Genomic DNA, 72,089 nt, shown 5'->3' on the forward strand with positions numbered 1-72,089 from the left:
GATATGTGGTCGGGCTGCCGTGGCAAAGTTGTCTCAAATCAGCCCTAAAACCTCCGTATATATAGGGGGAAGAGGGGGAGCCTTGCCTTGGGGTCCAAGGACCCCCAAGGGGTTCGGCCGAGCCAAGGGGGGGAGTCCTCCCCTTCCAAACCGAATCCAACTAGGTTTGGAAGGAGGAGTCCTTCCCCCTTTTTCCCACCTCCTCTTTTTTTTTCTCTTTGATTTTCTTCCTATGGCGCATAGGGCCTTCTTGGGCTGTCCCACCAGCCCACTAAGGGCTGGTGCGCCACCCCCAAGGCCTATGGGCTTCCCCGGGGTGGGTTCCCCCCCCCCCCCCCCGGTGAACACCCGGAACCCATTCGTCATTCCCGGTATATTCCCGGTAACTCCGAAAACCTTCCGGTAATCAAATGAGGTCATCCTATATATCAATCTTCGTTTCCGGACCATTCCGGAAACCCTCGTGACGTCCGTGATCTCATCCGGTACTCCGAACAACATTCGGTAACCAACCATATAACTCAAATACGCATAAAACAACGTCGAACCTTAAGTGTGCAGACCCTGCGGGTTCGAGAACTATGTAGACATGACCCGAGTGACTCCTCGGTCAATATCCAATAGCGGGACCTGGATGCCCATATTGGATCCTACATATTCTACGAAGATCTTATCGTTTGAACCTTAGTGCCAAGGATTCATATAATCCCGTATGTCATTCCCTCTGTCCTTCGGTATGTTACTTGCCCGAGATTCGATCGTCAGTATCTGCATACCTATTTCAATCTCGTTTACCGGCAAGTCTCTTTACTCGTTCCGTAATACAAGATCCCGCAACTTACACTAAGTCACATTGCTTGCAAGGCTTGTGTGTGATGTTGTATTACCGAGTGGGCCCCGAGATACCTCTCCGTCACACGGACTGACAAATCCCAGTCTCGATCCATACTAACTCAACTAACACCTTCGGAGATACCTGTAGAGCATCTTTATAGTCACCGAGTTACGTTGCGACGTTTGATACACACAAAGCATTCCTCCGGTGTCAGTGAGTTATATGATCTCATGGTCATAGGAACAAATACTTGACACGCAGAAAACAGTAGCAACAAAATGACACGATCAACATGCTACGTCTATTAGTTTGGGTCTAGTCCATCACGTGATTCTCCTAATGACGTGATCCAATTATCAAGCAACAACACCTTGTTCATAATCAGAAGACCCTGACTATCTTTGATCAACTGGCTAGCCAACTAGAGGCTTGCTAGGGACAATGTTTTGTCTATGTATCCACACATGTATATAAGTCTTCATTCAATACAATTATAGCATGGATAATAAACGATTATCTTGATACAGGAATTATAATAATAACTATATTTATTATTGCCTCTAGGGCATAATTCCAACAGTCTCCCACTTGCACTAGAGTCAATAATCTAGCCCTCACATCATCATGCGAATTACATTGTAATAAATCTAACACCCATACAGTTCTGGTGTTGATCATGCTTTGCCCGTGGAAGAGGTTTAGTCAGCGGGTCTGCTACATTCAGATCCGTGTGCACTTTGCATATATTTACGTCCTCCCCTTCGACGTAGTCGCGGATGAGGTTGAAGCGTCGTTTGATGTGTATGGAATCTTGTGAAACCGTGGTTCCTTTGCTAGGGCAATGGCACCCGTATTGTCACAGGTCAAGGTTATTGGATTCAGTGCGCTTGGCACCACTCCAAGATCCGTCATGAACTGCTTCATCCAGACACCCTCTTTAGCCGCCTCCGAGGCAGCCATGTACTCCGCTTCACATGTAGAATCTGCTACGACGCTTTGCTTGGAACTGCACCAGCTTACTGCACCCCCATTAAGAATAAATACGTATCCGGTTTGCGACTTAGAGTTGTCCGGATCTGTGTCAAAGCTTGCATCGATGTAACCCTTTACGGCAAGCTCTTCATCACCTCCATACACGAGAAACATCTCCTTAGTCCTTTTCAGGTACTTCAGGATATTCTTGACCGCCGTCGAGTGATCCACTCCTGGATTACTCTGGAACCTGCCTGCCATACTTATGGCCAGGCTAACGTCCGGTCTAGTGCACGACATTGCATACATGATAGATCCTATGGCTGAAGCATAGGGGACGGTGCTCATATGCTCTCTATCCTCATCAGTTGCTGGGCACTGAGTCTTACTCAATCTCGTACCTTGTAAAACTGGCAAGAACCCTTTCTTGGATTGTTCCATTTTGAACCTCTTCAAAACTTTATCAAGGTATGTGCTTTGTGAAAGTCCTATCAGGCGTTTTGATCTATCCCTGTAGATCTTAATGCCTAGAATGTAAGCAACTTCTCCTAGGTCCTTCATAGAGAAATTTTTATTCAAGTAATCCTTTATGCTCTCCAAAAACTCTACGTTGTTTCCAATCAGCAATATGTCATCCACATATAATATTAGAAACGCCACAGAGCTCCCACTCACTTTCTTGTAAATACAAGATTCTCCAACCACTTGTATAAACCCAAATGCTTTGATCACCTCATCAAAGCGTTTGTTCCAACTCCGAGATGCTTGCACCAGTCCATAAATGGATAGCTGGAGCTTGCACACCTTGTTAGCATTCTTAGGATCGACAAAACCTTCGGGCTTCATCATATACAACTCTTCCTTAAGGAAACCGTTAAGGAACACCATTTTGACATCCATCTGCCAGATTTCATAATCGAAAAATGCAGCTATTACTAACATGATTCTGACGGACTTAAGCATCGCTATGGGTGAGAATGTCTCATCGTAGTCAACTCCTTGAACTTGTGAAAAACCCTTTGCCACAAGTCGAGCTTTATAAACGGTCACATTGCCGTCAGCGTCCGTCTTCCTCTTAAATATCCATTTGTTCTGAATAGCCTTGCGGCCCTCAGGTAGTACTTCCAAAGTCCACACTGTTAGAGCATATATCTCCATATGTGGTTTTGGTACTTGATGACAATTCCTATGGACTAATGGTTGCCTTAAGTTACATTTATAGGATTTGTCCATAGGCACTTCTTGAAGTCCGTCTGTTGGGTTCAAGGAGTTTATATGATGACCAAGATGGTATTCAAGGTATTATCCAAAGAATGGTCATAGAGACACATGGTTGATCAAGATCTCAGACAAAGAGTAAATCAAGATGATCAACACACAAAGCGTACAAGATGTACCGAGAGGGATCAAGTGATCCCATGGTATGGATTTGTCCATAGGCACTTCTTGAAGTCCATCTGTTGGGTTCAAGGAGTTTATATGATGACCAATATGGTATTCAAGGTATTATCCAAAGAATGGTCATAGAGACAAATGGTTGATCAAGATCTCAGACAAATAGTAAATCAAGATGATCAACACACAAAGCGTACAAGATGTACCGAGAGGGATGAAGTGATCCCATGGTATGGATTTGTCCATAGGCACTTCTTGAAGTCCATCTGTTGGGTTCAAGGAGTTTATATGATGACCAAGATGGTATTCAAGGTATTATCCAAAGAATGGTCATAGAGACACATGGTTGATCAGGATCTCAGACAAATAGTAAATCAAGATGATCAACACACAAAGCGTACAAGATGTACCGAGAGGGATCAAGTGATCCCATGGTATGGTAAGCATTGTCCATTACGTGTTTGTGTACTAACCCATGGTCTTCGTGAGAGTTCTATGTGGGGGTTAGGTGTGTTTCCATGGGCTTGCGTCAAAGGGAAGATCTCATACAACCCATGGAGTATGACGTCAAGTTGTGATCATCATCAATGGTTGATCAAGATCTCAGACAAAGAGTAAATCAAGATGATCAACACACAAAGCGTACAAGATGTACCGAAAGGGATCAAGTGATCCCATGGTATGGTAAGCATTGTCCATTACGTGTTTGTGTACTAACCCATGGTCTTCGTGAGAGTTCTATGTGGGGGTTAGGTGTGTTTCCATGGGCTTGCGTCAAAGGGAAGATCTCATACAACCCATGGAGTATGACGTCAAGTTGTGATCGTCATCAAGATTGCGATGTGCAAGTTCAAGTGGATCAGCACGAAGATAGCATGCTTGAAGCTTGCCGTCCATTGTGGTGGCAATGGACTTGTGAAGATATGCTGAAGAGTGGCTCACCCATAGTGAGTATGGGGGAGCAATCAACTAGTCTTCATCAAGCCAACGCAATCAAGAAAGGTGGTCCATCTTGAGGAAGCCAAGATCATCATCATCTAGCTCAAGAGGACGAGGTGCAAGGTATAGGTTTGCCCTTGATAGGTTTTCTGGTTAGGATAGATTGTTGTACTATCAAGGGGGGCTCTCAAGTGAGTAGCTTGATCGTATCGTTCGTTGAGAGCTCAAACCATTTGCATCCTTGCATCATACTTCTTGGTTCTTGTTTGGTGTTTCTCTTTGTGAGTTTTAGAGCTTATGGTCATCTTCGTGACAAGCTCGAGTTCATCGAAAACGGAGTCCATATGCATCTACTATGATGTTTTCGATGTTGGAGTTTTTGCCGGTTCTTCATTCATAGAGATCTCACATCTCTATATCATTGGCATTTTCATAGCTGTTTGGATAGCTCTTGTCGTCCTGAATCCAACAAGCTTGGGTTTGCTTGATTCGGAGCTCGTATGCGAAAGTTATGGTTGTTTCAGTGGCGAGCGGTAGTACCGCTGGACCTAGCGGTAGTACCGCTAGAGCTGGCGGTAGTACCGCTGGCTGGCGGTAGTACCGCCACTAGTCAGCAGTAGTACCGCTCTAGGAGCTTAGTACCGCCTGCCTAGCGGTTGTTCGTGGACGGACCTTTTTGCGAAGACTTTCTTGGCGGTGGCACTACCAGGGGCCCAGCGATAGTACCGCTGGGACGAGCGGTAGTACCGCTGGAGTGCCAGCGGTAGTACCGCCCCTGGTCAGCGGTAGTACCGCTGCAGCCAGCGGTAGTACCGCTGGGCTCGGGCTGTAAGTGGGGGTAACGGTGTGATTCCTTCCCCCACTATATAAAGGGGGTCTTCTTCCCCCTTGGCCTTATCCATCCGTTGAGCTCATCTTCTACCTCCATTGTTGACATTCTTAGAGCTTGCTTACTCTCAATCCCTCCAATGATTCTTGCTTGTTCTTGAGGGAGAAGAGAGAGGAGATCTAGATCCACATCTCCACCAATCACTTTCTCCTCTATGTGAGGGGAACCCCTTGGATCTTGATCTTGGAGTTCTTTATGAGCTCCTTGTTCTTCCTCTCATATTTCTCCGTAGCTTTCGTTGTTGTGGAGGGATTTGAGTGTGAGGGACTTGACCACTTCGTGTGTTCTTGCCATTGCATTAGTTGCATCGGTTTGAGTTCTCCACGGTGATACGTGGAAGTGAAGTTTGAGAAGCTTATTACCTTTGGTAATTAGTACCCTAGATATTGTTCTTCGCGGATGCTTTGGCATCCTAGAAGCTTGGTGGTGTCTCGGAGCTCAATCATTGTGGTGTGAAGCTCCGGGAAAGCGTTGGGGTCTCCAATTAGGTTGTGGAGATTGCCCCGAGCAATTTGTACGGGTACCGGTAACCGCCCCCAAGGGTTGCCACGTGTACAGGTTCGGTGACCGCCCCCAAGGTTTGCCATTTGTACGGGTTCGGTGACCGCCCTCAAGGGTCCCTTAGTGGAATCACGACATCTTGCATTGTGCGAGGGCGTGAGGAGATTACGGTGGCCTTAGTGGCATCTTGGGGAGCATTGTGCCTCCACACCGCTCTAACAGAGATTAGCATCCGCAAGGGTGTGAACTTCGGGATATATCATCGTCTCCCCGTGCCTCGGTTATCTCTTACCCGAACCATTTACTTATGCACTTTACTTTGTGATAGCCATATTGTCTCTTGTCATATATCTTGCTATCACTTAGTTGTTTATCTTACTTAGCATAAGTTGTTGGTGCACATAGGTGAGCCTAGTTGTTTGAGGTTTTGTGCTTGACATATTAAACGTTAGTTTTATTCCGCATTTGTTCAAGCCTAAACCTTAATTATTTTAAAGCGCCTATTCACCCCCCCTCTAGGCGACATCCACGTCCTTTCACACACTTTGTTCTCATACATGGATCCTATCTCGGACTTCATGGATTCTAGCCATTTGTTGGAATCTGGGCCCACCATTGCTTCTTCATAATTTGCAGGTTCATTGTTGTCTAACAACATCATTGACAAAACGGGATTACCGTACCACTCTGGAGCAGCACGTGGTCTCGTCGACCTGCGTGGTTCGACAGGAACTTGAACCGGAGTTTCATGATCATCATCATTAACTTCCTCCTCAACCGGTGTCGCAACGACAAAGGTTTCCCCTTGCCCTGCGCCACCATCTAGAGGGATGAGAGGTTCGACAACCTCATCAAGTTCTATCTTCCTCCCACTCAATTCTCTCGAGAGAAACTCCTTCTCGAGAAAAGCTCCATTTTTAGCAACAAACACTTTGCCCTCGGATTTGAGATAGAAGGTGTACCCAACTGTCTCTTTTGGATAACCTATGAAGATGCACTTTTCCGCTTTGGGTTCCAGCTTTTCAGGCTGAAGTTTTTTGACATAAGCATCACATCCCCAAACTTTAAGAAACGACAACTTTGGCCTTTTGCCATACCACAGTTCGTATGGTGTCGTCTCAACGGATTTTGATGGTGCCCTATTTAAAGTGAATGCAGCTGTGTCTAATGCATAACCCCAAAATGATAACGGCAAATCGGTAAGAGACATCATAGATCGCACCATCTCTAATAAAGTACGATTACGACGTTTGGACACACCATTGCGCTGTGGTGTTCCAGGCGGTGTCAATTGTGAAACAATTCCACATTGTCTTAAGTGAGCACCAAACTCGAAACTCAGATATTCACCCCCACGATCAGACTGTAGGAACTTGATCTTCTTGTTACAATGATTTTCAACTTCACTCTGAAATTGCTTGAACTTTTCAAATGTTTCAGACTTGTGCTTCATTAAGTAGACATAACCATATCTACTCAAATCTTCAGTGAAGGTGAGAAAATAACGATATCCGTCGCGTGCCTCTACGCTCATCGGACCGCACACATCGGTATGTATGATTTCCAACAAGTCACTGGCACGCTCCATTGTTTCAGAGAACGGAGTTTTAGTCATCTTGCCCATGAGGCATGGTTCGCACGTGTCAAGTGAATCAAAGTCAAGTGACTCCAAAAGTCCATCGGCATGGAGTTTCTTCATGCGCTTTACACCAATATGACCTAAGCGGCAGTGCCACAAAAATATGGCGCTATCATTGTTAACTCTAACTCTTTTGGTCTCAATTTTATGTATGTGTGTATCACTATCAAGATTCAATATGAACAATCCTCTCACATTGGGTGCATGACCATAAAAGATGTTACTCATAGAAATAGAACAACCATTATTCTCTGACTTAAAAGAGTAACCGTCTCGCAATAAACAAGATCCAGATATAATGTTCATGCTCAACGCAGACACTAAATAACAATGATTCAAGTTCATAACTAATCCTGATGGTAACTGAAGTGAAACTGTGCCGACGGCGATTGCATCAACCTTGGAACCATTTCCTACGCGCATCGTCACTTCATCTTTCGCCAGCCTTCGTCTATTCCGCAGTTCCTGTTTCGAGTTGCAAATATGAGCAACAGAACCGGTATCGAATACCCAGGCACTACTACGAGAGCCGGTTAAGTACACATCAATAACATGTATATCAAATATACCTGATTTTTCTTTGGCCGCCTTCTTATCAGCCAGATACTTGGGGCAGTTGCGCTTCCAGTGACCCATACCCTTGCAATAGTAACACTCTGTTTCAGGCTTAGGTCCAGCTTTGGGTTTCTTCGTCGGATTGGCAACAGGCTTGCCGCTCTTCTTTGAATTACCCTTCTTGCCTTTGCCGTTTCTCTTGAAACTAATGGTCTTATTCACCATCAACACTTGATGCTCTTTACGGAGTTCAGACTCTGCGACTTTCAGCATCGCAAACAACTCGCCGGGTGACTTCTTCATCCCTTGCATGTTGTAGTTCAACACAGAGCCTTTATAGCTTGGCGGCAGTGATTGAAGGATTTTGTCAGTGATAGCCTCTTGCGGGAGTTCAATCCCCAGCTCAGCTAGACGGTTTGAGTACCCAGACATTTTGAGCACATGTTCACTGACAGACGAATTCTCCTCCATCTTGCAAGCATAGAATTTATCGGAGGTCTCATTGTTGGAATTATGCCCTAGAGGCAATAATAAATATAGTTATTATTATAATTCCTGTATCAAGATAATCGTTTATTATCCATGCTATAATTGTATTGACTGAAGACTCATTTACATGTGTGGATACATAGACAAAACACTGTCCCTATCAAGCCTCTAGTTGGCTAGCCAGTTGATCAAAGATAGTCAGTGTCTTCTAATTATGAACAAGGTGTTGTTGCTTGATAATTGGATCACGTCATTAGGAGAATCACGTGATGGACTATACCCAAACTAATAGACGTAGCATGTTGATCGTGTCATTTTGTTGCTACTGTTTCTGCGTGTCAAGTATTTGTTCCTATGACCATGAGATCATATAACTCACTAACACCAGAGGAATACTTTGTGTGTATCAAACGTCGCAACGTAACTGGGTGACTATAAAGATGCTCTACAGGTATCTCCGAAGGTGTTCGTTGAGTTAGTATGGATCAAGACTTGGATTTGTCACTCCGTGTGACAAAGAGGTATCTCGGGGCCCACTCGGTAATACAACATCGCACACAAGCCTTGCAAGCAATGTAACTTAGTGTAAGTTGCGGGATCTTGTATTACGGAACGAGTAAAGAGACTTGCCGGTAAACGAGATTGAAATAGGTATGCGGATACTAACGATCGAATCTCGGGCAAGTAACATACCGAAGGACAAAGGGAATGACATACGGGATTATATGAATCCTTGACACTGAGGTTCAAATGATAAGATCTTCGTAGAATATGTAGGATCCAATATGGGCATCCAGGTCCCGCTATTGGATATTGACCGAGGAGTCTCTCGGGTCATATCTACATAGTTCTCGAACCCGCAGGGTCTGCACACTTAAGGTTCGACGTTGTTTTATGCGTATTTGAGTTATATGGTTGGTTACCGAATGTTGTTCGGAGTCCCGGATGAGATCACGGACGTCACGAGGGTTTCCGGAATGGTCCGGAAACGAAGATTGATATATAGGATGACCTCATTTGATTACCGGAAGGTTTTCGGAGTTACCGGGAATGTGCCGGGAATGACGAATGGGTTCCGGGAGTTCACTGGGGGGGGGGGGGGAACCCACCCCGGGGAAGCCCATAGGCCTTGAGGGTGGCGCACCAGCCCTTAGTGGGCTGGTGGGACAGCCCAAAAGGGCCCTATGCGCATTGGAAGAAAAATCAAAGAGAAAGAAAAAAAAAGAAGGAGGTGGGAAGGGAAGGAAGGACTCCCACCCACCAAACCAAGTCCAACTCGGTTTGGGGGGGAGACCTTCCCCCCTTGGCTCGGCCGACCCCCTTGGGGTTCCTTGAGCCCCAAGGCAAGGCCCCCCTCCCCCACCTATATATACGGAGGTTTCAGGGCTGATTTGAGACGACTTTTCCACGGCAGCCCGACCACATACCTCCACGGTTTTTCCTCTAGATCGCGTTTCTGCGGAGCTCGAGCGGAGCCCTGCTGAGACGAGATCATCACCAACCTCCGGAGCGCCGTCATGCTGCCGGAGAACTCTTCTACCTCCCCGTCTCTCTTGATGGATCAAGAAGGCCGAGATCATCGTCGAGCTGTACGTGTGCTGAACGCGGAGGTGTCGTCCGTTGGGTACTAGATCGTGGGACTGATCGCGGGATTGTTCGCGGGGCGGATCGAGGGACGTGAGGACGTTCCACTACATCAACCGTGTTCACTAACGCTTCTGCTGTACGGTCTACAAGGGTACGTAGATCACTCATCCCCTCTCGTAGATGGACATCACCATGATAGGTCTTCGTGCGCGTAGGAAATTTTTTGTTTCCCATGCGACGTTCCCCAACACTCATACCTCTCGATCCGGGCGTTCTTCTGAAAGATGAACTTCAACTCCTGGAACATCTCAAATGCTCCATGACGCTCAAAGCGACGTTGAAGTCCCGGTTCTAAGCCATACAAGACTGCACATTGAACTACTGAGTAGTCCTCCTTACGTGTTAACCAAGCGTTCTTAACATCCTGGTCAGCCGTAGCGGGTGGTTCATCTCCTAGTGCAGCATTAAGGACATAATCCTTCTTCCCAGCTTGTAAGATTAGCTTTAGATTACGAGCCCAGTCTACAAAGTTGCTTCCATCATCTTTCAACTTAGCTTTCTCTAGGAACGTATTAAAATTCAGGGTGACTGTCACGTGAGCCATGATCTACAACACAAATATATTCAAAGTGGACTTAGACTATGTTCAAGATAATTAGAGTTGAACTTAATCAAATTACTCTCTAAACTCCCACTCAAAAAGTACATCTCTCTAGTCATTTGAGTGGTTCATGATCCACTTACACTAGCTCAAGTCCGATCATCACGTGAGTTGAGTATAGTTTCAGTGGTAAGCATCCCTATGCTAATAATATCATCTATATGATTCATGATCGACCTTTCGGTCTCATGTGTTCCGAGGCCATGTCTGGACATGCTAGGCTCGTCAAGCTTAACCCGAGTGTTCCGCGTGTGCAACTGTTTTGCACCCGTTGTATGTGAACGTTGAGTCTATCACACCCGATCATCACATGGTTTCTCGAAACGACGAACTGTAGCAACGGTGCACAGTCGGGGAGAACACAATTTCGCCTTGAAATTTTAGTGAGAGATCACCTCATAATGCTACCGTCGTTCTAAGCAAAATAAGGTGCATAAAAGGATTAACATCACATGCAATTCATAAGTGACATGATATGGCCATCATCACGTGCTCCTTGATCTCCATCACCAAAGCACTGGCACGATCTTCTTGTCACCGGCGCCACACGATGATCTCCATCAATGTGTCGCCATCGGGGTTGTCGTGCTACTCATGCTATTACTACTAAAGCTACTTCCTAGCAAAATAGTAAACGCATCTGCAAGCACAAACGTTAGTATAAAGACAACCCTATGGCTCCTGCCGGTTGTCGTACCATCGACGTGCAAGTCGATATTATCTATTACAACATGATCATCTCATACATCCAATATATCACATCACATCGTTGGCCATATCACATCACAAGCATACCCTGCAAAAACAAGTTAGACGTCCTCTAATTTTGTTGTTGCATGTTTTACGTGGTGACCATGGGTATCTAGTAGGATCGCATCTTACTTACGCAAACACCACAACAGAGATATATGAATTGCTATTTAACCTCATCCAAGGACCTCCTCGGTCAAATCCGATTCAACTAAAGTTGGAGAAACTCACACTTGCCAGTCATCTTTGAGCAACGGGGTTACTCGTAGCAATGAAACCAGTCTCTCGTAAGCGTACGAGTAATGTCGGTCCAAGCCGCTTCAATCCAACAATACCGCGGAATCAAGAAAAGACTAAGGAGGGCAGCAAAACGCACATCACCGCCCATAAAAACTTTTGTGTTCTAGTCGAGAAGACATCTACGCATGAACCTAGCTCATGATGCCACTGTTGGAGAACGTCGCATGGGAAACAAAAATTTTCCTACGCGCACGAAGACCTATCATGGTGATGTCCATCTACGAGAGGGGATTTACGATCTATGTACCCTTGTAGATCGCACAGCAGAAGCGTTAAGAAACGCGGTTGATGTAGTGGAACGTCCTCACGTCCCTCGATCCGCCCCGCGAACCGTCCCGCGATCAGTCCCACGATCTAGTGCCGAACGGACGGCACCTCCGCGTTCAGCACACGTACAGCTCGACGATGATCTCGGCCTTCTTGATCCAGCAAGAGAGACGGAGAGGTATATGAGTTCTCTGGCAGCTTGACGGTGCTCCGGAGGTTGGTGATGATCTTATCTCGGCAGGGCTCTGCCCGAGCTCCGTAGAAACGCGATCTAGAGGTAAAACCGTGGAGATGTGTGGTCGGGCTGCCGTGGCAAAGTTGTCTCAAATCAGCCCTAAAACCTCCGTATATATAGGGGGAAGAGGGGGAGCCTTGCCTTGGGTTCCAAGGACCCCCAAGGGGTTCGGCTGAGCCAAGGGGGGGGAGTCCTCCCCTTCCAAACCGAATCCAACTAGGTTTGGAAGGAGGAGTCCTTCCCCCTTTTTCCCACCTCCTTTTTTTTCTCTTTGATTTTCTTCCTATGGCGCATAGGGCCTTCTTGGGCTGTCCCACCAGCCCACTAAGGGCTGGTGCGCCACCCCTAAGGCCTATGGGCTTCCCCGGGGTGGGTTCCCCCCCCCCCGGTGAACACCCGGAACCCATTTGTCATTCCCGGTAACTCCGAAAACCTTCCGGTAATCAAATGAGGTCATCCTATATATCAATCTTCGTTTCCGGACCATTCCGGAAACCCTCGTGACGTCCGTGATCTCATCCGGGACTCCGAACAACATTCGGTAACCAACCATATAACTCAAATACGCATAAAACAACGTCGAACCTTAAGTGTGCAGACCCTGCGGGTTCGAGAACTATGTAGACATGACCCGAGTGACTCCTCGGTCAATATCCAATAGCGGGACCTGGATGCCCATATTGGATCCTACATATTCTACGAAGATCTTATCGTTTGAACCTTAGTGCCAAGGATTCATATAATCCCGTATGTCATTCCCTCTGTCCTTCGGTATGTTACTTGCCCGAGATTCGATCGTCAGTATCCGCATACCTATTTCAATCTCGTTTACCGGCAAGTCTCTTTACTCGTTCCGTAATACAAGATCCCGCAACTTACACTAAGTCACATTGCTTTCAAGGCTTGTGTGTGATGTTGTATTACCGAGTGGGCCCCGAGATACCTCTCCGTCACACGGAGTGACAAATCCCAGTCTCGATCCATACTAACTCAACTAACACCTTCGGAGATACCTGTAGAGCATCTTTATAGTCACCGAGTTACGTTGCGACGTTTGATACACACAAAGCATTCCTCCGGTGTCAGTGAGTTATATGATCTCATGGTCATAGGAACAAATACTTGACACGTAGAAAACAGTAGCAACAAAATGACACGATCAACATGCTACGTCTATTAGTTTGGGTCTAGTCCATCACGTGATTCTCCTAATGACGTGATCCAGTTATCAAGCAACAACACCTTGTTCATAATCAGAAGACCCTGACTATCTTTGATCAACTGGCTAGCCAACTAGAGGCTTGCTAGGGACAGTGTTTTGTCTATGTATCCACACATGTATATAAGTCTTCATTCAATACAATTATAGCATGGATAATAAACGATTATCTTGATACATGAATTATAATAATAACTATATTTATTATTGCCTCTTGGGCATAATTCCAACATACATAACTATGGGTTTGCTTTAACGTACATATAATTGCACAAATTAACAAGTTAAGAAGCAAATGAGATAGAAAAGGCATAAGTGCATCTACAACAGTTTGAGAACAAAATAATCCTTGAGATAAAGTCAACACACAGCAAAAGGAAAACAAAATGCCCACGTTTGAATAGCTCACTAACAAGTGTATTAAAACAAAATTGCTTAGCCAAAGCATAAGCAAAATACTTCCGATTTTCATGTGGTATTTCCTCATAATACATAATTATATAGTGCATTACAACATGCATGCGCATGAAAGATATTCGTTCTCGGTTATTGTTGGTTATTGCACATAACCAATGCTTAGAAACCGGTTTGGATCTATAGTTTATAACCGTTTATAACCAAACTGTTTAAACCCATAACCAACTATACCCAAACTGGTTTCTTCACATACCCAAACCAAAACCAAACTAAAAAAAGCTCAGCCCAATAAATCCTAAACCAATCAAACCCAAAGTAATAACTGAACCGTTAGACCCGGTTTTCTAACAACCATTCCCAAGTTTAGGGACAGGCAATCATTTTAAAAGGAGACTTCACAAAAAAAAACACATGTTCGGAAGGACAGGCAATCTATCTAGCTTTTTAAGCAATATACATTGGAGTGCCGGGAGTCCTATATTTTAAAAATATATCAAAGATGGTATTTAAATGCTTTTTTTGGAATGTTTTATACGAATACATATGGGTATTCTCTATGCATGTTTAAATATTCGTTAAATAATACAAGCCCGTTTCGGTTATTATATTTGTCATTTTTTATATATTGCGTATAAATATGTATGTTGATGAAAATTTGCACACACATACAACACATCTATATATACTTTTTTTTGCGGCTAACACATCTATATATACACGTACATAACTTCTAGATTTTTTTAGGTATAAAAGTTTATGCTTGCGAAACATTTTGCATACATTGATTGAACATTAAAAATGCACAGAAGTTCATTTGAATGTCCTTCTCATATGATAACCCTTCTTAAACTAAAAAGAGAGAGCAGACAACGCAACTCTTATCTAAAATATGAGACCGTTACACCGTTCCTAGCCACCGAGGACACATGTCCTCTTCTTCTACTCATTTTGCTTCAATTAATGTTGCGGCGCTACTTAGTTCAGTTTATTACAGTTTAATTTTCCTACGATGACACTCTGGTTTACTTGAGGATAAGGTTTTCCTTACTCATGATCGACGTTGTCGGTGGTGTAGAGGATATAAGGGGGTCGTACGGTTGCTGCTCTTCTAGAGTTGCAAATATGGTTATGTCTTTTCTTTTTCGGATGGTCTTCAAAGACATCATATTGATATAGTGAATGACAACCCTTCGTGTGTTGGTCTGTTGGCTTCTCTACGACCGACAAAGTTCGATTAACTTTGGCTTTGTCTTCACCGAGGTGTTATTGAATTTAGATCTTCCCCAATTTTTCTATCCAGATTTGGTGTGGTCATGTAGCCCTTTTTGTCGCCTTCTTCTTTATGGTTATGATTCGTTTTTTAAACCAGTTTGCATGCATCACTTCATTCTTGTTCGGCCGCCGTGTTAACAACGTTTCCCTAACTTTAACAATGTTTTAAAAGGTCTGTAGGTGACATCAGGATTCGTTCACAGCGCCCCGCCAACGAAAATGCAAGAGGAAATTTTCCCAACTATCTTGCGCGTAATTTTCTGGTTCTTTAAAAATGATTCTTCAAAGGAGTAATTATATCATTTCTCTTTTTATAAAAATGATAATGTTTTTTTAGGATAAATAAAATGATGAGGTATTTTTTTTTGAAATAAAATGATGAGGTGTTGAATGAAAAGAAAAGAGAAACAAAGAACCGCATCGGCTACGGCACGCATCTCAGTGCCGCCGTCGTCGTCGACAGGGACACATCATATGCGCACATCATATGTATACATCCATCCAGAGTTGCTCAAACACAGAGAGTTCCTCGACCTCCACTGGACAACCTTCGCTGTTGACCCAAATCCGCCGCCGCGTCTAAGATGGCATCTCCGGCGCCGCCGCTCAAGGACGCCGTCGGAGGCCTGGACCGCGACCCCTTCGTCGCCCTCCTCGCCAAGCTGATCGGCGAGTCCCAGCGCCTGCAGAACGACCCGCCGGCCCTCGTTCCGCAGGAGGACCTCGTGGCGCAGCACGTGGTCGACGCGCTCCGCCCGGTCTCGACGGAAACCGATGGCGGCCCGCTCGTCGTGCGGAAGGTGAGCTACACCGACGGCCGGAGCAACGTCATCGTCGAGTACCCCGGCACCGTCCCCGGCCGCGTCGTCTCCTTCGTCGGCATGCACATGGACGTCGTTCCGGCCAACCCTAGCGAATGGGTGAGTTCCTAGCAGATTTAGCTTTGATGTGTGAGTGCTGATTTCGGGGCTTAGGGTTCCTGGACGAAGGATTCGAGGGTTTGCTTAATTTGGGGGTGTTTCTGCCCGGATTCTTGGCACCTCGTTTTGTCTAGTTATATGTCTCTCTAGCTGGTCGCCAAAATTGCACCCTTCCCTGAATCGTTAGTAGAGTGTTCTACCTTGGAATAGATGCATTTTCCGGTGTAGTGCTGGAATGTTTTGATACAAGTTAGTACTTTGGTGGTTCATTGCTGTATCTACTGTTAAAGTTTCACATTTCCTCATTGGCGCTGTTTGATTTCGCTCATTCTATGTCTGTCGCATCATTAATTGATTAGTGGTTACTAACAAGTTGTACCTCAAATTTACTCTTGGTTTGTTCGTTAAATTTCTGTTGTTCTTGTTGGTTATAAACTTATAATCACTAATTAGTGGACTGGAATCTTCTACCCCTGCAGGACTTCGATCCCTTCTCACTAACCTTCGAAGGTGATGACAAGGAAAAGCTTAGGGGCCGCGGGACGACGGACTGCCTTGGTCATGTGGCGCTAGTGACTCAGCTCATGCGGCGGCTTGGTGAGGTGAAACCACCATTGAAGCATTCTGTCATTGCGGTGTTCATTGCCAATGAAGAGAATTCATCGGTCACTGGCATTGGTGTTGATGGCCTTGTCAAGGATGGGTTGCTGGATAAGCTCAAGACTGGACCCTTGTGAGTATTGAACTGTCCAACTAATGTGTCATTCGTGAGGATTGTTTGCTGATTTAGTTGGTTATATGTGTGGTATTGTTAAGGTTTTGGATAGATACTGCGGATAAGCAGCCATGCATTGGTACCGGTGGGATGATCCCTTGGCATCTGAAGGCAACAGGGAAGCTGTTTCACAGTGGCCTCGCACATAAGGTACTCATTTGGACTCACTAGAACAATGTTCAGTAATATAACTGTACACACAAAATCTAAGATAGTTGATGAAAAATGACCATACTTAATAAATGACATCATACAACCATATAACCTTTAAAGTAATAGGGTGAAAATATTGCATTACCTCTTGATTCCTTCAGTGGACATATTTTTAGACACTCCTTACATGAGGATAATTATAGTGAAGCGGAGGGAGTAGTAAATATTCTATAGATGTGATCTGTTAAATAGTATAGTTTCTAGAATAAGAGGGTGTTTGTTTCGAGGGACTTATTGGTTTTGGGACTTAAAAAAGTCCCTATAAGTCCCACCTAAACCAAACACAAGGGACTTATTGGGACTTATTATGGTTATTTGGGACTTATCAAATAAGACTCTCTAGTAGGAGCTTATTGGGACTTATTGCTGGTTAGGCCCGCGGAAGTCGATCCAGTGGCCGCCGCCCTGCCCCTCGTCGCTCGCACCGCCCCAATCGCCGTCGGCCGCCCGCCCCGTCCCCGCCCGCCCCGTCGCCGCTCGGGCCGCCCCGTCGCCGCCCAGTCGCCGCCCCGCCCCGTCGCCGCCCGGTCGCCGCCCCCGCCCCGTCGCCGCCCCGCCCCGTCGCCACCCGGCCGCCGCCCCGTCGCCGCCCCGCCCCGTCGCCGCCCGGCCGCCGCCCCGTGGCCGCCGCCCCGTCGCCGCCCGGCCGCCGCCCCGTCGCCACCCGGCCGCCGCCCCGTCCCCGCCCGCCCCGTCGCCGCCCGGGCCGCCCCGTCGCCGCCCCGCCCCGTCGCCGCCCGGTCGCCGCCCCGTCGCCGCCCCGCCCCGTCGCCACCCGGCCGCCGCCCCGTCGCCACCCGGCCGCCGCCCCGTCGCCACCCGGCCGCCGCCACCCGGTTCGTCCCCCCGCCGTCCTGTTTTCTGCAACATGGACTTATAAGTCCCTGTAAACAAACAGGCAGGGACTCGGGACTTATAAGTCCCTGTAAACAAACAGGTAGGGACTTATGACTTATAAGTTGGGACTTAAAAAAGTCCTAGGACTTATGAAACAAACAGGGCCTAAGTTAGCATCCTTGCGATTGGTACCAAAGTACCAACGTAGCTATGAATAATGGGACCAAAAACAAAGTAACACACAAAGTATAAAGCAAGTGATCGTTGATGCATGACTGGTACTCCCTCCGTCCTAAAATTCTTGTCGTAGATTTGTTTAGATATGAATGTATCTAGTCAAGTTTTAGTATTTAGATACATCCATTTCTAGAAAAAGCTAAGACAAGAATTTTGGGACAGAGGGAGTAGAACTTATTGCGTAATTAACTCTGCTGTTATTGTTTTCTGCACATGTTTATTTGACATGTCTTTGTAATGTTATGGAAAGAGGTATTCAAGTAGTTCACACAGCAAAAAAGTCCAAATATAGCATTTTCACCTTTTTTGCTGTTGGTGACAAAGTACAAACGTGTTTTAGTTTTGAAGACCATGCATCTGTTTTTTCTTTTCTTTTTTGCCAAAGGCCATAAATTCGATGGAGTTAAATATGGATGCACTTAAAGAAATCCAAACTCGGTTTTACAATGACTTCCCTGCACACGAGAAAGAGAAGCTCTACAAGTTTGCTAGTCCATCTACAATGAAGCCAACAAAGTGGAGTTGTAAGTCCCCTTGTACCTTTATTTTAAATACGTTTTAGAGTTAGTGTATTTATAATATGTGAACAAAGGAAAATTCATTGGGTGTGCTCCAAACATGTGATGCTTTGCAGATCCTGGTGGGGGTCTGAACCAAATTCCTGGTGAATGTACGATTTCAGGGGATATAAGGTTCAACTCTTGCCCTGAGGTCCTTAGATTCTCTTTAATTGCACTTGAGATGAAATGACCTGATTAAATTTTAGTTTGATACATGCTTTTTTATGGTCTTGTTTGATATATATTCCCTCCGTAAAGAAATATAAGAGCGTTTGAATCACTAAGCTCTTATATTGCTTTACGGAGGGAGTACTTACTAGGGCTGGAGGCATGGGGACCTACTGAAATTGAATGTTTTTGTTTGAACACTTACTGAAATTGAATGTGGAATCCTTTATGGTCAGTAGAGTGTTTACATAGGAGTAAAGAAGGAGATAAAATATGATGGACTAGCACTGGTCGCATATCTCTATGTTCGTAAGACTCCAGTAAAAAAATAATCCATGTTCACCTTTTTATTTTATTTTTGCTACTGTAGTAAGGTTGTCTATTTGTTTTTATTATTGAGACACCATGGGTTTTTGAGTGTTTCCTGACCATATGGTTTTTTTGATGTTGCAGGTTGACTCCTTTCTATAGGTAAGTCCATCTCTTATGTGTACAATACTCCCTCCGTCCGGAAATACTTGTCATAAGAATGGCTTTTATTCATTTGTGTGACAAGTAATTCCGGACGGAGGGAGTATGTATTACTCGGTCTCTTGGCTGGGCTTCTATGGCTATTAAATGACGTGTTAAATTCATAGTTGCTACTGCTATTATCATGCAGCACGAGTATTGTAGTTCAGAAGTTAAAAGAGTATGTAGATGATATAAATGCTGGAGTTGAAACAAAGCTGCCTACTCGTGGTCCAGTTTCGAAATATGTTCTTCCGGATGAAAATCTGCGAGGAAGGTGAATTAATCTTTCTTTACTGACTTCTACCAGTAATCTTCATGATGGAGGGCATAGTTTTCATTGTTTACTGTTTGAATGTGCTAGGCTTGAAATCACTTTTGATGGAGATGTGATGAATGGGGTGGCCTGTAATCTCGAGTCTCGGGGCTTTCAAGCATTGTGCAAAGCAACTGAGGAAATAGTTGGATACGTAGAGCCATATTCCATCACCGGGAGTTTGCCTCTGATTCGGGAATTACAGGTTTGAGAGAAACTAATGTACACCCTTGTCTTTTTTACGCAATATTTGTGTGCTAAAGCAAATTCATGATGACACTTTTACAGGATGAAGGATTTGATGTTCAAACAGCTGGATATGGTAAGCACTTGAGCACTAAATTGAGGTTCTTGGACTTCTGTTGGCCATGTTATCTAGGGATGGGCATAAAAACCGATGAACCGAATACTGAAACCAAAAAAACCAAAATTTCGGTTTTTCGGTTTTGAATATTAATACAGAAAATTTCGGTTAGTATCTGTGCAAACCGAACATAATTCGTTTGGTTCGATATAGGACGGTAACCGAACAGGAAAACCGAATATAGACGTGTGAACGTACGTCCAACTAGGCCTGGGCATTCGGTATAAACCGAAATTTCGGTTTCTACCATTCGGTTATTTTTAAAATTCGGTTAACAAAGATGAAAACCGAAAAAGACATCCTAAAATAGAAAACCGAAAATTCGGTTAACCGAGGTTTTTGGTTTGGTAATCGGTTTATATCGTATTTCCCAAATGAGGCAACGAATTAGCTGTGTGGCTAGCTTCCTTTGCACCTGCGCTTTATATAGACTAGCTATCCACCTCCTTGTGCGTGGCTGGCCGAGGTGGGGCTAAACCACCAGCCGGCAGCGCCTCGTACGCACTGAATTAAACTACCTTGGGCACACACAAGAATTGCTAGCCACAACCGCTAGCCAGCTTGGGCCTTGCATGCAGATTGTCATTTGTCGGCTTGGCCCATGTATTTTGTTTTGTCACGACTCATGAAAGCACACGCTCGAGACTACCTAGCACGGGAACAACTCGTTGTTGGATGTACGTTCACACGTCTATATTCGGTTTTCCTGTTCGGTTACCGTGCCTATACCGAACCGAATAAATTATGTTTGGTTTGCACAGATACTAACCGAAATTTTCTGTATTAACATTAAAAACCGAAATTTCGTTTTTTTTTGTTTCGGTCTCGGTTCGGTATTCAGTTCATCGGTTTTTGTGCCCACCCTACATCCAAACGAGTTGCTCCCGTGCTAGGTAGTCTCCAGCGTGTGCGTTCATGAGTCGCGTTCATGAGTCGCGACAAAACAAAATACATGGGCCAAGCTGACAAACGACAATCTGCATGCAAGGCCCAAGCTGGCTAGCGGTTGTGGCTAGCAATTCCTGTGTGTGCCCAACGTAGTTAATTCAGTGCGTACGAGGTGCTGCCGGCTGGTGGTTTAGTCCCACCTCGGCCAGCCACGCACAAGGAGGTGGATAGGAGTCTATATAAAGCGCAGGTGCAAAGGAAGCTAGCCACACAGCTAATTCGTTGGCTCATTTGGCAAATACGGTATAAACCGATTACCAAACCGAAAACCTCGGTTAATCGAATTTTCGGTTTTCTATTTTAGGATGTTTTTTTTGGTTTTCATCTTTGTTAACCGAATGGTAGAAACTGAAATTTCGGTTTATACCGAATGCCCAGGCCTTGTTATCAGTCAAATACTATTATACCGTTCATGCTCCTAGATTTGCATTGGGTGTCCTAATTTATCGTTCGGTTATCTCAGCCCACGTGAGATAGCTATCTCTTTAGTATAACTGCTCATACAGTGCTACCAATTCGCTGCAGGTTTACTGAAGACGTACCACGCGAAGAACGAGTATTGTCTGTTTTCAGATATGGCCCAAGGCTTTCAAGTGTTTGTAAGCATCATTTCGCAGCTGGAAGATGATGCTTAAGCCTTCTAGGGATGAAATATTACCTTATTAGATACATATTCCTGCTACCCGGAGATCTAATAATAGTGTTTTGAGCTTGGGCTCAACCATATCTCATACCATAATATTCAGGCTCAATTTACCGCATTGGTTTAGACGTACGAGCTTGGGTTGTTTGGTGAACCATACATGAAGGCAATTACACCCCCAGTTCCTAAATATAAGACGTTTTGGCAGTACCATCTACTCCCTCCGTTTCTAAATATAAGTCTCTTAAGAGATTTTATTAGGGGTCTACATACGAAGCAAAATGAGTGAATCAATACTTTAAAGTATGTAATTTATTAATGAAACCTCTAGAAAGACTTATATTTAGGAACAGAGGGAGTAGCTATGGATGAAGTCCATATAGTTGGATTGCTTTGTGTTATTAAAGCATCTCCAGCCGTTCGTTTCCCCGAAGGCCTTGAAATAGGGCCGCTTGGGGACGAACCGGTGCTAAAATCGGTATGTGGGGGCTCGGGTTCCCAGATGCCGTTTTTCAAATTGAATTCGGACCAAATTTAGAAAATTAACTTGATTTTGAACGAAATTTAGGCAATTTCATTTAAATTTGTACAAACTTAAAAAATACATAAAAACATAAAAAACCACGTCACCGTCGTCGCTGGTAGAAGGCGGTGTACATGTCGCCGTCACCATCACCATCCTTGCTGCAGCCTTGACCTGGATCGCTGCTGCGGAGGGGGGCGAACCGTGACGCCGTGCAGTGATCTCCTTCAGAGTGCGGCGCTGTCGCTCCATCTCCTCCCGAACGTAGTTGTCATGTGAGCACTTCAGGCCGGTGTCTAGGTCGACGACCATCTTGGCGTGCTCCTGCTTGACGATCACCGGCGACGTCGCCGGCTCCTCCTTCTTTGGCCTGACCAAGCGAAGGTGGCGCTTGGCCGCACGGAGGCGAAGGTTGGTGGCGGCCCTCGTTTATAACGAGGTTGCTGCCACGGCTGTGACGATGCCCCGACGTCTCCTAGGGATCGGCCTTCACGGTGGCGAGTGGCGGCGTCGTGCCGGAGGAGCGGGAGGAGGATGAGGAGAAGGACCCCGCCATTCGCTTGAGCAGCAACGAGCTCCCGCTCCGGCGTGAGAGCGACGACACCGGGTACTCCAGCGGCTGCTCGTTGCCGCCTTCGATGTGCTCGAAGACGGGTGTGGAGCGTGCGCCCGGGGGTGAAGAGAGGTGGGATGCGTAGCATCCCCAAGCGCTTAGATGCTTGAGACTTCTTGAAATATTTACTTGGGGTGCCTTGGGCATCCCCAAGCTTGAACTTTTGAATCTCGTTCAATCCTCTCATATCATGGTTTCACCTATTCTCAAAAACTTCATCCACACAAAACTCGAAAAAAAACTCGTGAGATAGGTTAGTACACATAATAATAAATTAACTCTTTATGTACTACAAAGACAAGTTTCACAACAATTTTCAAACATTAGGTACTGTATACTATCATTTCCATAATTTATGTCTACCAATATAGGCTATGGAAACTATAGGATAAGTAGATAACAAAACTATGACAACAATGTGTTCAAACAGAACAACTTGTAGCAATTTTTGAAAACAGTGTACTTCTGTAACTCAAATTATTTGAAAATTTATGACATGCTATAACATTTATATGAAAATGTTGTGTAAAAATTTCAGAAACTTTCCACGTTCCAGTAAAATATGAAAATTCGGAAAAAGTTTATGTTTTTTACACAGCATGCATAAAAAATGCAATGCAAGCATCCTAATGCAATTCTTGGAATTTTTTATTGATTTTTCTTTTATAAATAACACCTAACAGAGAACAATAAAATAAAATGATGCTCCAAGCAAAACTCATATCATATGACGAATAAAAATATAGCTCCAAGTAAGATATACGGATAATGTTGAAGACGAAAGAGGGGATGTCTTTCGGGGCATCCCAAGCTTAGGCGCTTGAGTATTCCTAGGTTCTTTTCACTCCTTATTCTCCTCATATCGGTGTCCAAAACTTGAAAACTTCAACCACACAAAACTTAACGGAACTTTACGAGATGGGTTAGTATAATAAATAAAGATAATTCACTTAGGTACTGTGAAGACAAGATTCATAATTGTTCACACATGATACCTATTGTATTTTATCATTACCATAATTTATATACCGCTAAATATAATCTATGAAAACACCAAAACAAACAAACTATGCATGCAAAACAGAACTTGTCAACAACATAACAATTTGTGAAGATCTGTAGTATAACCATACTTCCTTGTTTCTAAAAATTCTGAAAATTATGAAAATCTAGGCAATTTGTATATAAATCATGTGTAAAAAATTCAGATCAAAATCACGTTTTAGTGAATTTACAAAAATCCTGGACTGAGAGCAAAAGTTTCTGTTTTTGCACAAAATCAAGTCAACTATCATTCACACTATCCCAAAGGTTTACTTGGCGCTTTATTGAAATAAAAGGCATAAAACATGATTACTACAGTAGCTTAATCATGTGAACACCAAAAAACAGAAAGTAAAAATGTTTGGTTGTCTCCCAACAAGCGTTTTTCTTTAAAGCCTTTTAGCTAGGCATGATGATTTCAATGATGCTCGCATAGGAATAATAAGTATAGCATAAAAAAGAGCATCATGAATCTCATGACAAGCACATTTAAGTCTAACCCACTTCCTATGCATAGGGATTTTTTAAACAAACAATTTATGGGAGCAAGAATCAACTAGCATAGGAAGGCAAAACAAGCATATCTTCAAAACTTTGAACACATAGAGAGGAAACTTGATATTATTGCAATTCCTACAAGCATATGTCCCTCCCTCACAATAATTTTCAGTAGCATCATGAAGGAATTTCACAACATAACTATCACATAAAGCATTATCTTCATGATCCACAAGCATAGAAAATTTGTCACTCTCCACACATGCAAAATTCTTCTCATTCAAAGTAGTGTGAGCAAACTCAACAAAATAACTATCATGAGACACTTGATTGACATAATCACATTCAATATTAAAATCATTATGACAAGTTTCATGGTTACTATCACTCTTTATAACATACATGTCATCACAATAATCATCATAGATAGGAGGCATGCTATCATCATAATAGTTTTGCTCATCAAAACTTGGGGAACTAAAAATATCATATTCACCAAGCATAGCATCCCCAAGCTTGTGCCTTTGCATACCATTAGCATCATGAATATTCAGAGAATTCATACTAACAATATTGCTATCATGCTCATCACTCAAAGATTTAGTGCCAAATATTTTAATAACTTCTTCTTCTAACAGTTGAGCATAATTTTCCCTTCCATCATTTTCATGAAAGACATTGAAAAGATGAAGCATATGAGGCAATCTCAATTCCAATTTTTTTCTAGTTTTATTTTATAAAACCAAACTAGTGAAAGTTAAGAAACTAAAAGATTTAATTGAAATATCTAATGATATACCTTCAAGCACTCACCTCCCCGGCAACGGTGCCAGAAAAGAGCTTGATGTCTACTACACAACCTTCTTCTTGTGGACTCGTGTTGGGCCTCCAAGCGCAGAGTTTTCTAGGACAATAGCAAGTTTCCCTCAAGTGGATGACCTAAGGTTTATCAATCCATGGGAGGCATAGGATGAAGATGGTTTCTCTCAAGCAACCCTGCAATCAAATAACAAAGAGTCTCTTGTGTCCCCAACACACCCAATACAATGGTAAATTGTATAGGCGCACTAGTTCGGCGAAGAGATGGTGATACAAGTGTAATATGGATGGTAGATATAGGTTTTTGTAATCTGAAAATATAAAAACAGCAAGGTAACAAATAGTAAACAACGAGCAAAACGTTGTATAAATGCTTGGAAACAAGGTCTAGGGTTCATATTTTTACTAGTGCAAGTTCTCTCAACAATACTAACATAGTTGAATCATATATAAATCCCTGACACACGACAAAGAGTTCAACCCAAAGTCACAAATAGTGGAGAACAAATGAAGAAATTATTGTAGGGTACAAAACCACCTCAAAGTTATCTTTTCCAATAAATCTTATGAGCTATCCCTATAAGTGTCACGAACAACCCTAGAGTTCGTACTAAAATAACACCTTAAGATACACATCAACCAAAACCCTAATGTCACCTAGATACTCCAATGTCACCACAAGTACCCATGGGCTTGATTATACGATATGCATCACACAATTTCAGATTCTTCATGTTCAATCCAACACAAAGAATTTCAATGAGTGCCCCAAATTTTCTGTCGGAGAGTCAAGACGACAACATGTGCCAACCCCTATGCATAGATTTCCAAGTTCACGGAACCCGCAAGTTTACCACCAAAACATACATCAAGTGGATCAATAGAACACCCCATTGTCACCACGGATATCCCATCGCAAGACATACATCAAGTGTTCTCAAATCCTTAAAGACTCAATCCGATAAGAAAACTTCAAAGGGAAAACTCAATTCATCACAAGAAGATAGATTGGGGGAAGACTCCATATGATTCGTCTATATTAATAAAGCTTGCGATACATCAAGATCATGCCATCTCAAGAACACGAGAGAGAGAGAGAGAGATCAAACACATAGCTACTGGTACTTACCCTTAGCCCGGAGGGTGAACTACTCCCTCCTCATCATGGACACCGTCGGGATGATGAAAATGGCCTCGGGTGATGGTTTCCCCCTCTGACAGGGTGCTGGAACGGGCTCCCGATTGTTTTTTTGTGGCTCTGGAGGCTTGCAGCGGCAGAACTCCCCGTCTAGGTTTCTTACTCGGGTTTTTGGTATTTATAGGAATTTTTGGCATCGGTCTCACGTCAAGGGGGTGCTCCAGGAGTCCACAAGCTAGGAGCACCCTCCCAGGGGGTAGGGCCCGCCCTCCTGGCTTGTGGCCTCCTCGGTCACTTCCTACCCCAGCTCCGGTGCTTCACGGGTCTCTTTTGGTGCATAACAGATCACCGTAAATTTTCAGCCCATTCCGAGAACTTCTATTTGTGCACAAAAAAACGACACAATGGTAATTGTGCTGAAAACAGTGCTAGTCCGGGTTAGTTCTAATAAAATCATACCAAAGTCATATATAATTATTGTAAACATGGCATGAATACTTCATAAATTATAGATACGTTGGATACGTATCACCCAGGCTAGCCAAATCGAACCCACCGAAATTTATATATCGGTCTCACCAAAATACCAAAAGTAGCCACATTTTGCACTAGTCGGAGCAACCGAGATTTTCCTTCGGTATCATCGAGGAAGTTAATAATGTTGTAACAATTGCATTTTTGGAGATGCCTATATATACCCCTCCACCCGCCTCTCATTCAAAGAGGAAGCACTTAGTAGAAGCCAACACTTTCCCCATCTATTTTCTGAGACAGAACCACCTACTCATGTGTTGAGATCAAGATATTCCACTCCAATCATATGGATCTTGATTTCTAGCCTCCCCAACTTGCTTTCCACCCAATCAATCTTTTCTACCAAAGAAAATCCGTGAGAGAGTGATTGAGTGTTGAGGAGACTATCTTTTGAGGCACAAGAGCAAGGAATTCATGATACATACCACATCTATGACCTTTTGGAGATTGGTCCTCCTAGATTGGTTAGGTGTATCTTGGGAGCCCCCGACTTCGTGTGGAGTTGAATCAAGAAGTTTGTAAGGGGAAGGAGATTGCCTACTTTGTGAAGATCTATCCCGGGTGTATTTGTGAGGATTCTTGAGTGCTGCTCCAATCAAAGGATAGATCATCTCTCTCTCCTCCTCTCAACAAAAGGAATTCGTGATTTGAGCAAGCTTTGAGCATTTCCGTTGATCTTGTTACTCTTAGAGGTTGGAGACTCCTAGGCGGTAGGAGTTCTTCGGAGAGGAATCAAATTATTGTGATTACCTTCGAAAATTTTGTGAGGGTTTGGGGACCACCCCAAGGTGTACCACTAGTGGTTTACAAACGACTTTGTGGTGTTGTATTAAGGAGAGAATATGATGATCCTTCATGGCGTTGGTGTGCCTTCGTGGTAACATCCACCTCGCTAAACGGTGACATAGCTTCCCTCCAAGGAAGTGAACATCCGCATACATCCTCGTCTCTCATAGTTGCGGTTATCCCTAACCCTAGCTCCCTAGTTGTGGTTACTTGTCTCCTCATGTTCACATAATTTACATTGTGATTGTTTATCTATTTAGTTGCTTAACTAGCTCACCATACCCGTCTAGTTATCACCTTTGCAATTGTTAGGCTCACTTTCATATTTCACATTATTGCCTCAAATTGCTAAGTAACTATTCAAATTTGTAATTATACCTATCCACCCCTCCTCTAGGTCCATCTCAATCCTTTGAGATCCGTCTAACCTAATTCCAGCTCTATAAATTCTCTAAAACAGGAATAAAACGGAGAGCCACCCAAAACACTTATTCCGTTGCCGCAAGTCTCTGTTCCGTCGTTATCCCATCTGTACTCCTTTTCTGGTGCCCTTTCAGAGGAAGAATCAATCATGGAGGCCGTCTACATCAACCTTGTTGCCTCCATGCTGATGTGTGAGTAGTCCACCACACACCTACGGGTCCATAGCTAGTACCTAGATGGTTTCTTATCTCTCTTCGATCTTCAATACATCATTCACCGCGATTCCCGCGGTGATCTATCCGATGTAATCCTCTTTTGCGGTGTATTTGTTGGGATCTGATGATTTGTGGGTTTATGATCAGATTATTCATGAATATTAATCGAGTCTTCTCTAAATTCTTCTATGCATGATTGTTATAGCTTCATATTTCTCTCTGATCTATCGGTTTGGTTTGGCCAACTACATTGATTTATCTTAATGGGAGTGGTGCGTTGTAATGTGTTCAATCTTGCCATGCTCAATCCCAGTGATAGAAAGGGACATAACACGTATTTATATTGTTCCCATTAAGGAGAAACCGACGGGGTCTCAATATAATGCTTGTCTTACTTTGTCTATGTCATGTCACCTTGATCCAAGCATTACTCTGTTTTATACTTAATACTCTAGATGCATGTTGGATAGCGATCGATGAGAGGAGCAACAGTAGAAGATGTAGGCAGGAGTCAGTATACTTATTTATGGACGTGATGCCTATATACATGATCATTGGTGTGAATAACATGTCATAAATATGCACTATTTTGTCAATTACCCAACGGTAATTTATTTACCTATCGTATGCTATGTTCAACAGAGAAGCCTCTAGAAAAAACAATGACCCCAAGTCTACTTAAACATATTTACTAAAAGTCAATTTACCTTGATGTAATTTATTTAATTTTTATTTACTTTTATATTTATATTATCTATCTATCAATATTTAATCCTTGCAAGTAATGAGTTCAAGGGGCTTGACAACCCTCTTGCATGCGTTGGGTGCAAGTATTTGGTTATGTGTGTGTAGGTGCTGCAAAAAGTGAGTTTGTGTGACTCTCCTGTTGGTTTGATAACCTTGGTTCTCACTCAGGGAATTACTTATGTCTATTGTAATTCATCTCCCCTCCTCTTCAGGGAAAAATCCAACGTGGTTTTAGAAGTAGCAGAAAGAATTTTTGGCGCCGTTGATGGGTGACATCATCAAATTCTAATGAGGTTCCTTCACACAAATTGTCGTTCACTTGTTCTAATTTTTATTTGATTTCATATTTGATTGCTTAAAAATATCAAAAACACAAAAATACTTGCTTTTTTCTAGTTTACTATTTTTTCTTGAAGTTACTATCATGTGTGATTTTGTGATAACTAAGGAGGATAGCGACGGCCCAAAGCCCAATGAAAATGTATCCCCCATGAACTTGGACACTAGAACTTTTGTAATGGGAAGTGCGAATGTTATCAGAAAAAGTGTTATTCAAGAATTCTTTACTTGTACAGGAGCCTTAGTTAATAATGATGAGCCTTTCATTAAAAGAACCAATAATTATGCTCAAGCTATTTCACTTGTTATCCTTAAATTGGAAAGATGTTTTGTGCATACTCACCCCACTTTGAAAAGGTTGTTTTATGAGTTCCCTGTTATAAATGATCCTAGAGTTATGAAGTTTGGTATCATTGCCCTCATGAATGAATTTGATCATATAGTTCGAGAAGCTAGGAAAATCTTTGATCATTATGGTCTGAATTATGAATGTCCAATGATAGATGAGATTCTTTATGATGGAGTTCTCGTGAGAATATACATGTCTAGGGGTCCTCATGCTTTCGGGAAGAATGCTAAGAAAGATTTACCACACCTACATTCAATGCAACAAATATTCAATAGCACAAATAGTCATTATTATTGGATCATAAGAAATAATAAAGGTAGGTTTGATGAAGACTGTTGTGATAAGGTTCGAGCTCTTATAGAAGATGAATTTACAATCACTTATGAAAAGTCGCTTGAGAACAATTTTGCTTCTAAATTGAAATTGGAAGGCATATAAGTTACAAAGGATAGTCCCTTCCATTATTTGAGTTCCTCTAGTAGAAAATATCTTGCTGAAAAATGGATTTAATTATAAGTGCCCATGGTGATATTTTGAATAAGCAAGTAATGGAGATGAGGAAGAAGGATGACAATACTTGATACTATGCATTATGCCTAGCTAAGGGCGTAAAACGATAGCACTTGTTGGGAGGCAACCCAATAGTTATCTTAATTTTTTTGTTTTAGTATGTTTAAATGATTACTGATATGTAATTATTGTGTTTTTACGTTTAATTTGTGTTTGTACCAAGTAAATCCTTTGGGATGATTTGGATATGATAGAATTGATCCTGTGCAAAAAAAGAAACTTTTATGTCCAGTATTCTTTTATGAATTTAGTGAAACATATTTTTTATTTGAATTTTTACAAAGTATTTCTATAAAAATTTCCCAGGTTTTCCATTTTTTAGAATTTCTGGAGTTACACAAGTATGGTTTTAGTGCTGATCATTACACACTATTCTGCTTTAGTTAGATTATGTTTTTTGCTTGCATAGTTTGCTTGTTTTGATGATGCTATGGATTGTATCCGGGGATATAATCCATGAAGAAGTGAGAATACAATACCTTATGCCATAATTAGATATGAATCGATTTAAAATTTACTTAAAGTTTATGATTTTCCTATTATATTAACAGATCTCACGAGGTTTCTTTTGAGTTTTGTGTGATGAAGTTTTCAAGTTTTGGCTGGGACAACAATGGATGAAGGACTAAGGAGCAACAAGACCCTAAGCTTCAAAATACCCAAGGCACCCCAAGGTAATATTCAAGGAAGAACCAAGCGTCTAAGCTTGGGGATGCCTCGCAAGGCATCCCCTCTTTCATCTCCATTCTATCGGTATGTCACTTGGAGCTCTATTTCTATTCATCACATGATACAAGTTTTGCTTGGAGTGTCGTGTATTATAGTTTGCTTTTATTTTAGTTTGCCACAATTATTGTTTGATGGACACACATATTTGAGAGAGACACATGTTCATCATAATTTGTTAGAATACTCTATATTGCACTTATATCTTTTGAGCTAGGCAGTTTCTCTAGTGCTTCACTTATATCTTTTAGAGCACGATGGTGTTCAGATTTAGATAAATAATTGTACTATCATGCTTAACTTAAATGTTTTTGGGAGTCTAATAAATAGTAATGTAATATCCATGTGTTATAAGATTAGTCCAAAAATGATAAGTATTCAAGGGGGGCGTAATAAAAACTTTCATGTAGCTCACCATATAAGAGAACTGTGGGTTAATTATATTGAGTAGTATATGGAAGGGCATGAGTACATGATCATTTGTTAGTAGAAATATCGGTATTAAAGCTTGTTATTTGTTACTCATGTAAATATTGGTTATGACATGGTGATGATGTGTGAGCGTTCTTATACTTGATGAAATCCTATCGTGCTGTCCGAGTGAGGGGCACGCGATGGTTAATTCCTATCAACCTCCTCCCTATGAGCATGCAATAGTACTTTGCTTCGGGAGAGATAATAAGGCTTTACAATAAGTATGTGAGTTATTTATGACTAATGTGAATCCATGGATATACGAACTCTCACATCTTCATATTTTGCTAGCCTCCTCAGTAATGTGCATTTCCCATTCTCTCCTCGAGAGTCGGTGCACCTTCGACGGTGCATCCTAACCCCATGATATCATAAGCTCTATAAAACATAAGACACTCTATATATTCCTCAAAACAGCCACCATACCTGCCTATCATGGCATTTCCATAGCCATTCCGAGATATATTGCCATGGAACTTTCACTATTTCGACACATGACTTGTGTGTTCATCATCATATTGCTTTGCATGGTCATGTAGCTGACATAGTATTTGTGGCAAAGCGACCATTCATCATTACCTACATGTTACACTAGATCATTGCACATCCTAGTACACTCCTAGGGGCATCCATATAGAGTCATTTTGTATATATTTCATATCAAGTTATAAGTAAATAAAAGTGTGATGATCATCATTATTAGAGCACTGTCCCAGTGAGGAAAGGATGATGGAGACTAAACCCCCCCCTCACAAGTCGGGATGAGACTCCGAACGAAAAAAGGAAAAGAATAAAAAATGAGAAAAGAAAGAAGAAAGAAAGAAAAGATATAAAAAGGAGAAATAAATGAGAGAAAATATAGAAGGGCATTGTTACTATCTCTTTTTACACACTTGTGCTTAGAGGGACCACCATGTACTTCATATAGAGAGTCTCCTGAGTTTTCATTTTCATGTGCTAGTTGGAATTTGTCGTTTTAGAAGTTGGCTTGTATATTACGATGACGGGCTTGCTCAAATGCGTGAGGTCTTCATGGGCAAGAAAGATGCATTCACACCCACTTAGCTTTCGTTGAGCTTTTATACACTTATAGCTCTAGTGCATTTGTTTCATGTCATCCCTAATCCTCCCATTGAAATCGATTGATGGGCATATCCATAGCCCATTAGTCTGCCTAGTTGACGCGGGACTTCCTTTCCACTTTGACTCCTTTTGATCTCTACCACCATACTCTATTTCACCCATATGCTATATCCATGGTTCACACTCATGTATTGAGTGAGTTGAAAATTCTAAAGCGTGTTAGAAATGTGATTCAATTGCATGACTTGACACCGAGGGGCTCATGATTTATACATATGCAGTGAAGATGGATTCATGCCATGCTAATATGATAAAATGAGTAGGGAATAACATTCTTAAGGATCATATATTTTGGATATGAATGATTATGCTTCTTATGTTCATGGATTTTATTATGTTGATATCAATTAATTCATCATTACTAAAAGATCGTACCTAAAATAGATTACATGTTGGGTAGCAAGTCGCATCAAAGATACTATTTTTATTATTTAGCCACTCAAGGACGAGTAGGAATTAAGCCTGGAGATGCTAATACGTCTCCAACGCATCAATAATTTTTGATTGTTCCATGCTATTATATTATCAATCTTGGATTTTTTATATGCACTAATACGCTATTTCATACTATTTTTGGGAACTAACCTATTAACCTAGTGTCTAGTGAGAGTTGGTGTTTTTTGCTTGCTTTTGTTTTACTAGGAAATCAGTACAAAACAAAGTCCAAACTCTACGATTTTTTTGATGATTTTTTTCTAGACAAAAGAGACCCTCAAAGCTTAAGAAGGAGACGCAATGACACACGAGGAGACGACAAGGCAACAGGGCACGCCTAGGGGGCAGGCACGCCTTGATGCCTTGTGTGCCCCTTGTGGCTCCATCTGACCTAATTCCACCTTCATAAATTCTCTATTATTTATAAACCAATAGAGCGCCACCCGAAACACTTTTTTCGCCGCCACAACTCTCAGTTCCGCCATGATCCCATCTAGAGATCTTTTCCGGTGGCCCGCCAGAGGGGGAATTGATCATGGAGGTCATGTACATCAACTTTGCTTCCACCATGATGATGTGTGAGTAGTCCACCACAGACCTATGAGTTCATAGCTAATACCTAGATGGTTTCTTCTCTCTCTTTGATCTTAATGAAAAGTTCACCGCGATTACCGCGGTGATCTATCCAATGTAATCCTATTTCGTGGTTGTTTGTTGGGATCTCATGAATTGTGGGTTTATGATCAGATTATTCATGAATACTAATTGAGTCTTCTTTGAATTCTTTCATGCATGATTGTTATAGCTTCATATTTCTCTCCGATCTATGTGTTTGGTTTGGCCCACTAGATTGGTTTATCTTCAGTGGGAGTGGTGTGTTCTAATGGATTCAATCTTGTGGTCCTCAATCCCAGTGGTAGAAAGAGACATGGCACATATTTGTATTATTGACATTAATGAGAAAATGATAGGGTTTGAACATATTTCTGGTCTTACTTTCTCTACATCATGTCACCTTGCTCCAAGCATTACTCTATTTTATACTTAATACTCCAGATGTGTGCTGGATGGCGGTCGATGAGTGGAGTAATAGTAGCAAATGCAGGCAGGAGTCGGTCTACTTGTTTATGGACGTGATGCCTATATACATGATCATTGCCGTGAATAACATGTCATAACGATGTGCTATTCTGCCAGTTGCCCAACAATAATTTGTTTACCCACCTAATGCTATGTTCAAGAGATAAGCCACTAGTAAAAACTATGGCCCTCAGGTCTACTTAAATGGATTTACTAAAACTCAATTTACCTTGCTGCAATTTATTTATTTTTATATTTATATTGTCTATCTATTAATATTTAATCCTTGCAAGTAACAAGTTCAAGGGGCTTGGCAACCTTCATGCCCGCGTTGGGTGCAAGTGTTTGGTTCTGTGTGTGTAGGTGCTCCAAAAAGGGAGATTGTGTGAGTCTCCTATTGGTTTGCTAACCTTGGTTCTCACTAAGGAAAATACTTATCTCTGTTGTACTGCATCTCCCCTCCTCTTCGGGGAAAACCCAACATAGTTTTACAAGTACCAAGATTGCTTAATGTTGGGGAACGTCGCATGGGAAACAAAATTTTTCCTACGCGCACGAAGACCTATCATGGTGATGTCCATCTACGAGAGGGGATTTCCGATCTACGTACCCTTGTAGATTGCACATCAGGAAGCGTTAAGAAATGCGGTTGATGTAGTGGAACGTCCTCACGTACCTCGATCCGCCCCGCGAACCGTCCCACGAACCGTCCCGCGATCCGTCCCACGATCCGCTCCGATCTAGTGCCGAACGGACGACACCTCCGCATTCAGCACACGTATAGCTCGACGATGATCTCAGCCTTCTTGATCCAGCAAGAGAGACGGAGAGCTAGATGAGTTCTCCGGCAGCGTGACGGCGCTCTAGAGGTTGGTGGTGATCTTATCTCAGCAGGGCTCCGCCCGAGCTCCGCAGAAACGCGATCTAGAGGAAAAACCGTGGAGGTATGTGGTCGGGCTGCCGTGGCAAAGTTGTCTCAAATCAGCCCTAATACCTCAGTATATATAGGAGGGAGGGGGGAGGGACCTTCCTTGAGGCTCAAGAGAGCCCCAAGGGGTCGGCCGAAGCAAGGGGGGAAGTCCTCCCCTTCCAATCATAGTACAACTAGGATTGGAAGGTGGAGTCCTTCTCCACTTTCTCACTTCCCCCTTTTTTCTTTTTCATTTGATTTCTTTCTCCCCTGCGCATAGGGCCTCTTGGGCTGTCCCACCAGCCTACTAAGGGCTGATGTGGCACCCCTAAGGCCTATGGGATTCCCCCGGGTGGGCTGCCCCCCGGTGAACATCCGGAACCCATTCGTCACTCCAGGTACATTCCCGGTAATGCCGAAAACTTTCCGGTAATCAAATGAGGTCAGCCTACATATCAATCTTCATTTCCGGACCATTCCGGAAACCCTCGTGACGTCCGTGATCTCACCCGGGACTCCGAACAACATTCCGTAACCAACCATATAACTCAAATACGCATAAAATATCGCCGAACCTTAAGTATGCAGACCCTGCGGGTTCGAGAACTATGTAGACATGACCCGAGGGACTCCTCGGTCAATATCCAATAGCGGGACCTGGATGCCCATATTGGATCCTACATATTCCGAAGATCTTTATCGGTTGAACCTCAGTGCCAAGGATTCATATAATCCCGTATATCCTTTGTCCTTCGGTATGTTACTTGCCCGAGATTCGACCGTCGGTATCCGCATACCTATCTCGTTTACCGGCAAGTCTCTTTACTCGTTCCGTAATACAAGATCCCGTGACTTACACTAAGTCACATTGCTTGCAAGGCTTGTGTGTGATGTTGTATTACCGAGTGGGCCCCGAGATACCTCTCCGTCACACGGAGTGACAAATCCGAGTCTTGATCCATACTAACTCAACGGACACCTTCGGAGATACCTATAGAGCATCTTTATAGTCACCCAGTTACGTTGTGACGTTTGATACACACAAGGTATTCCTCCGGTGCCAGTGAGTTATATGATATCATGGTCATAGGAATAAATACTTGACACGCAGAAAAACAGTAGCGACAAAATGACACGATCAACATGCTACGTTCATTTAGTTTGGGTCTAGTCCATCACATGATTCTTCTAATGATGTGATCCCGTTATCAAGTGACATCACTTGCCTATGGTCAGGAAATCTTGACCATCTTTGACCAACGAGCTAGTCAACTAGAGGCTTACTAGGGACAGTGTTTTTGTCTATCTATCCACACAAGTATTGTGTTTCCAATCAATACAATTATAGCATGGATAATAAACGATTATCATGAACAAAGAAATATAATAATAACTAATTTATTATTGCCTCTAGGGCATATTTCCAACAGTCTCCCACTTGCACTAGAGTCAATAGTATAGTTCACATCACCATGTGATTTCAACGAATCCAACACCCATATAGTTCTAGGGTCTGATCACGTCTTGCTCGTGAGAGAGGTTTTAGTCAACGGTTCTGAAACATTCAGATCCGTGTGTCCTTTACAAATATTTATGTCATCTTATAGATGCTGCTACTATGTGCTATTCGGAAATACTCCAAATATCTACTCTACTATACGAATCCGTTTCACTACTCATAGTTATTCGGATTAGTGTCAAAGCTTGCATCGACATAACCCTTTACGACGAACTCTTTAACCACCTCCATAATTGAGAAAAATTCCTTAGTCCATTTAGTTACTAAGGATAACTTTGACCGCTGATCAGTGATTCAATCCTGGATCACTCTTTGTACCTCTTAACAGACTCGCTGCAAGGCACACATACGGTGCGGTACTCAGCATGGCATACTTTAGAGTCTACGACTAAGGCATAGAAGACGACCTTCGTCTATTCTCTTTATTCTGTCGCGGTCGGGTTTTGAGTCTTACTCAAATTCACACCTTACAACACAGGTAAGAACTCCTTCTTTGCTGATCTATTTTGAACTCTTTCAAAAACTTGTCAAGGCATGCATCTAGTTGAAACTTCTATTAAGCGTTTCGATCTATCTCCATAGATCTTGATGCTCAACGTTCAAGTAGCTCAATCCAGGTATTCCTTTGAAAAACTCCTTTCAAGGAACCTTTTATGCTTCACAGAAATTCTACATTGCTTCTGATCAACAATATGTCAACCACATATACTTATCAGAAATTCTATAGTGCTCCCACTCACTTCTTTGGAAATACAAGTTTCTCATAAACCTTGTACAAACCCAAAAGCTTTGATCAACTCATCAAAGCATATATTCCAACTCCGAGATGCTTGCACCAGTCCATAGAAGGATCACTGGAGCTTGCATACTTGTTAGCATCCTTAGGATTGACAAAACTTTCCGGTTGTATTACATACAATCTTTCCTCAAGGAAACCGTCGAGGAAACAATGTTTTGTCTTCCTATGTGCAATATTTGACAAATAATGCAGCAACTACTAACATAATTCCAACAGACTTTTAGCATCGCTACGAGTGAGAAAGTCACATCATAGTCAACTCTTTGATCTCGTCGAAAACATCTTTGCGACAAGTCAAGCTTTTCTTAATAGTGACGATTCACCATCATCGTCTGTCTTCCTTATAAACATCCATGTTGACTTAATAGTCCCACGACCAACAAGTAGTTCTTCCAAAGTCTATACTTTGTTCTCACATATGGATTCTCTCTCGGATTTCATGGCCTCCATCCATTTGCCGGAATCCGGGCCCACCATTGCTTCTTCATAACTCATAGGTTCATTGTTGTTCAACAACATGACCTCCAAGACAGGGTTACCGTACTACTCTGTAGTAGTATGCGACCTTGTTGACCTACGAGGTTTGTAGTAGCTTGATCCAATGCTTAATGATCACCATCATCAGCTTCCACTTCAATTGGTGTAGGCGCCACAGGAACAACTTCCTGCGCCCTGCTACACATTGGTTGAAGTGATGGTTCAATAACCTCATCAAGTTCTACCACCCTCCTACTCAATTCTTTCGAGAGAAACCTTTCCTCGAGAAAGGACCTGTTTTCTAGAAACAAACACTTTGCTTCCGGATCTGAGATAGGAGATGCACCCAACTGTTTTGGATATCCTATGAAGATGCAGTTATCCGCTTTGGGTTCGAGTTTATCAGACTGAAACTTTTTCACATAAGTGTCGCAGTCCCAATCTTTCAAGAAATGACAGCTTAGATTTCTCTAAACCTCAGTCTATAATGTGTCATCTCAACAGAATTACGCGGTGCCCTATTTAAAGTGAATGCGGTTGTCTCTAATGCATAACCCATAAATGACAGTGGTAATTCGATAAGAGACATCATAGTATGCACCATATCAAATAGGTCGCGGCTATGACACCATCACACCATGGTGTTCTTGGTGGCATGAATTGCGAAACAACTTCCACATTATCTTAACTGTGTACCAAAACTCGCAACTCAGAAATTCATCTCTATGATCATATCGTAGACAATTTATCCTCTTATTACGACGAACTTCACTCTGAAACAGAATTGAACCTTTTCAATATTTCAGATTTGTGATTCATTAAGTAAATACTCCTGTATCTACTCAAATCGTCATTGAAACAAGAACACAATGATATCCACTGCGTGCCCCAGCACCCATTGGACTGCATACATCAAAATGTATTACTTCCAACAAGTTACTATCTTGTTTCATCTCAATGAAAACAAGGCCTTGCTCATGTGGTATGATTTGCATGTCACAAGTAATTCAAAATCAAGTGAGTATAAAGATCCATCAACATGGAGCCTCTTCATGCAATTTATACCATCATGACTCAAGCGGCAGTGCCACAAGTAAGTGGTACTATCATCATCACCTTGTATCTTTTGGCACCAATATCATGAACATGTGTAACACTACGATCGAGATTTAATAAACCATTGAAGGTGATTATTCAAGCAAATAGAGTAACCATTATTCTCTTTAAATGAATAATCGTATTGCAATAAACACGATCCAATCATGTTCATGCTGAACGCAAGCACCAAATAACAATTATTTAGGTTTAACACCAATCCTGATGGTAGAGGGAGCATGCGACGTTTGATTATATCAACCTTGGAAACACTTCCAACACGTATCGTCACCTCGCCTTTAGCTAGTCTCCGTTTATTCCGCAGCTTTTATTTCGTGTTACTAATCACTTAGCAACCGAACCGGTATCCAATACCCTCGCGCTACTAGGAGTACTAGTAAAGTACACATCAACATCATGTATATCAAATATACTTCTGTCGACTTTGCCAGCCTTCTTATCTAGCAAGCATCTAGGGTAGCTCCGCCTCAGTGACCGTTCCCCTCATAACAGAAGCACTTAGTCTCGGGTTTGGGTTTAATCTTGGGTCTCTTCATTAGTGCATCAACTGTTTTGCCGTTTTACGAAGTATCCCTTCTAGCCCTTGCCTTTCTTGAAACTTAGTGGTTTTACTAACCATCAACTATTGATGCTCCTTCTTGATTTCTACTTTTGTAGTGTCAAACATCACGAATCGCTCAAGGATCATTGTATCTATCCTTCATATGTTATAGTTCATCACGAAGCTCTCACAGCTTGGTGGCAGTGACTTTGGAGAACCATCACTATCTTATCTGGAAGATTAACTCCCACTTGATTCAAGCGATTATCGTACTCAGACAATCTGAGCACACGCTCAACGATTGAGCTTTTCTCCTTTTACTTCGTGGACAAAGAATCTTGTCGGAGGTCTCATATCTCTTAACAAGGGCACGAGCATGAAATCACAATTTCATCTCTTTAGAACATCTCTTATGTTCCTTGACGTTTCAAAACGTCTTCGGCGCCTTGCTTCTAAGCCATTAAGTATTTTGCACTGAACTATCGCATAGTCATCACAAACGTGTATGTCGGATGTTCACAACATCCACAGACGACGCTCGAGGTGCAGCACACCGGGTGGTGCATTAAGGTCATAAGCCTTCTGCGCAGCAACGAGGACAATCCTCAGTTTTACAGACTCAGTCCGCAAAGTTGCTACTATCAACTTTCAACTAAATTTTCTCTAGGAACATATAAAAACTATAGAGCTATAGCGCAAGCTACATCGTAATTCGCAAAGACCACTAGGCTATGTTCATGATAATTAGTTCAATTAATCATATTACTTAAGAACTCCCACTCAAAAAGTACATCTCTCTAGTCATTTGAGTGGTACATGATCCAAATCCACTATCTCAAGTCCGATCATCACGTGAGTCGAGAATAGTTTCAGTGGTAAGCATCTCTATGCTAATCATATCAACTATACAATTCATGTTCAACCTTTCGGTCTCTTGTGTTCCGAGGCCATGTCTGCACATGCTAGGCTCGTCAAGTTTAACCCGAGTGTTCTACGTGTGCAACTGTTTTGCACCCGTTGTATGTGAACGTTGAGTCTATCACACCCGATCATCACGTGGTGTCTCGAAACGATGAACTGTCGCAACGGTGCACAGTCGGGGAGAACACAATTTCGTCTTGAAATTTTAGTGAGAGATCACCTCATAATGCTACCGTCATTCTAAGCAAGATAAGGTGCATAAAGGATTAACATCACATGCAATTCATAAGTGACATGATATGGCCATCATCAAGTGCTCCTTGATCTCCATCACCAAAGCACCGGTATGATCTTCTTGTCACCGGGGCCACACCATGATACCCATCATCATGATCTCCATCATCGTGCCGCCATCGAGGTTGTCGTGTAAGCTATGTTATTACTACTAAAGCTACGTCCTAGCAATATAGCAAACGCATCTGCAAACACAAACGTTAGTTTGAAGACAACCCTATGGCTCCTGCCGGTTGCCGTAGCATCAACGTGCAAGACGATATTAACTATTACAACATGATCATCTCATACATCCAATATATCACATCACGTCGTTGGCCATATCACATCACAAGCATACCCTGCAAAAACAAGTTAGACGTCCTCTAATTGTTGTTGCATGTTTTACGTGGTTGCCATGGGTATCTAGTAGGATCGCATCTTACTTACGCAAACACCACAACAGAGATGTATGAATTGCTATTTAACCTCTCTCCAAGGACCTCCTCGGTCAAATCCGATTCAACTAAAGTTGGAGAAACCGACACTCGCTAGTCATCTTTAAGCAACGGGGCTGCTCGTAGCGATGAAACTAGTCTCTCGTAAGCGTACGAGTAATGTCGGTCCGAGCCGCTTCGATCCAACAATACCACGGAATCAAGAAAAGACTAAGGAGGGCAGCAAGTCGCACATCACCGCCCACAAAAACTTTTGTGTTCTACTCGAGATGACATCTACGCATGAACCTAGCTCATGATGCCACTGTTGGGGAATGTCGCATGGGAAACAAAAATTTTCCTACGCGCACGAAGACCTATCATGGTGATGTCCATCTACGAGAGGGGATTTCCTATCTACGTACCCTTGTAGATCGCACAACAGGAAGCGTTAAGAAACGCGGTTGATGTAGTGGAACGTCCTCACGTCCTTCGATCCGCCCCGCGAACCGTCCCACGAACCGTCCCGCGATCCGTCCCACGATCCGCTCCGATCTAGTGCCGAACGGACGGCACCTCCGCGTTCAGCACACGTACAGCTCGACGATGATATCGGCCTTCTTGATCCAGCAAGAGAGATGGAGAGGTAGATGAGTTTTTTGGCAGCATGACGGCGCTCCGGAGGTTGGTGGTGATCTTATCTCAGCAGGGCTCCGCCCAAGCTCCGCAGATATGCGATCTAGAGGAAAAACCGTGGAGGTATGTGGTCGGGCTGCCGTGGCAAAGTTGTCTCAAATCAGCCCTAATACCTCAGTATATATAGGAGGGAGGGGGAGGGACCTGCGTTGAGGCTCAAGAGATCCCCAAGGGGTCGGCCGAAGCAAGGGGGGAAGTCCTCCCCTTCCAATCCTAGTCCAACTAGGATTGGAAGGTGGAGTCCTTCTCCACTTTCCCACTTCCCCCTTTTTTCTTTTCTTTTTCATTTGGTTTCTTTCTCCCCTCCGCATAGGGCCTCTTGGGCTGTCCCACCAGCCCACTAAGGGCTGGTGTGGAACCCCTAAGGCCTATGGGCTTCCCCCAGGTGGGCTGGCCCCCCCTGGTGAACATCCGGAACCCATTCGTCACTCCCGGTACATTCCCGGTAATGCCGAAAACTTTCCGGTAATCAAATGAGGTCATCCTATATATCAATCTTTGTTTACGGACCATTCCGGAAACCCTCGTGACGTCCGTGATCTCATCCGGGACTCCGAACAACATTCGGTAACCAACCATATAACTCAAATAAGCATAAAATATCGCTGAACCTTAAGTGTGCAGACCCTGCGGGTTTGAGAACTATGTACACATGACCCGAGGGACTCCTTGGTCAATATCCAATAGCGGGACCTGGATGCCCATATTGGATCCTACATATTCCGAAGATCTTTATCGGTTGAACCTCAGTGCCAAGGATTCATATAATCCCGTATATCATTCCCTTTGTCCTTCGGTATGTTACTTGCCCGAGATTCGATCGTCGGTATCCGCATACCTATTTCAATCTCGTTTATCGGCAAGTCTCTTTACTCGTTCCGTAATACAAGACCCGTGACTTACACTATGTTACATTGCTTGCAAGGCTTGTGTGTGATGTTGTATTACCGAGTGGGCCCCGAGATACCTCTCCGTCACAGGGAGTGACAAATCCCAGTCTTGATCCATACTAACTCAACGGACACCTTCGGAGATACCTGTAGAGCATCTTTATAGTCACCCAGTTACGTTGTGACGTTTGATACACACAAGGTATTCCTCCGGTGCCAGTGAGTTATATGATCTCATGGTCATAGGAATAAATACTTGACACACAGAAAAACAGTAGCAACAAAATGACACGATCAACATGCTACGTTCATTTAGTTTGGGTCTAGTCCATCACATGATTCTCCTAATGATGTGATCCCGTTATCAAGTGACAACACTTGCCTATGGTTAGGAAACCTTGACCATCTTTGATCAACGAGCTAATCAACTAGAGGCTTACTAGGGACAGTGTTTTTGTCTATGTATCCACACAAGTATTGTGTTTCCAATCAATACAATTATAGCATGGATAATAAACGATTATCATGAACAAATAAATATAATAATAACTAATTTATTATTGCCTTTAGGCTTCAAACTTCTGGTTGTGTTAGCTAGTGCATGAAGCTACATGGTGGTAGAGATAAGGTCTCAAGTTCAAGTCTTGGCTTTCGCAATTTATCAAAATATTGTCGTTGCCCCCTTTATGTCCACAAATAGGCCTCTTGTGCCATATCTCAAAGTCCATCCATGCATGTGTTGACTTCTTGCCTCACACATGAGAGGGGGTGAAGTGTATATGTGGATTGCATAGCCCTTTTTGCTAGCTAGGACTTTTGGTTGTGTTTTCTAGTGCATGAAGCTTAACATGGTACCATGGCCTAAAGTCTCGTATTCAAGTCTCGACTTTCGCAATTTATCAAAAAACTCTTTCTCCTCCCCCATTGTGTCCATGTATAGGCCTCCTGAGCCACACATATGAGTCTATTCACATGTTGACTTTCCACTTCACACATGAGTCTATTCACGTGTTGACTTTTCACTTCACATGTGTGAGGGGGGGGTGTTAAAGTGTATATGGGGATTGCCTAGCTCTTTGCATTAGTTTGGACTTTCATTTCCACTCTCGAGAGCATGAATCTTAAGAGATATTTTGCTTCTTTGCGTGTTTTACTTCAAATTAAGGTTTTGCACTATAATTTAGTTTCTTAATAGACCTTGTGCAGCTGTTTATTTTGCGTGATGCATTTGTCTAGTCAGTCACATATAGTAGGGTACAATATTTCTAAACAAGCAAATTGTCCTCATCCATATATTAACAATTTACAATAGATTATCTCGCATACAAGAAACGATACAATGGGTAAGGCACTATTATTGTTGATAGATTGCTGCTAAAGCGATCGGTCTAGGTTTGACTCATATTGGTTGTTGTGAAATTTCTCAGTTATCCTTGGATTTTCGAGTTGAATTATTCATGGATTTTTGAGTTGATCTATTGATTGGATGTCTAGTTGTAGTTAGATAATTCTACTAAGTTGTTGGTAAAACATCATAGAATTATTTTGAATTTATTGCGCACATATTGCACATATCCTTGATATATTAGGGGTACACCTGTAATTTGCTAGCATAGTTGTTCGGCCTTGTAGCTGTTTGTAGGATATGTAGTTATGCAGTAATTATACTCTGAAGTTCATGTTTGTCTAATGTATTGAGTCATCCAAGACTTAACCAACATGTTATTACATATATTCCCAATGGTTCTTAAGACCTGGTAGATCTTCTAATATATTTGAGTTGGGAGTTATACTAAAATGTAGCAATGTGCGGTTTGTCAATAATTTGATTAGCTTATTCTAGGGGATTGTTAGTAACACTTTCATCTCTCATGTACTCCCTCCATCGCATAATTTAAGATGTTTTTTGCAAGCTAAAATAGATTTTGAAAAATGTCTTATATTATGGGACAGAGAGAGTTCTTTGGTCATCTGGTTCATGTGTTGTTTGATGTTCTGAAGATTTCCTTTGTGTCGTACCTTACTCAGGTTTCTGTCTCTTTGTATTACAAATCCCTTGAGTAAAGAAAAAAGACCTCCAAAGCCAGATTTCTTCTCTAGCCTTCATGAGATTAAAGGCATCCATCGCGACGATGATGACCCCTTACAGAACGGATGTGTTGTCCCTCTTCTGGACCTTCCTCCACATGGCAAGGTAGATCATTGACTACAACATTGAAAGGACAACTTCTCCCCAAGGTGGTTTTAGTAATTAATAACAACATACGTGTCATTGAACTAATGATCTTATCTAAGTATATTTCAGAAAATTTCAAAGATGCATTAACTAAGGATTGTGAGGAGAACCCCTATATGCAAGGAAAGGAATAGGATTGGCCGAGCTTCAAGCCTCAAGACTCTAGATTTTATATGTGTGAGAAATCACATTTGAGTCCATAGGAAAGCCAATACTATTAAAAGGGGATGAGGTATCTATGATGAATTGGTTGCTCAAATGCTTAGAGATATCCACCAAAAATACTCATCCATTCTCCCACAAAATTCTGTGCCCAAAGCCTAAACATCAAAATCGGTGCCACCAAGAAATTTCCATTCGGCCATACCGATTTTCCACGAGACAAAACCTTCGCCAAACCATAGAGTCTCGATACCACCAACATCCTTTAGGTGCCACCGAAATCAGTGACCAAGTTTCTGGTATGTCATTTTCAAGAATTAGAAATTCCGAGTTTTTGAATTGATCTCACCGAGATTCAGAAACTACCGTAGGTCACCCATATCGGTACCATTGAGATTCCTATATCGATCTCACCAAGAATACAAAATTTGCCACGTTTTGTACAAGTCGGTGCCAACTAGTTTCACTTTGATTTCACCGAGTTGGGCAATAATGTTGTAACAGTTGGATTTTCGGAGATGCCTATGTATACCCATCCACCACCTCTCATTCATAGAGGAAGCACTCGGAACACACATACACTTTCCATATCCATTTTTCTAAGAGAGAGCCACCTACTCATGCGTTGAGATCAAGATATTCCAATCCATACATTTGAAACTTGATCTCTAGCCTCCCCAAGTTGCTTTCCACCCAATCATTCTCTTCTACCCAAGCCAAATCTGTGAAAGAGTGATTGAGTGTTGATGAGACTATCTTTTGAAGCACAAGAGCAAGGAGTTCATCGTACTACCGCATCTATTACCTTTTGGAGGGTGGTTCCTCTTAGATTGGTTAGGTGTCACTTGGGAGCCTCCTACTTCGTGTTGTGGAGTTGAACAGAAGTTTGTAAGGGCAAGGAGATCGTGTACTTCGTGAAGATCTACCCCGAGTGAGGCTAGTCCTTCGTGGACGTAAGCCATGATGGAATAGACAAGGTTGCTTAGCCGTGGACCCTTCGTGGGTTGAGCCCTCCATGGACTCGCATGGCCGTTACCCTCCGTGGGTTGAAGTCTCCATCAACGTGGACGTACGATTGCACCACCTATCGGAACCACGCCAAAAATTGCCTTGTCAACCTTTGCGTTTGATCTTCCTATCCCTACCCTCTATTTACATATGCATGTCATTACTTTGTGCTGCTATACTCTTAGACTTGCATGTGTAGGGTGTGCTTGACTTACAATAATTGCTAAAACGTGCCCACAACCAAAATTGGGAAAAGGATAAGTTTTTATTTGGTAAAGTAGTCTAATCACCCCCCTCTAGACATACTTTGTATCCGACAAGTGGTATCAGAGCTTTGGTCTCCATTGCATTGGTTTCACAACCTAGTAGAATATAGAGTCTAGTGAGGGAAATTACCACCGTAGAGGTCCATATTTTGATGGTACTAACGTTGCTAGTTGGAAGCATAAGATGAAAATTCATATTCTTGGTCATAACCCCGCCTTATGGGTTGTTGTTCGTGTTGGTTTGAACTTTGAAAGGTGAATTCTTTGGTGATGGAAGGGAACCGGGTCGTGAAGCGACTGCGGAAGAATTGAAGATGTTGAAATACAATGCTCAAGCATGCGACATTCTATTCAACTGCCTATGCCCAGAAGAGTTCAACAAGATTAGACGTTTTGAGAGTGCCAAGGAAATTTTGCACATTTTGGTTGATATGCACGAAGATACCGAATCTGTCAGGGAATCTAAGTTGGATGTGCTACAAAGTCAGCTAGACAAGTTCAAGATGAAGGATGGTGAAGGAGTCGCTGAGAAGTACTCTAGGCTTGCTCTCATCACAAATGAGATTGTCGGCTTGGGAAGCGAATAGATGACCGACAAATTCATCATCAAGAAGATAGTTATAGCCTTGGATGGAAAGATGACACTGCAGGCACATTGATCCAAATGATGCCAAACTACAAAGATCTCAATCCAACAAAAGTCATTGGAAGGATTATCTCTTATGAAATATCACTCAGAGACTAAGAAGAGCCACAACAAGTCAAGCAGTGCTTACAAAGTTTCAAGTGATGATCCCGCTACTTCAAATGACAACCTTGTCACCAATTAAGAGATAAGCCTCATGGTCAAGAAATTCAACAAGTTCTACAAGAGTAGAGGAAAAGAGAGAAGCTCCAACTCAAGGTATGAAGAGAAGCGTTCGTCTAGTCGTGACCGAAACTGCTACAATTGTGGAAGGCCCAGACACTACCCCAATGAGTACTTGGACCCCCACAAAAGAAGATAAGAGTCACGTAGAAGACGAAGCTCAAGAGAAGAATCACCTCGAAGAGAGAGAAGGATTAGAGAAGATCGTTATGAACGAAGACCCTCCTAGAGAAACAATGAATCAGATAAGAAGGACAAGTAGACGAAGAGCCACTCAAAAAGAAGACATCAAGCTCATGTTGGTGAATGGGTATCTGGCTCTTGAGTCCGACAACCAATCCAACAACTCCGACTATAGTCAATATGAAGGTGTTGTCGGCCTTGCACTCATATCCTCCAACTCCTATGACATATTCGATTCACCAAATGAAGGGATTAGAAACTGCTTCATGGCTAAAGGCCCCAAGGTATCACACCCTAAGTACTTTGACTTTAATAGTGATGAGTATGACTTACTAGGAGATGATGACTTGTTCTTTGATAAAACTGGTGATAGCAATGAAAATGAACTTGATGATAATCATGCTAGTCAAGATAAGTCGTGTGATGATGATAAGAAGGAGATTGAGCATCTAACTACATAATTAAACACTCTTAAGTTAGCCCATGAATCTAGTCTAGAATATCATGCAAAGCTTGCAAGAACTCATGAGAAGCTACGCTTCGAGAAGCTAAATTTAGAGCAAGAGCATGAGTTTCCAAAAGCAATCAATGATGATCTTGAAAGAAGAGTTCTTATTATCTATCCAAACGACTACTCTTATCCACTTCTGTTCCACAAGTTAAACCTAGGCACACAAGTAACAATGGAAAGAGAGTTTCTTCATATAGTAACAACAACACTAATGCTAAATCAAATGATGTTGTTGCTAGTATCTCTCTTGATTCCACTAATGATTCTCTTAGCCAAGTTACACTTGAGGAAGAAAACGATTTACTGAAAGGAATTATAGAGATAGGTGTTTTCAGGAGTCTTGCCGAAAGTAAGAAATTCGAGGAAATTGTACGCAAGCAAGGAGGACATCGGAAGAAATAAGGTATTGGCCACTGATGTGTACTACACAACTTGTTCTTGTAGACTCGTGTTGGGCCTCCAAGCGCAGAGTTTTGTAGGACAGTAGAAAATTTCTCTCAAGTGGATGACCTAAGGTTTATCAATCTGAGGGAGGCATAGGATGAAGATGGTATGTCTCAAACAACCGTGCAACCAAATAATAAAAAGTCTCTTGTGTCCCCAACATGCCAAATACAATGGTAAATTGTATAGGTGCACTAGTTCAGTGAAGAGATGGTGATACAAGTCTAGTAATGATAGTAGAAATATATTTTTATAATCTGAATAAATAGAAACAACAAGGTAGCAAGTAACAAAATTGAGCATAATCAGTATTGCAATGCTAGAAAATGAGGCCTAGGGTCCGTACTTTCGCTAGTGCAATCACTCAACAATTAACAATGCTAATATAATTGGATCACAAAACATTCCCTCACCATGCTATGAAGAATCACTCCAAAGTTACTATCTAGCGGAGAACATAAGAAGAAATTGTTTGTAGGGTACGAAACCACCTCAAAGTTATTCTTTCCGATCAATATTTCCAAGAGTTCATACTAAATTAACAAGTTATCATTTCCGATCGATCTATCCAAGAGGTCGTACTAAAATAACACCATTGATACATATCAATCAACCCTAATGTTACCTAGATACTCCAATGTCACCTCAAGTATCTGTATGCTAATTATATGACATGCATCAAACAATTTCAGATTCTTCATATTCAATCCAACACAAAGAACTTCAAGGAGCACCCCAAGATTTCTATGGGAGGACATAGTATGAAAACGTGCATCAACCCCTATGCATGGATTACCCCAATGTCACCTCGGGAATCCGCGAATTGAGTGCCAAAACATATATCAAGTGAATCACTTGAATACCCCAATGTCACTACGGGTATCCGTATGCAAGACATACATCATGTGCTCTCAAACCTGAATATTCAATCCAACATAACGAGATCTTAAAGTGAAAGACTCAATTCATCACATCAATAGATGGGACAAACACCATATGATCCAACTATATTAACAAGGCCCGTGATATATCAAGATCATGACATCTCAAGAACACGAGAGAGAGAGAGAGATTAAATATATAGCTACTGGTACAAACCCTCGGCCCCGAGGGTGGACTACTCCCTCCTCGTCATGGCCTCCGTCGGGATGATGATGATGGCCACCGGACATGATCTCCCCCTCCGGCAAGGTGCTGGAATGGGCTCCCGATTGGTTTTTCATGGGTACAGAGGCTTGCGGCAACGAAATTTCTCATCTAGGGTTATTTGTGGAGGTTTCTCTATTTATAGGAATTTTTGGCGTTGGAATCACGCCAAGATGGGGCACGAGGTGCCCACTAGGTAGCAGGCCGTGCGAGGGGTAGGCGCGCCCTGGTGCGCAGTGGGCAGCCGGGGCCTCCTCTCTGGTGGTTCTTTGCTCCCCTGGATGTCTTCTGGGTAGAAAAAAATCTCCAAAAAGTTTTGTGACTTTTGCGCTTCGTTGGATATTGATTTTCAGCGAAGTAAAAAACAAGCAAAAACAACAACTGACACTGGGCACTATGTCAATAGTTTAGTCCCAAAAAATGATATAAAGTTGCTATAAAATGATTGGAAAACATCCAAGAATGATAATATAACAGCATGGAACAATAAAAAATCATAGATATGTTGGTGACGTATCAGCATCCCCAAGCTTAATTCCTGCTCGTCGCCGAGTAGGTAAATGATAAAAACACAATTTTTGATGTGGAATGTTGCCTAACATATTCATTGTATTCTTTTCTTTATAGCGTGGTGTCGTGGTATTTCCAGGACAGATGCCAGGGGGTGGCTTAAAGAGGTGAGAGCAAGACCACTGTGGATATCCGGAACGGGTTGGGAAACATCACGCGGTGGTTTACCCAGGTTCGGGGACCTCACATGGAGGTAAGACCCCTACTCCTGCATGTGTGGTGTATATGGAGAATGTCGTGGTTTTGTCACGACAGATGTCCTTGTGAAAGGACTTAGTGGTGAATCCATCGCAACCATGTGGCGATCAAAGGGGTTGATCGGGAAACGGGAGATGAGTTTACCCAGGTTCGGCCCCTCAGATTGAGGTAAAAGCCTATGTCCTGCTATGTGTGTATTGCTGTGGGAATCGATTACAAGGGTGCGGATTTGTTGGGGAACGTCGCATGGGAAACAAAAAATTTCCTACGCGCACGAAGACCTATCATGGTGATGTCCATCTACGAGAGGGGATGTCTGATCTACGTACCCTTGTAGACCGTACAGCAGAAGCGATAGTGAACGCGGTTGATGTAGTGGAACGTCCTCACGTCCCTCGATCCGCCCCGCGAACCGTCCCGCGATCAGTCCCACGATCTAGTGCCGAACGGACGGCACCTCCGCGTTCAGCACACGTACAGCTCGACGATGATCTCGGCCTTCTTGATCCAGCAAGAGAGACAGAGAGGTAGAAGAGTTCTCCGGCAGCGTGACGGCGCTCCGGAGGTTGAAGATGATCTTGTCTCAGCAGGGCTCCGTCCGAGCTCCGCAGAAACGCGATCTAGAGGAAAAACCGTGGAGGTATGTGGTCGGGCTGCCGTGGAAAAGTTGTCTCAAATCAGCCCTAAAACCCCACTATATATAGGAGAGGGAGGGGGAAGCCTTGCCTTGGGGCTCAAGGAGCCCCAAGAGGGTCGGCCGAGTCCAAGGGGGAAGGCTCCCCCCCCAAACCGAGTTGGACTTGGTTTGGTGGGTGGGAGTCCTTCCTTCCCTTCCCACCTCCTCCTTTTTTTTTCCTTTCCTCTTTGATTTTCTTCCCAATGCGCATAGGCCTCTCTTGGGCTGTCCCACCAGCCCACTAAGGGCTGGTGCGGCACCCTAAACACCTATGGGTTTCCCCGGGGCGAGTGGGCCCCCCGGTGAACTCTCGGAACCCATTCGTCATTCCCGGTACATTCCCGGTAACTCCGAAAACCTTCCGGTAATCAAATGAGGTCATCCTATATATCAATCTTCGTTTCCGGACCATTCCGAAAACCCTCGTGACGTTCATGATCTCATCCGGGACTCCGAACAACATTCGGTAACCAACCATATAACTCCAATACGCATAAAACAACGTCGAACCTTAAGTGTGCAGACCCTGCGGGTTCGAGAACTATGCAGACATGACCCGAGAGACTCCTCGGTCAATATCCAATAGCGGGACCTGGATGCCCTTATTGGATCCTACATATTCTACGAAGATCTTATCGTTTGAACCTCAGTGCCAAGGATTCATATAATCCCGTATGTCATTCCCTTTGTCCTTCGGTATGTTACTTGCCCGAGATTCGATCGTCAGTATCCGTATATCTATTTCAATCTCGTTTACCGGCAAGTCTCTTTACTCGTTCTGTAATACAAGATCCCGCAACTTACATTAAGTCACATTTCTTGCAAGGCTTGTGTGTGATGTTGTATTACCGAGTGGGCCCCGAGATACCTCTCCGTCACACGGAGCAACAAATCCCAGTCTCGATCCATACTAACTCAACCAACACCTTCGGAGATACCTGTAGAGCATATTTATAGTCACCCAGTTACGTTGCAACGTTTGATACACACAAAGCATTCCTCCGGTGTCCGTGAGTTATATGATCTCATGGTCATAGGAACAAATACTTGACACGCAGAAAACAGTAGCAACAAAATGACACGATCAACATGCTACGTCTATTAGTTTGGGTCTAGTCCATCACATGATTCTCCTAATGATGTGATCCCGTTATCAAGTGACAACACTTGCCCATGGCCAGGAAACCTTGGCCATCTTTGATCAACGAGCTAGTCAACTAGAGGCTTACTAGGGACAGTGTTTTGTCTATCTATCCACACAAGTATTGTATTTCCAATCAATACAATTATAGCATGGATAATAAACGATTATCATGAACTAAGAAATATAATAATAACTAATTTATTATTGCCTCTAGGGCATATTTCCAATAGTCTCCCACTTGCACTAGATTCAATAATCTAGTTCACATCACCATGTGATTCGAACGAATCCAACACCCATATAGTTATGGGGTCTGACCACGTCTTGCTCGTGAGAGAGGTTTTAGTCAACGGTTCTGAAACTTTCAGATCCGTGCGTTCTTTACAAATCTTTATGTCATCTTATAGATGCTGCTACTACGTGCTATTTGGAAATACTCCAAATATCTACTCTACTATACGAATCCGTTTCACTACTCATAGTTATTCGGATTAGTGCCAAAGCTTGCATCGACGTAACCCTTTACGACGAACTCTTCAACCACCTCCATAATCGAGAAAAATTCCTTAGTCCATCAGTTACTAAGGATAAATTTTGACCGCTGCTAGTGATTCAATCATGGATCACTCTCTGTACCTCTCAACAGACTTGCTGCAAGGCACACATCAGGTGCGGTACTTAGCATGGCATACTTTTGATTCTACGGCTAAGGCATAGAAGACGACCTTCGTCTGTTCTCTTTATTCTGCCGGGGTCGGGTTTTGAGTCTTACTCAAATTCACACCTCACAACGCAACCAAGAACTCCTTCTTTGCTGATCTTATTTTGAACTCTTTCAAAACTTGTCAAGGCATGCATCTTATTGAAACTTTCATTAAGCGCTTTTGATCTATCTCCATAGATCTTTGATGCTCAACGTTCAAGTAGCGCAATCCAGTATTCCTTTGAAAACTCCTTTCAAACAACCTTGTATGCTTTACAGAAATTCTACATTACTTCTGATCCAAAACGTGTCAACCACATATACTTATCAGAAATTCTATAGTGCTCCCACTCACTTCTTTGGAAATACAAGTTTCTCATAAACCTTGTACACACCCAAAATCTTTGATCATCTCATCAAAGTGCTTATTCCAACTCCGAGATGCTTGCACCAGTCCATTGAAGGATCGCTGGAGTTTGCATACTTGTTAGTATCCTTAGGATCGACAAAACCTCATGGTTGTATCTCATACAATGTTTGCTCAAGGAAACCGTCGAGGAAACCATGTTTTGACATCCTACGTGCAATATTTCATAAATAATGCAGCAACTACTAACATAATTCCAACAGACCTTTAGCATCGCTACGAGTGAGAAAGTCTCATCATAGTCAACTGTTTGATCTTGTCGAAAACATCTTTGCGACAAGTCGAGCTTTTCTTAATAGTGACTTATCACCATCATTGTCTGTCTTCTTTTAAAGATCCACTTTTACTCAATAGTCTTATGACCATCAAGTAGTTCTTTCCAAAGTCTACACTTTGTTTTCATACATGGATCCTCTCTCGGATTTCACGGCTTCCAGCCATCTGTCGGAATCTGGGCCCACCAACGCTTTCTCCATAACTCGTAGGTTCACTGTTGCTCAACAACATGACCTCCAAGACAGGGTTACCGTACCACTCTGTAGTAGTACGCGACCTAGTCAACCTACGAGGCTTGTAGTAACTTGATCCGATGCTTGATGATCACCATCATCAGCTTCCACTTCAATTGGTGTAGGCGCCACAGGAACAACTTCCTGCGCCCTGCTACACACTAGTTGAAGTGATGGTTCAATAACCTCATCAAGTTCTACTACCCTCCCACTCAATTCTTTCGAGAGAAACCTTTCCTCGAGAAAGGATCCGTTTCTAGAAAAAAACACTTTGCTTTCAGATCTGAGATAGGAGATGTACCCAACTGTTTTGGATATCCTATGAAGATGCATTTATCCGCTTTGGGTTCGAGCTTATCAGACTGAAAATTTTTCACATAAGTGTCGAAGCTCCAAACTTTCAAGAAACGACAATTTAGATTTCTCTAAACCTCAGTCTATACTGTGTCATCTCAACGGAAATATGCGGTGCCCTATTTAAAGTGAATGCGGTTGTCTTTAATGCATAACCCATAAACGATAGTGGTAATTCGATAAGAGACATCATAGTATGCACCATACCAAATAGTGCGTGGCTATGACATTCAGACACATCATCACACTATGATGTTCCAGGTGGCATGAACTGCGAAACAATTTCCACATTGTCTTAACTGCGTACCAAAACTCGTAACTCAGATATTCATTTCTATGATCATATCGTAGACAGTTTATCCTCTTGTTACGACGAACTTCACTCCGAAACAGAATTGAACTTTTCAATATTTCAGACTTGTGATTCATTAAGTAAATACTCTAGTATCTACTCAAATCGTCAGTGAAGTAAGAACATAATGATATCCACTGCGTGCCTCAGCACCCATTGGACTGCATACATCAAAATGTATCACTTCCAACAAGTTACTATCTTATTTCATCTCAATGAAAACAAGGCCTTGCTCATGTGGTATGATTTGCATGTTACTAGTGATTCGAAATTAGGTGAGTACAAAGATCCATCAGCATGGAGCCTCTTCATGCAATTTATACTAACATGACTCAAGCGGCAATGCCACAAGTAAGTGGTACTATCATCATCAACTCGTATCTTTTGGCACCAATATCATGAACATGTCTAACACTACGATCGAGATTCAATAAACCATTGAAGGTGATTATTCAAGAAAACAAAGTAACCATTATTCTCTTTAAATGAATAATCGTATTGCAATAAACATGATCCAATCATGTTCATGCTTAACGCAAGCACCAAATAACAATTATTTAGGTTTAACACCAATCCCGATGGTAGAGGGAGCGTGCGACGTTTGATCATATCAACCTTGGAAACACTTCCAACACGTATCGTCACCTCGCCTTTAGCTAGTCTCCGTTTATGCCGTAGCTTACATTTCATGTTACTAATCACTTAGCAACCGAACCGGTATCCAATACCCTCATGCTACTAGGAGTACTAGTAAAGTACACATCAACATCATGTATATCTAATACACTTCTTTCGACTTTTGCCAGCCTTCTTATCTACCAAGTATCTAGAGTTGCTCCGCCTCAGTGACTGTTCCCCTCATTATAGAAGCACTTAGTCTCGGGTTTGGGTTTAATCTTGGGTCTCTTCATTAGTGCAGCAACTGTTTTTCCGTTTCACGAAGTATCCCTTCTAGCCCTTGCCTTTCTTGAAACTTAGTGGTTTTACAAACCATCAACTATTGATGCTCCTTCTTGATTTCTACTTTCGCAGTGTCAAACATCGCGAATTTCTCAAGGACCATTGTATTTCCTTGATATGTTATAGTTCATCACGAAGCTCTCATAGCTTGGTGGCAGTGACTTTGGAGAACCATCACTATCTCATCTGGAAGATTAACTCCCACTTGATTCAAGGGATTGTCGTACTCAGACAATCTGAGCACATGCTCAACGATTGAGCTTTTCTCCTTTACTTTGTGGACAAAGAATCTTGTTGGAGGTCTCGTACCTCTTAACAAGGGCAGAAGCATGAAATCACAATTTCATCTCTTTAGAACATCACTTATGTTCCGTGACGTTTTAAAACGTTTTCGGCGCCTTGCTTCTAAGCCATTTAAGTATTTTGCACTGAACTATCGTGTAGTCATCACAAACGTGTATGTCGGATGTTCACAACATCCACAGACGACGCTCGAGGTGCAGCACACCGGGTGGTGCATTAAGGTCATAAGTTGCTACTATGAACTTTCAACTAAATTTTCTCTAGGAACATATAAAAACTATAGAGCTATAGCGCAAGCTACATCGTAATTTGCAAAGACCACTAGGCTATGTTCATGATAATTAGTTCAATTAATCATATTACTTAAGAACTCCCACTCAAAAAGTACATCTCTCTAGTCATTTGAGTGGTACATGATCCAAATCCACTATCTCAAGTCCGATCATCACGTGAGTCGAGAATAGTTTCAGTGATAAGCATCTCTATGCTAATCATATCAACTATACGATTCATGCTCGACCTTTCGGTCTCATGTGTTCCGAGGCCATGTCTGCACATGCTAGGCTCGTCAAGCTTAACCCAAGTGTTCTGCGTGTGCAACTGTTTTGCACCCGTTGTATGTGAACGTTGAGTCTATCACACCCGATCATCACGTGGTGTCTCGAAATGACGAACTGTCGCAACGGTGCACAGTCGGGGAGAACACAATTTCGTCTTGAAATTTTAGTGAGAGATCACCTCATAATGCTACCGTCGTTCTAAGAAAAATAAGGTGCATAAAAGGATTAACATCACATGCAATTCATAAGTGACATGATATGGCCATCATCACGTGCTTCTTGATCTTCATCACCAAAGCACCGACACGATCTTCTTGTCACCGGCGTCACACCATGATCTCCATCAATGTGTCGCCATCGGGGTTTTCGTGCTGCTCATGCTATTACTACTAAAGCTACGTCCTAGCAAAATAGTAAACGCATCTGCAAGCACAAACGTTAGTTATAAAGACAACCCTATGGCTCCTGCCGGTTGCTGTACCATCGACGTGCAAGTCGATATTAACTATTACAACATGATCATCTCATACATCCAATATATCACATCACATCGTTGGCCATATCACATCACAAGCATACCCTGCAAAAACAAGTTAGACGTCCTCTAATTTTGTTGTTGCATGTTTTACGTGGTGACCATGGGTATCTAGTAGGATCGCATCTTACTTACGAAAACACCACAACGGAGATATATGAATTTCTATTTAACCTCATCCAAGGATCTCCTCGGTCAATTCCGATTCAACTAAAGTTGGAGAAACTGACACCCGCCAGTCATCTTTGAGCAACGGAGTTACTCGTAGCGATGAAACCAGTCTCTCGTAAGCGTACGAGTAATGTCGGTCCGAGCCGCTTCGATCCAACAATACCGTGGAATCAAGAAAAGACTAAGGAGGGCAGCAAAACGCACATCACTGCCCACAAAAACTTTTGTGTTCTACTCGAGAAGACATCTACGCATGAACCTAGCTCATGATGCCACTGTTGGGGAACGTCGCATGGGAAACAAAAAATTTCCTACGCGCACGAAGACCTATCATGGTGATGTCCATCTACGAGAGGGGATGTGTGATCTACGTACCCTTGTAGACCATACAGCAGAAGCGTTAGTGAACACGGTTGATGTAGTGGAATGTACTCACGTCGCTCGATCCGCCCCGCGAACCGTCCCGCGATCAGTCCCACGATCTAGTGCCGAACAGACGGCACCTCCGCGTTCAGCACACGTACAACTCGACAATGATCTCGGCCTTCTTGATCCAGCAAGATAGACGGAGAGGTAGAAGAGTTCTCCGGCAGCGTGACGGCGCTCCGGAGGTTGGTGATGATCTTGTCTCAGCAGGGCTCCGTCCGAGCTCCGCAGAAACGCGATCTAGAGGAAAAACCGTGGAGGTATGTGGTCGGGCTGCCGTGGAAAAGTTGTCTCAAATCAGCCCTAGAACCCCACTATATATAGGAGAGGGAGGGGGAAGCCTTGCCTTGGGGCTCAAGGAGCCCCAAGGGGGTCGGTAGAGTCCAAGGGGGAAGGCTCCCCCCAAACCGAGTTGGACTTGGTTTGGTGGGTGGGAGTCCTTCCTTCCCTTCCCACCTCCTCCTTTGTTTTTCCTTTCCTCTTTGATTTTCTTCCCAATGCGCATAGGCCTCTCTTGGGCTGTCCCACCAGCCCACTAAGGGCTGGTGCGGCACCCTAAACACCTATGGGCTTCCCCGGGGCAGGTGGGCCCCCCCGGTGAACTCCCGGAACCCATTCGTCATTCCCGGTACATTCCCGGTAACTCCGAAAACATTCCGGTAATCAAATGAGGTCATCCTATATATCAATCTTCGTTTCCGGACCACTCCGTAAACCCTCATGACGTCCGTGATCTCATCCGGGACTCCGAACAACATTCGGTAACCAACCATATAACTCCAATACGCATAAAACAACGTCGAACCTTAAGTGTGCAGACCCTGTGGGTTCGAGAACTATGCAGACATGACCCGAGAGACTCCTCGGTCAATATCCAATAGCGGGACCAGGATGCCCATATTGGATCCTACATATTCTACGAAGATCTTATCGTTTGAACCTCAGTGCCAAGGATTCATATAATCCCGTATGTCATTCCCTTTGTCCTTCGGTATGTTACTTGCCCGAGATTCGATCGTCAGTATCCGTATACCTATTTCAATCTCGTTTACCGGCAAGTCTCTTTACTCGTTCCGTAATACAAGATCCCGCAACTTACATTAAGTCACATTGCTTGCAAGGCTTGTGTGTGATGTTGTATTACCGAGTGGGCCCCGAGATACCTCTCCGTCGCACGGAGCAACAAATCCCAGTCTCGATCCATACTAACTCAACGAACACCTTCGGAGATACCTGTAGAGCATCTTTATAGTCACCCAGTTACGTTGCGACGTTTGATACACACAAAGCATTCCTCCGGTGTCCGTGAGTTATATGATCTCATGGTCATAGGAACAAATACTTGACACGCAGAAAACAGTAGCAACAAAATGACACGATCAACATGCTACGTCTATTAGTTTGGGTCTAGTCCATCACATGATTCTCCTAATGATGTGATCCCGTTATCAAGTGACAACACTTGCCCATGGCCAGGAAACCTTGGCCATCTTTGATCAACGAGCTAGTCAACTAGAGGCTTACTAGGGACAGTGTTTTGTCTATGTATCCACACAAGTATTGTGTTTCCAACCAATACAATTATAGCATGGATAATAAACGATTATCATGAACTAAGAAATATAATAATAACTAATTTATTATTGCCTCTAGGGCATATTTCCAACATGATTCACCTAACCTAGCTCTCGATTGATGTTAACTTAACCTCTCAACCCTAGAGACTCGCCTTTATATATAGGTCGAGGCTCTAGGTTTACAAGAGTCCAACTCCCATTACAATTCGTGAGCCGACCTACCTCTAACTCGCCTTGTCTCTTACGCAAGGAAACTTCAGGTGACTCTTTCCTCATGTGGGCCGTGAGCCGCCTTCTTCGAGTCGTGGACTAGCCGTCCCTTCATAGCGTATGCCTGGCGCCTTTCGCTTCTTAGATAACGGCTCATCTTGATCATGAAAATAGAGCCACCATTATCCTGACCCGGCCTCATAGGGCGGGTCTTATGACGGGATAATATCCCCAACATAAGGCCCCTGATTGGCTTGAACTTTGTTCACATCAATAAACATGTTTTTATATGCTCGACGGCTCAATAAAAGCCTCATCCCATATCCAAAGGAAAAATTGCCGGCTTGTAAATTTCTCTTGATTATCCACCACGAAGTTGAATGACGTCACTCTCTTTGAAAATTCTGGAATCTTCATCACATCATCCCGACGGCTCTTTTGATCTTATCCAATCGGCCCAAAAATCGAGGCGCCATTAATTCCAGCATTTACAGCGTCTCCTAGACTCTCGCGCCTACCGTTTCCATCCCCCCTCCGGTCTTTAAATACCGATAGGGGAATCTTTTTTCACTTTTACCCTAGCTCATCTTTTTCCTCCTCGACCCCTTCAGTCCACGACGCGCCGCCACCGCATCTCTTCTGGCGAACTTCTCCAAAGCACGGATTTCGCCTCCGTTCATCTCCTGCGCCGAGCCACGGTCTTCTTCTCCTCCGGTCAATGCTATTAGGTGCGCCCTTACCCTCTTGTAAGAGATCTACTCAGGTCATGCACTGTAACTCACCGGAGTTCTCTAGGGTTTGTCGTGTCACCATTAGCAACGCGAGTTCGTATATTCCTTTTAGCACATCAACCCCCCTTAATAGGTAGCGGAACGGATGCAAAATGAATCTCGCATAAGCTTTATTGATATCTTCGCAAGAACCTCGTCGCCATTTAGTTGTTGCCACCTCCGTGCTTCGCTGTTTATTTTAGCCATTAATTTTTCTTTTTTGCACTGTTGATAGATCCATCCTGCTGTGTAGTCTTGACGGAAAATTGTTCTTCCAACACTTAGCAGAATTCAATCTTCGTAGTCTCTACATGACCCAATAGTGGCTTATTATTAAGCCGGCTTAGTCTTTTTCGTGAGTCGCCATCCTCATGCGCCCCCTCATTCTTAGGTGACTTAAAATATTATGATCTCCTTTCCTGCTAGTCATTAGAATAACCCGCCATTTGTATCCATGCAGCTGGCTTCTTTCCGGCTCTGAACATTATGTCAAAGCCATTAAAATGTGACTGGTTACCTTCTGATATTGATGAAGCCACCTTGCAACTATTTGTGTCAATGGGAACCTTGTCCCCTAAAGAAGTGATTGGATGGAGAGCTCCTGCCGGGGAAGTTCGACCTCAACCCGCTGAAGGGGAAATAGTGGTAGTCACAGACCATTTAGACTGAGGCTACGCCCCTCCTGGCTCAAAATCCTTCTGGGATGCCCTCAGCTTTTTCAATCTCCACCCCCAAGATTTGGGTCCTAATTTAATCAGCAACCTGTGTCAGTTTTAGGTTTTGTGTGAAGCATACTTAGAAATAGAACCCACCATTCCCTTGTTTAGGGATTTTTTTCTATTTAAACCGCCAATCGGAATGGGATGATGGCCGTAGTTTAGAACTTGGCGGGGTCACCATCCAGAGGCAACGTGAAACCGGCTTCCCTGATGCCGCCTTACGCAGCCATCCCAAAGGCTGGGGAAAACCTGGTTCTATTGCAGAAATACTGCTTTGGATCAAGAAAATCCTTTGCCGGGTTACAAAGAAGATCGCCTGCCCATGGATTTCCAACTCCTCGGGTCTCTGACTCAAGAAGAACAAGCCACCCATAAGTCTGTTTGGCCCCTTCTGAGAGCTTTGAACAACAATGGTTTGACTCGATTCGATTTGATCCGATGCTGGGTTGAATGGCGCATCATGCCTCTAAGACGCTGGGATGGTATGATGTGTCAGTATGATGGCGATTTAAACAACGCTCAGCGTTTCACGATTGTCATGCTTGACTCTGAGGAGATCAACAGTCTCATGAAGAAGTTATGTAGTGAACCCGAAGAGGCTTGTTCCAAAATTGGTCTGAAACCATTTTGCGTTGCAAATCCAGCTCCTGAGGTAGATAAATAAATCCCTTATTTGTTTTATCTGGTATCTTCTTTTGCTTTTTGTAGAACTAAATTCCCGTGTTACAGAAAAATGCACCCTTCTGGAAACGTAGGATTGCAAAGCCGCCCGTCAAAAGAGTAAAGACCCTCGCCAAGAATAAGAAAGAAAAATCAGGTGCGGGCGAGTCATCCGTCGTGGGCGAGTCTCTACATATTGAAAATTTGTCTGAGGTAAATATCTGGACCATCCCCTTATTGCATCATATACCTATTCCAACCATCTGTTTCATTCTCAAGGAGATGATGTGGAAAGTGATGCTGAAGAGGCTGAGGTAATTTCCATATCTTCTGACTCAAGTATTTCCTCGGAAAGACCTCAAAGGCGGGTTTGTAGGAAAGTCCCTATGAATCACCCAGGCGTTCACTTGGATCCTAACTTCCTTTTGAAGAAGGCTCTACATACTCCAAAATGCCATACCCGCAGCGCTTCAGGTGACCTTATGACGGGTTTACCTGAAAAAACATCCGGCCGCAAATGTTGTACAGAGGTACCTTCTTGTTTCTTGTCAAGTTTATGGCGAGTTAGCTTATATTCACCATTTTTTGTGACTATAACAGGTGTCTCCTCCTTCATCTGGCGACTCAGCGTCCTCAAAGTTGCCACCCCTTGTTTGTCTTGCAGGTTATGGTGCTATTTGCTTTATGAACTCTTCACATGATATTCACATGTCATTTATGTATGTCCTGACATTTCATCTTTGTAGAGCTCAAGCCAAGAAATGGAAAACTGGCGGGTCAGTCCCAAATATTGACAAGCCTGACGTGGATGAAACAGATGCCTCTGTCCATGATACTCCAGATGAAACTACTAGAGCTTATGCTGATCCTCGAGAAGGCGCCGCTATGTACAATATCCCTGATGTTCAAGGCACCACGCCAGAAACTGATGACGTGGCCATGGACCCGGGTCATAAGGGAAATATCAACCCGCCAAGTCCCGTGAAGTCATCCAAAGATGCCACGCCTGAAGAGGATATTGTCGTTGTTCTTGGAATAGGTCATGCAACACGTGTCCGTAATGTGCTAGCAAAGCATACTGCCCGAGACGCCTCTGCAAGATGGTCAAAGGAAAATCTGCACTTGATCTCCCCAATATCGAGAAGCTGAACTTTGAAGAGCTTCATCCATGATATTTAACCTGCCTTTCCGTGAGCCGGGACTTCGAAGCCGTCTTGGTAAACATGACGAAGAAAAGATATGAGGTATGTATGGAATGAATTGCCTCATATGTCCTCCTATAGCCCCCAAGGCCCGGGGCATCTTCTTGCAGATGAGCCGGGTCTTGCTTAATATACTTCAAAGTCTTCAACCTGTAGCCCCCAAGGGCCGGGTCATCTTCTTGAAGATGAGCCGGGTCTTGATTAATAAACTGGAAAAGCTTGAACCTGTATCCCTGATACGTCTCAAACGTATCTATAATTTTTTGATGGTTTCACGCTGTTATCTTGTCTTCTTTGGATGTTTTATGTACCTTTTATATCTTTTTTGGGACTAACTTATTAATTCATCGCCAAGTGCCAGTTCCTGTTTTTTTTCCGTGTTTTTGACTCTTTTCAGATCTGATTTTGGAACGGAGTCCAAACGGAAGAAAAACCCCGAAATGATTTTTTCCCGAACGGAAGAAGATCAGGGGGCCTTTGGGCCAAGCCAGGTGGGCTCCAGGGATCCCACAAGCCCCCACTCCACCACTAGGGGGAGGTGGCGGTGGCAGGGCTTGTAGCCTCCCTGGCCGCCCCTAACCTAGATCCTTGGCCTATATATTCCCAAATATTCAGCAAAAAATCAGGGAGCCTCGAAAATACTTTTCCGCCGCCGCAAGCTTCCGTTTCTGGGAGATCTCATCTGGAGACCCTTCTCGGCGCCCTGCCGGAGGGGACTTTGGAGTTGGAGGGCTTCTTCATCATTATGGAGTAGTTCACTTCAGACCTACGGGTCCGTAGTTAGTAGCTAGATGGCTTCTTCTCTCTCTTGGATCTTCAATACAAAGTTCTCCATGATCTTCATGGAGATCTATCCGATGTAATCTTCTTTGGCGGTGTGTTTGTCGAGATTCGATGAATTGTGGATTTGTGATCAGATTATCTATGATATATATATTTGAGTCTTTGCTGATTTCTTATATGCACGATTTGATATCCTTGTAAGTCTCCCAGAGTCTTGGGTTTTGTTTGGCCAACTAGATCTATGATTCTTGCAATGGGAGAAGTGCTTGGTTTTGGGTTCTACCATGTGGTGACCTTTCCCAGTGACAGTAGGGGCAGCAAGGCACACATCAAGTAGTTGCCATCAAGGGTAAAAAGATGGGTTTTTTATCATTGGTTTGAAATTATCCCTCTACATCATGTCATCTTTCTTAAAGCGTTACTCTGTTCTTATGGACTTAATACACTAGATGCATGCTGGATAGCGGTCGACGTGTGGAGTAATAGTAGTAGATGCAGAAAGTATCGGTCTACTTGTTTTCGACGTGATGCCTATAGATATAATCATTGCATAGATATCGTCACGACATTGCGTGGTTCTATCAATTGCTCGACAGTGATTTGTTCACCCACCGTCTACTTGCTTTTATGAGAGAAGCCACTAGTAAACACTACGACCCCCGGGTCTATTCACATCCATCGTTTACACCTCCGCTTTTACTTTGCTTTGTTACTTTGTTGCTTTCAGTTCTCACTTGGTAAACAATCTATAAGGGTTGACAACCCCTTCATAGCGTTGGGAGCAAGCTTTTGTGTTTGTGCAGGATCTTGTGATACTCCTCCACCGGATTGATACCTTGGTTCTCAAACTGAGGGAAATACTTACCACCGCTGTGCTACATCACCCTTTCCGCTTCGAGGGAACACCAACGCAAGGCTCCAAGGTCACGGGGGGAAGTCCTTTGCATACTTGCCTAGGTAGTCCCTTAAGGCGTAGTCGCAGCTGAAGGATTCCTGGTGTCGTCGACTATTCTTGGCGCCGTTGCAAGGGAAGCACAGCTGACATCAGAACTATTTCTGGCGCCGTTGCCGAGGAGGAGAAATCAAGATCTATCCAAGTAGGTCTCACAAACTCTTCTCTTGCATTTACTTTTGTTTCCAGTTGCCTCTCGTTTTCCTCTCCCCCACTTCACATTTTCCGTTTCCATTTGCCTTTCTCCTTTGCCGTTTTCTTTTGCCTTTTGCCTTTTTCGTTCGCCCTTTTTCTCTCGCTTGCTTTCTGTTCGCTTGTGTGCCATGTGCCTTCAATATGCTTGCATCTTCGTTTGTTAATCTCTTTAAGAGAGCCACTTATGTGGAACGAATTGCTAGTGAGTTGAGGGCACTTGACTATCTTTATGGAGTTTTGCGTGAGATGTGTGAAATTGAAAATTGTGAGGAAGAAATTTATTAAGTGATTCACGAGGTCTCCTTGGATGAAAAGCATGATTGCAATGGTTTCACTATAAATTCTATTAGTGACAATCATGCTAAAATTATGCAAAACCCTAAGCTTGGGGATGCTAGTTTTGCTATGTCCCCTAGTTGTTGCAATAATCATGATTGGGGTGATGATCTTTCTTATGATCTTGAGAATTTGTTCAAACCTCATGATGAATATGATATTTGCAACAACATTGAAAGTGGGTTTGGAGAAGTCATGACTTTAGTTGATGATAATCCCACTATTTTTGAAGAGCGTCAACTTTGCATGCATGTGGATCATGAAAAGAATATCCTTTGTGACAGTTACATTGTTGAATTCAAATATGATCCCACATGTAATTATTATGAGAGAGGAAAATGTTGTGGTAAAGTCTTTCATGTTACCCAATTACCTCTCGTTATGTTGAGATTGCTATTATCTCTTTCTTCTTCCTTGCATTTGGTAACTATTGGTTGTCTTGCCAATTTGTTTTCCTATAAAATGCCTATGCATAGGAAGTATGTTAGACTTAGATGTGATTTTCACATGCTTTATGATGCTCTCGTTGTGCTTCAACTCTTGTCTTTTGTGTGAGCATCATTGATGCCTAGCTAAGGGCGTTAAACAAAAGCGCTTGTTGGGAGGCAACCCAACGAATCTATCATTTTTATTTCTGTTTTGTGTTTTCCATACTTTCATAATTCTGTTATGATTGTGTTTTTTGTGTTTCTTTTTGCGTTTGTGCCAAGCAAAACCGTTATGATTAGTCTTGGGGATGATCGTTTGGTCATGCTGGAAAAGACAGAAACTTTCTGCTCACGAAAAGAATTTTCATTTTTTTCTGTAAGAGATTTTGAGTTGATTCTTTTTTCTGCTGATTGCTAGGCAAGTTCGTCAGACTGTAGTAATTGTTAAGAAGTTTTGAAGTACCAGAGGTATACGAAATATACAGATTGATACAGACTGGTCTGCTGCTAACAGATTCTGTTTTTGTTGTGTTGGTTGCTTATTTTGATGAAACTATGGATAGTATCGGGGGGTATTAGCCATGGAAGATTGAAAGTACAGTAACCCAACATCAGAACAAGTAGAATTTAAGGTTGCTACAGTACCTAAGGAAGTTGTGGTTTGCTTTCTTATACTAATGTTATCACGAGTTTTTGTTTAAGTTTCGTGTTGTGAAGTTTTCAAGTTTTGGGTGAAGTTCTTATGGAAAAAAAGATAAAGAGTGGCAACAGCTCAAGCTTGGGTATGCCCAAGGCACCCCAAGAGATTCAAGGATGCCGTAAAAGCCTAAGCTTGGGGATGCCCCGGGAAGGCATCCCCTCTCTCGTCTTCAATCCATCGGTAACGTTACTTGGGGCTATATTTTTATTCACCACATGTTATGTGTTTTTGCTTGGAGCGTCTTGTATCATAGGAGTCTTTTATTTTTGTTGTGACACAATCATCCTTGCTGCACACCTAGAGAGAGACATGCACTCACCGTGATTTTGTCGAGCTTCACTTATATCTTTTGGTAGACAATTCAGCTCACATGTGCTTCACTTATATCTTTTGAGCTAGATACTTTTGCTCTTTGTGCTTCACTTATATATTTTAGAGTGCAGCGGTGCGTGGCTTGGTAGTTGATCTATGCTTTGAAAGTAGTCTCAAAAGGGGTAGTTATCCAAAGGGATACGAAAACTTCCACCTTCATGTGCATTGAATAGTTAGATAAGTTTGATTCATCTCAATTAGTTTTGAGTTGTGGTTATGGTAATATTGAAGTCATGTTAGTATGGTGTTGTGGATCTAGAAATACTTGTGTTGAAGTTAGTGATTCCCGTAGCATGCACGTATGGTGAACCGCTATGTGATGAAATCTAAACATGATTAGTATATTGATTGTCATCCTTTGCGTGGCGGTCGGGATCTCGCGATGGTTTATACCTACCAACCCTTCCCCTAGGAGTATGCGTTGAATGCTTTGTTTCAATTACTAATAAAACTTTTGCAACAAGTATATGAGTTCTTCATGACTAATGTTGAGTCCATGGTTTAGATGCACTTTCACCTTCCACCATCACTATCTTCTTAGTGTCGTGCAACTTTTGCCGGTGCACAAAACCCACCATTAGCCTCCCTCAAAACAGCCACCATACCTACCTACTATGGCTTTTTCAAAGTCATTCCAAGATATATTGCCATGCAACTACCACCATGACATGTGCCACCACGTCTACATTGCCATTGCATGATCGTAAGATAGCTAGCATGATGTTTCCATTGATGTATATGCCATGCTAGATCATTGCCACGATACACTACCGAAGGCATTCCATATAGAGTCATAGTTGCTCTAAGTTTTGAGTTGAAAGTGTGATGATCATCATTAATGGAGCATTGTCCCATGTGAGGAAATAAAATAGGCCGAAGAAGCCCACCAAAAAAATGAAAGAAAAAGAGAGAAGGGACAATGCTACCACTTTTTCCACACTTGTGCATATTAAACACCATGATCTTCATGATTGAGAGTCTCTCGTTTTGTCACCACCATATAGCTAGTGGGAAATTTTCATTATGTAACTTGGCTTGTATATTCCACTGATAGGCTTCCTCAAAATTGCCTTAGGTCTTCGTGAGCAAGCAAGTTGGATGCACACCCACTAGTTTTCTTTAAGAGCTTTCAAATACTCTTAGCTCTAGTGCATCATTTGTATGGCAATCCCTACTCATTCACATTGATATTTATTGATGAGCCTCTCCACAACTCATTGATATGCCTAGTTAATGTGACTATCTTCTCCTTTTTTGTCTTGCAACCTCCACCACATTCCACACCATCTATAGTGTTATAACCATGGCTCACGCTCATGTATTGCGTGAGAGTTGAAAAGGTTTGAGAAAGTAAAGGTGTGAAACAATTACTTGGCCAATACCGGGGTTGTGCATGATTTAAATTCGTTGTGCAATGATGATAGAGCATAGCCACACTATATGCTTTTGTAGGGATAACTTTCTTTTGGCCTTGTTATTTTGAAAGTTCATGATTACCTTGCTAGTTTGCTTGAATTATTATTGTTTCCACGTCAATAGCAAACTATTGTTTTGAATCTAATGGATCTGAACATTTACGTCACATAAGAGGAGTTTCAAAGGACATCTATGCTAGGTAGCATGAAAGCATCAAAAATTCATTCTTTATCACTTCCCTACTCGAGGACGAGCAGGAGTTAAGCTTGGGGATGCTTGATACGTCTCAAACGTATCTATAATTTTTGATGGTTTCACACTGTTATCTTGTCTTCTTTGGATGTTTTATGTACCTTTTATATCTTTTTTGGGACTAACTTATTAATTCAGTGCCAAGTTCCAGTTCCTGTTTTTCCGTGTTTTTGACTCTTTTCAGATCCGGTTTTGGAACGGAGTCCAAACGGAAGAAAAACCACGAATTGATTTTTTCCCGAACGGAAGAAGATCAAGGGGCCTTTGGGCCAAGCCAGGTGGGCTCCAGGGAGCCCACAAGCCCCCACTCCACCACTAGGGGGGAGGCGGCGGTGGCAGGGCTTGTGGCCTCCCTGGCCGCCCCCTGACCTAGATCCTCGGCCTATATATTCCCAAATATTCAGCAAAAAATCAGGGGAGCCTCGAAAATACTTTTCCGCCGCTGCAAGCTTCCGTTTCCGGGAGATCTCATCTCGAGACCCTTCCCGGCGCCCTGCCGGAGGGGACTTTGGAGTTGGAGGGCTTCTTCATTATCATCATCGCCCTCCAATGACTCGTGAGTAGTTCACTTCAGACCTACGGGTCCGTAGTTAGTAGCTAGATGGCTTCTTCTCTCTCTTGGATCTTCAATACAAAGTTCTCCATGATCTTCCTGGAGATCTATCCGATGTAATCTTCTTTCGCGGTGTGTTTGTCGAGATCCGATGAATTGTGGATTTGAGATAAGATTATCTATGATATATATTTGAGTCTTTGCTGATTTCTTATATGCATGATTTGATATCCTTGTAAGTCTCTCCAAGTCTTGGGTTTTGTTTGGCCAACTAGATCTATGATTCTTGCAATGGGAGAAGTGCTTGGTTTTGGGTTATACCATGTGGTGACCTTTCCCAGTGACAGTAGGGGCAGCAAGGCACACATCAAGTAGTTGCCATCAAGGGTAAAAATATGGGGTTTTTATCATTGGTTTGAGATTATCCCTCTATATCATGTCATCTTGCTTAAGGCGTTACTCTGTTCTTATGGACTTAATACACTAGATGCATGCTGGATAGCGGTCGACGTGTGGAGTAATAGTAGTAGATGCAGAAAGTATCGGTCTACTTGTTTTGGACGTGATGCCTATAGATATAATCATTGCATAGATATCGTCACGACTTTGCGTGGTTCTATCAATTGCTCGATAGTGATTTGTTCACCCACCGTCTACTTGCTTTTATGAGAGAAGCCACTAGTAAACACTACGACCCCCGGGTCTATTCACATCCATCATTTACACCTCCGCTTTTAGTTTGCTTAGTTACTTTGTTGCTTTCAGTTCTCACTTGGCAAACAATCTATAAGGGATTGACAACCCCTTCATAGCGTTGGGAGCAAGCTTTTGTGTTTGTGCAGGATCTTGTGATACTCCTCCACCGGATTGATACCTTGGTTCTCAAACTGAGGGAAATACTTACCACCGCTGTGCTACATCACCCTTTCCGCTTCGAGGGAACACCAACGCAAGGCTCCAAGGCCACGGGGGAAATCCTTTGCATACTTGCCTAGGAAGTCCCTTAAGGCGTAGCCGCAGCTGAAGGATTCCTGGTGCCGTCGACTCTTCTTGGCGCCGTTGCAAGGGAAGCACAACTGACATCAAGCCCCCAAGGGCCGGGTCATCTTCTTGAAGATGAGACAGGTCTTGATTAATAAACTTGAAAATCTTGAACCTGTAGCCCCCAAGGCCCGGGTCATCTTCTTGAAGATGAGCCGGGTCTTTGTTGAATATACTTGAAAATCTTAAACATGTAGCCCCCAAGGGTTGGGTCATCTTCTTGAAGATGAGTCGGATCTTGCTTAATTACCATGAAAAGCTTCAACCTGTAGCCCCCAAGGGCCGGGTCCTCTTCTTAAAGATGAGTCGGGTCTTGCTTAATAACCTGCAACTCCCCTTTCCATTATAAAAGCAAATACATTAGACCCCAAGTGTCAAGTGTATTGCTTGCAATGTGCTTGAGACTTGACTGTCCGCCTATCAATGCAACCAAATAAGATTAAGGTCACTGATCCTTCCTGCTTGATTTTGTAGGACACTATTAGTCAAAATGATGCATCCCTAAGCGGGATGAGAAAAAGTATGGGACGCCAACAAGACGCCAGGGCATCAGAGGAAAAGCTTCGAGTGACGTTGGCAGAACTTGAACAGTTCAAGGCCGAATATCTTAGTTATAAGGAATCAACTGAAGCTGAAAGAGCCGCCCTTGTGAAACGAGCTGAGAAGGTCGAGGGTCAACTGAAACAAGCCACATTAGAATTGACTGGTCTACATCGACATATATCCCATATGACCCACGCCATCTTTCGTAAGTCCTTAATATAAAGTCCGTTATCTTATTTGTAAAGGACTCAAAGTGCTCGACGACTTATGCTTCATTTGTTTCTTTATAGGCCTTCGATCCGCCAATCTTCAAGATGATTGAGTTTTGAAGCTAAAGGCAATATACACTCTGACGGAGCAACTTTATGCTGACGGCTTGCTGACCCTCAAGGCTGTCTCGGGAGACAAAGACCCAGTGAAGTATATATCAAGGATACGCTGCAGCGGCTCTCAACCATTGCTCGGCACATAGATGAAATAAGGAAATCATCCGCGTGAAAGGGCCTGATGGCAGCCATGAGCTGGGCAATAGCTTATGCTCCTGAACTTAAGCCGGATGAAATAGCCCACGGCTTCCCTAAATACAAGGATGACGGCTGAGACTTCAATCAGGAAGACCATGCGCAATGCGTAAAGGACGTTTGCCTTGCGGCAAGCCGCCTTGCTGAAAGCCTTGATATGCTGAAATATCATGCGGCTTATGATGATGATGGGAAGCGTGTGGCAATTCCCACTTTCACGTCTTGGGACTTAACACCTCACCGCCGTAAAATTCTTTTTGCCTCTGACGTTGACTCGTTAACCATCTTGACAGAAGAAGCTGGATTTCACGGCTTAATCAATTGCACCTGGGATGTGGATAACTTCGAGATCCAAGACCCCGAAACCTCAACATAGGGTGAGCCGGAGGCGGCTTAGACGTGGCGGCCCTTTGAAGCTTCAGTCCGCAGAGGAGATTGAAGCCGGAGAAATCTTGCCGCCAGGTTAACATAGAAAATTTCTGGCCTTGACGAGCCATGTAATCTTTCTTTGGAATATGCTTAAAACAACTTATGTATTTGCACCTTAATGTCAAATTTTCCTGGCATTACCTGGCAATATAAGTCGCCTTGTTTTGGCTATTGGTGATTTGAAGAAGTATTGTGCTTCTTTCTTGATCATCACCCATCTTGAATGAATTAATCATTGTTGTTGAATCTCTGCTTGAAAGCATAATCACCATATAAGGTGGAAAATAAGCTGGCTCTGTGAGTCATGGTGGGTAGATGGGCTTGCAAGGCTCTAATCATATCCTAAGAGGTTTTTGCAAAAACCTTTATGTATTTAGACTGGCTGATCAGGCTCAAGTCAAGCTTCACTAAAGCAGGTTCGGTGAACCCATGGATTGTCTATTTTCCATATGCTGGCTCTCGCGAGTACCTCAATGTTTTAACCTTGGAAGTTCAGTGTCCAATATTGGATTGACTCGCCAAGAGTACACGGGCCTTATGGGAGAGTCACAAAACACACAGTCCAGTATAACCATTTAGTAATTTGTTAATTTTTCGCTAGCCAAGAGGGTAGTAAGGCGGGACTCAATGAGTCAGAAGCCCCCAAATGACCTATGATCAAGGAAAGCATAGAATAGCCGAAGACAATGCTATTACTGCTAAATGACTTGGGAACTAGTAGCCCCCAAGTAAGCCGGTTTTTATCGCTCATGATCATACATAGGCGCCTATGTTTGAACCGTGCATCATGGCACTTGATCCTCTTTGACTTTACTGGTACCCATGTTTGAGTGGTCACATCAAGGCGACTTACTCTTTTTGATACCAGTAGCGTCCATGTTTGAATGGCCTCCTCGATGGCGACTCATCCTCTTGGGCGGCTTATTTTAATCAATAAAGACTCGAGCTCAGATATGGGCTGAAATAGAGAGACCCGAATTTCATGGGCGCCGACTTTATTGATGTAATGTAAAGAGTACACAATGATCTAAGTACGTACATAGATAAGGAGCCAATGGCTCTAAGTATAATAGGGCCGCAGGTGAGCAATGTTCCGGGGGCGGGTCGATTCTTCCTCCGTGGTTGGATTGTCAGGGCGTAAATCAATCAGGTAATACGAGCCATTGCGGAGGTTCCTACTGACGACGAAAGGCCCTTCCCAAGGGAGTGAAAGCTTGTGCATACCCGTATGATCTTGAATCAATCGAAGCACCAACTCGCCCTCCTGAAA

General features: G+C 43.0%; 1 protein-coding gene across 1 annotated transcript; it reads left to right on the forward strand.

Annotated features, from left to right (window-relative positions):
• The first annotated feature begins 15,412 nt into the window (after positions 1-15,412).
• Positions 15,413-21,605, forward strand: LOC123401680 (acetylornithine deacetylase). The gene is made up of 10 exons (XM_045095530.1): positions 15,413-15,842; positions 16,322-16,575; positions 16,659-16,767; positions 18,290-18,428; positions 18,539-18,596; positions 19,086-19,103; positions 19,294-19,419; positions 19,507-19,663; positions 19,747-19,780; positions 21,296-21,605. Exons 1-10 carry the CDS (start codon positions 15,507-15,509, stop codon positions 21,403-21,405), a joined length of 1,341 nt encoding a protein of 446 aa, XP_044951465.1. The 5' UTR covers positions 15,413-15,506; the 3' UTR covers positions 21,406-21,605.
• Positions 21,606-72,089: the final 50,484 nt, after the last annotated feature.

Source organism: Hordeum vulgare, chromosome 6H (assembly GCF_904849725.1).
Source record: "Hordeum vulgare subsp. vulgare chromosome 6H, MorexV3_pseudomolecules_assembly, whole genome shotgun sequence".
Lineage (NCBI taxonomy): Eukaryota > Viridiplantae > Streptophyta > Magnoliopsida > Poales > Poaceae > Hordeum > Hordeum vulgare.

Excerpts from the sequence above, each read along its gene's own strand:
- LOC123401680 (XM_045095530.1), top strand. The coding sequence starts at position 15,507 with ATGGCATCTCCGGCGCCGCCGCTCAAGGACGCCGTCGGAGGCCTGGAC. Across the intron at positions 16,768-18,289 it reads ACAGTGGCCTCGCACATAAG|GCCATAAATTCGATGGAGTT; the intron begins GTACTCATTTGG and ends TTTTTGCCAAAG. Across the intron at positions 19,420-19,506 it reads GATGAAAATCTGCGAGGAAG|GCTTGAAATCACTTTTGATG; the intron begins GTGAATTAATCT and ends TGAATGTGCTAG.